The sequence below is a fragment of the Anolis carolinensis genome, chromosome 2, assembly GCF_035594765.1.
Source record: "Anolis carolinensis isolate JA03-04 chromosome 2, rAnoCar3.1.pri, whole genome shotgun sequence".
Taxonomy (NCBI): domain Eukaryota; kingdom Metazoa; phylum Chordata; class Lepidosauria; order Squamata; family Dactyloidae; genus Anolis; species Anolis carolinensis.
The window spans coordinates 276672625-276744713 of record NC_085842.1 but is presented as its reverse complement, the minus strand read 5'-3'; the positions used below and the strand labels follow the sequence as shown (position 1 = coordinate 276744713).

The 72089-nt window shown below is 39.0% G+C and overlaps 1 protein-coding gene and 1 long non-coding RNA gene across 3 annotated transcripts; both read right to left on the bottom strand.

Annotated features, from left to right (window-relative positions):
• Positions 1-17123: 17123 nt before the first annotated feature.
• On the bottom strand, positions 17124-68397 carry ell2 (elongation factor for RNA polymerase II 2). Of its 2 annotated transcripts, XM_003216373.4 has the most exons (12): positions 68076-68397; positions 51741-51788; positions 42662-42783; positions 40404-40567; positions 36149-36408; positions 32233-32357; positions 32017-32110; positions 29180-29753; positions 26270-26336; positions 22655-22826; positions 21249-21293; positions 17124-18565 (listed from the first exon to the last, which is right to left on the bottom strand). In XM_003216373.4, the coding sequence occupies exons 1-12, from the start codon at positions 68205-68207 to the stop codon at positions 18449-18451; spliced, it is 1920 nt and encodes a 639-aa protein (XP_003216421.1). In that variant the 5' UTR covers positions 68208-68397; the 3' UTR covers positions 17124-18448. The 2 variants fall into 2 exon arrangements, with proteins under 2 accessions (XP_003216421.1, XP_062828317.1); XM_062972247.1 differs by lacking the exons at positions 40404-40567; positions 68076-68397 and having other exon boundaries at positions 51741-51747.
• LOC134296700 (uncharacterized) lies at positions 52538-67684 on the bottom strand. Its single transcript, XR_010003524.1, has 2 exons — positions 60151-67684; positions 52538-60116 (listed from the first exon to the last, which is right to left on the bottom strand). It is a non-coding gene; the product is annotated as an uncharacterized LOC134296700 (long non-coding RNA).
• Positions 68398-72089: the final 3692 nt, after the last annotated feature.

The following is a 72089-nucleotide window of genomic DNA, read 5'->3' as shown; positions in this document are numbered from 1 at the left end:
CAGGCAGATTTAGGCCTCACTTAGGCTTCTTCCACAGATTATCTAATTTGCACTGGATTATATGGCAGTGTAGATTCAAGGCCCTTCTACACAGCTATATAACCCATTTATAATCTTATATTATCTGCTTTGCACTGGATTATCTTGACTCCACACTGCCATATAATCTATTTCAGTGTGCATTTTATACAGCTGTGAAGAAGGGGCCTCATATAATCCTGTTCTAAGCAGATAATTTAAGATTATCAATATACAGTAGAGTCTCACTTATCCAACATAAACAGGCTGGCAGGATAAGTGAATATGTTGGATAATAAGAAGGGATTCAGGAAAAGCCGATTAAACATCAAATTAAGTAATCGTTATACAAATTAAGCACCAAAACATCATATTATACAACAAATTTGACAGAAAAGGTAGTTCCACGCGCAGTAATGCTATGTAGTAATTACAGTAGAGTCTCACTTATCCAACACTCGCTTATCCAACGTTCTGGATTATCCAACGCATTTTTGTAGTCAATGTTTTCAATATATCGTGATATTTTGGTGCTAAATTCATAAATACAGTAATTACTACATAGCATTACTGCGTATTGAACTACTTTTTCTGTCAAATTTGTTGTATAACATGATGTTTTGGTGTTTCATTTGTAAAATCATAACCTAATTTGATATTTAATAGGCTTTTCCTCAATGCCTCCTTATTATCCAACATATTCGCTTATCCAACATTCTGCCGACCCGTTTATGTTGGATAAGTGAGACTCTACTGTACTGTATTTACAAATTTACCACTAAAATATCACAATGAACTACAAAAACATTGATTATGAAAAGAAAGACTGCATTGGATAATCCAGAACATTGTATAAGCGAATGTTGGATAAGTGAGATTCTACTTTGATATGAAATAATTTCTGGGATAGAATAATGCAGAACAATATAATCTCTAAAACCAGGACAGTAAATAAAGAAATAAAGAAAGTAAATAAAGCAGGGAAATTGGAAATTCCACAAAGGAAACAATCAGGGCCAGCTAACACCTCCCAAGAAAGGATTCTTCCAGAAAGGAAGCTGAGAAGGCAGTGAAGCACTGTGTATTACCAAAGTCATTATTATTATTATTATTATTATTATTATTATTATTATTATTGTGTTGCGGTCAACTGTGAAAATGAATACAATCTGGTTCCAAGTATTCAAAAACACTAAAATCAGAATATATAAAAATTAATGTGGTATAATAAAACAGAACAATACAATCTCTAAAATCAGAACACTAAATAAAGAACAACACTCTGAAAACAGGAGAATTCCACACAGGAAACAATCAGGGCCAGCTAACACCTCCCAACAAAGTATTCCCATCATCAAAGACTGGCAAATCCTCTGTTTCCTCAGGGCCACAGACAGTAGAAGCACATAAAATATCGCAAACAACACCACTCTGAAAACAAGGGAATGCCAGACAGGAAACAATCAGGGCCAGCTAACACCTCCCAACAAAGTATTCCCATCATCAAAGTCTGGCAAATCCTCTGTTTTCTCAGGGCCACAGAGAATAGAAGCACATAAAATATCACAAACAACACCACTCTGAAAACAAGGGAATTCCAGGCAGGAAACAATCAGGGCCAGCTAACACCTCCCAACAAAGTATTCCCATCATCAAAGACTGGCAAATCCTCTGTTTCCTCAGGGCCACAGAGAGTAGAAGCACATAATATATCGCAAACAACACCACTCTGAAAACAAGGGAATTCCAGACAGGAAACAATCAGGGCCAGCTAACACCTCCCAACAAAAAAATCACTCAGGGAGGAAACAGCCAGGCTTTAAATCTGCAAGGCCATTACATCCTAATCATTTTTCCTAATTGCAGCATTCATACTTGCCTCCAACAGACAAAAAAACAAAAAAAAAACAATCAGAAATATTGTATATTCACAACCTTTAGGAAATAATATCCCCTGATGGCGCAGTATGTTAAAGCGCTGAGCTGCTGAACTTCTGGACCGAAAGGCCGCAGGTTTGAATTGGGGGAACGGAGAGAGCCCCCACTGTTAGCCCCAGCTTCTGCCAACCCAGAAGTTCAAAAACATGCAAATGTGAGTGCATCAATAGGCACTGCTCCGGTGGGAAGGTAACGCCGCTCCATGCAGTCATCCCACATGACCTTGGAGGAGTCTACGGACAACGCCGGCACTTCGGATTAGAAATGGAGATGAGCACCAACCCCCAGAGTCGGACATGACTGGACTTAATGTCAGGGGAAAACCTTGACCTATTACCTTAACTACCACTAATTCCTCAATACTTTATTTCCCATACCACCAGACTTCGCCACAGCAACGCGTGGCCGGGCACAGCTAGTAGAATTATAGAGTTGGAAGAGACCACATGAGCCCTCTAGTCTAACCCCCTGCCATGCAGGAAAAGCACAATCAAAGCACCCTGAACAGATGGCCACCCAGCCTCTATTTTAAAGCTTTCAAAGAAGGAGCTTCCACCACACTCTGAGGCAGAGAGATCCATTATTGAACAGCTCTCACAGTCAGGAAGTTCTTCCTAATGTTCAGGTGGAATATCCTTTCATGTACAGTAGAGTTTTGCTTATCCAACCTTCACGTATCCAACATTCTGGATTATCCAACGCAGTTTGCCTCCCGCCCGTATCCAAAACTGTTTCTCTAGGCAGCAAGGACTGAACTTTTTATGGATTTAACTTCCAACAATGTTGTTACTGTAAATTCATTTTATGTAATTCTATCTTTATTTGTAATCAATTTGTTAGTAGTCAATGTTTTCAATGTATTGCAATTTTTGGTGCTAAATTTATAAATACAGTAATCATTACATAACGTTATTGTGTATTGAACTGCTTTTTCTGTCAATTTGTTCTAAAACGTTATGTTTTGGTGCTTAATTTGTAAAATAAGCTTTTCCTTATTCCCTCCTTTTTATCTAACATTTTCACTTATCCAATGTTCTGCTGGCCCATTTATGTTGGATACGTGAGTCTCTACTGTAATTTGCACTGATTGCTCTGAGTGTCTCCATGGCAAATTGCTGCAGCCTCTCCTAGTTTGTGAACCTTGTCCATTCATAACTTTTATTACCTTAACCATAGTCGGATATTGTTTGGACTGAATGCATCCCAGTATCATCTGTGAAATGTAGGAAGATATGGTAATGGCCTGTGTCCAGCTCTACTGTGTGGTGGAGCTAATAGGGTTGCCAGGTTCTTAATTAGGTTATAAATAGATTTAGATATCACATGCATACAATCTTCATCCAGTGTGGGAAGGTTGGGGGGGGGAGGGGAGGTACTGGCGCATGCCTCTCATGGTAGAATTAAGGACCTCGAATAAAAGCAAAATAACTTTACAAATTATTGCCAAAATCTGCAACCATATTTCCTCAATTCTAAGATGTTTTCAATTGTAAGACATACACTAATTTTAGTACCACCAGTAGAAAAAACCCCATTTTATTTATAAATGTTAGAAAGCATTTGTAATTTTAGGACACGTCCTGTTTTTTGAGATGTTTATATGGGGGGAAAGTGTATCTTAGACTCAATGTAATAAAAGAGTTTTCCTCTTCCTACCTCAACCCATTTTCCTTATGTATTATGTTTTTAGGCTCCAAGCCCGTAAGTCAGGACTGTCTTTTTTATCTATATACAACACTTAGTAAAGGTTAGGCATATGATTGATTATGATTTAGCAATCATTGACACTGTTACTGGGATTAAATATATTAATGCCTCCATTCTGAAAGTAGAGAGAAAATATATATTGACTTGTACCTATGTGTTGTCCTTACAAATTTCCAGAAGGCTCATTTTGAGAAGCAGAAACCCCTAGGTATTACTGGTAATCACTGCTACATTGAATGAAACACAAATGGGAGTCCAAGGTCCAAGGTGACATTCAGAAAATTAAGTTTACTCTTGACCTCTCGTCAACAAACCACACTGTACCTTTCCAAGAGCTGCTGACCTATTTTACACTGTTGCACCTTTGTGAAAAGTTTGGCAGTCATTTCAGGAAAGCAATGAGTCATGGACTAAAACATTAGCTTCAGAGAAAACTTTCCATAAAAATAACTCTTTTTTGTAGCTGTAATGCTTCTGATCACAGGGACATCAGTCAACACTTGGTATTAATGTAAACATTAGTATTTTTATTTTTTGTATAATTAGGTGTGAGTATGCATATTGGATACCTTCTGTATGTGTACGTGTGTGTTTATCATTATTCCTACAGCATCATGCTTTTCCATTACATCTTATTTCATTCTTTTGCATTGTTATGTTGTAGCTTTAAAGAGCAAGTTTGTTTTTCTTTTAAAAAATTAGAGTAGATTTAATCAGATGCAGAAACAGGATCTCTGACTTGCATAATATAGAGTAGACATGTGCGCTGTACCCATTTCTGCCGTTTAATCCGTGTTTTCGTACTGTTTGTTTCATTCGTATGGCACATTACGATAAACCCCCCTCCGGTACGAAAACAATTGTGAAAGAAAAGGAAAGTGGGAATGGTAACCTCACAACCTCTGAGGATGCCTGCCGTAGATGTGGGCGAAATATCAGGAGATAATGCTTCTGAAATATGGACATATAGCCTGGAAAACAACCCAGTGATTCAGGCCATGAAAGCCTTTGAAAACACATGGTAACTGTTAGGTTGCCTGATTTTTGCTGCTCGGTCGCAGGCTCTGGCAGGCATGGGTGCTTTGGGCTTGCACATCACACACGCACTCTCCTTGGAAAGAGTGTGTGTGTGTGGCGTGCAGGCCCAGAAAGCACCCACGTCTGCTATTGCCTTTCTGGGCCTGCATGGTTGTGGAGCAAGGCCGCATCAAACACAATGAAGGGCAATCCCCAGCAAGCCACCAACAAATGTGGCACGTTTCAGCCCTGCACCAAGGATCCCTCCATGGGTCCACCCCTAGCTCTGATGAAGAGACTTCAGCAGTGGCGCAAGGTAGATTTCCCGATTGAAGGAGGAAAAAGCAGCAAGAAATGGCGGCAGAGCTGGCTAGTTTCACCCCTCTAGATCTAAAACTGAGGGGAAGGGGAGCATGGGAACACTGCACATTGCTGCCAATGGGATGAAAATATATTTTTTTTCAGACCCGGAACAAAAAAGCTCATTCGGAAAGGCGCCCATTTTCGGGAGAGGCGTTCGAAAATGGGACCTTATGAATGAAACAAACACAAACAGATAACGATTCTACACAAATGCACTAGTATTGAGTAAACAAGACTTCAGAACATGCATACTTAGAAGGACCATTAAGAAATCCCATTGAAAAATATGTAAATGGGCAGATAAAAAGGTAAAGGTTTCCCCTGACGTTAAGTCTAATCGTGTCTGACTCTGGGGGTTGGTGCTCATCACCATTTCTAAGTCGAAGAGCCGGGGTTGTCCGTAGACACCTCCAAGGTCATGTGGCCGGCATGACTGCATGGAGCGCCGTTACCTTCCTGCCAGAGCGGTACCTATTAATCTACTCACATTGGTATGTTTTTGTACTGCTAGGTTGGCAGAAGCTGGAGCTAACAGCGGCTGCTCACGCCACTCCCAGGGTTTCCACTCCCTGGGACCTTTCGGTCTGCAAGTTCAGCAGCTCAGTGCTTTAACCCACTTCGCCACCGGGGCTCCAAATGGGCAGATAGTTTTATGTATATATTTTCCTAAGACAGTATTAGAAGTAGTGGCCCCTAAAAAAGGTGTTTCTAGAAGCATATAGGTTACTGAACCATGGCCAGAATTTACAAATGCTTAATATAGAATTACTCTTGGTTATATACATTTGTGACTGGTTCATATTCAGGATCCTTTCCTTTTCCTTGTGAAAATCCCTCAGTTCTCATGTATCAGGCAGCCACCGCTGTCATCAACCTGTCATTTGAGAAGCACATGTTCCCACTCCTGTTGCACAAGGGGAAATGGCAAAAGGGACAGGGCTTCTAAATGTTGCATCAGAGATCACTCACAGGAAGAGATGGAAATGTCAGTCAACTCCTTCTCAATACACAGGGGAACAGAACCCTGTTGACCACAGCAATTGCCACCTGACAAATGGGTATAAAGAGGCAGGTGGGATGGGAGGCAATATGCAGCTATATAACCATAGCAGTTATATGGGCACTTTCATAACTACCTTAGTGAATTCCGATCTATACTCTGGGATATACTATACAGTTGTCCTTTCACATTTGTGGTTTTGACTTTTGAGGATTCAGTTATTCACAGATTTGATTTTAAAAGTTGATACAAATCTCTAGGCCCTCCAATGCAATTCTGGGTTCAGCTTCCAAAAGAAGTAAGTTCTCATGTAAAAAATAGCAATGTCTTTTATTATTATTATTATTATTATTATTATTATTATTATTATTATTATTATTATTATTTACTTTCCCAGGATTCTGTGTCCCAAACCCCAGAAAATGTGGAGGGCTGGCTTATACATACTTGCATATAACTGACAAAGTTTTAAACATATATGTGTTAATTACTTACTCCACTCCATAGGATCTAGCAAAAAAAAAAATGTATTACTCAATGCTCATTCAAAGCTTGGAAATAATTATTTAAATGTATTGGCTAAAACAAAACAATTCTTGGGCATCTATTGCAAACCACCTGGGTCTGCCTAAGATATATATTCCTTTTTTGCTACTTCTGTTATAAGAGCATTATTGCCATGCAATGAGAAAATTTCATGTGGAGCCCCTAGTGGCACAAACCCTTGTGCCAGCAAGACTGCTGATTGACAGGTCTGCGGTTTGAATCCAGGGAAAGTGGGTGAGCTCTCTCTGTCAGCTCCAGTTCCCCATGTGAGAAGTCTCCCAAAAGGATGGTAAAACATTAAACATCCGGGCATCCCTGGGCAACATACTGGCAGTCGGCCAATTCTTTCACACCAGAAGCAACTTGCAGTTTCTCAAGTCACTCCTGACATGAAAAAAAATCTGGAGGCTACTGCTCACAAACCACTGTTTCCAAAGTAAATAGATCACCAGTCCTTCTTGCAACTATTACATGTGATCTTACATAACTCCCTTTCATTTCTATGGAGCTTTTGCAGAAGATAATTCTGTTAAACTGCTGAGCTGCTGAACTTGCTGACCAAAAGGTCGTCGGAGTCCATCCAGGGTGAGCTCCCACTGTTAGCCCCAGTTTCTGCCAACCTAGCAGTTCGAAAACATGCAAATGTGAATAGATAAATAGGTACCGCTCCGACGGGAAGGTAACGGCGCTCCATGCAGTCATGGCAGCCACATGACCATGGAAGCATCTACGGACAACACCGGCTCTTCGGCTTAGCAATGGAGATGAGCACTAACCCTCAGAGTTGGACACGACGAGACTTAATGTCAGGGGAAAACCTCTACCTTTAGTTTCAGTTCTGTTGGATACTGCATGTAGAATGCATATCTTTCAATATTTCATAGTGACAATGAGTGCACACTTTTCAAAGAAACATAATAGTGTGGTCAAGGTGGTAAAATGTATTAATAAGGATGTACTAGGAGAGGCTGCTGTATTTTTCTTTTGCCTTAATCTACAAGGAAGAGCAAGAATCCATCCCATTGTCTCTTCTCCCCTCCCTAATAATTGCATGCCAACTATATTTGAACTTGAATTTAGTTTGCAGAAATGTAAGTAATCTGAGGACAAAGTGGGAGTACGTGAATTAGAGAGAAAAGCAGTTGAAAACATGGGGTGACAAAAGAACTGTCTGCATCAAACTATGACAATTAGATGATACAAGAGTGTGTCTACACTACGTAGTTTTATCAGTTTGAATCCACATTAATTGCCATGGATACATTCTGGAATTTGTGATTTGGAGAGATGCTTAGTACTCTCTCCTAGGAAGATATAGTGCTACATTTCAAGGGAAGGGACTAGCACTCTATAATGCTCAGGATTTCATAGATTAAGACATGAAAGTGTCATGCTGCTTTAAATGAATACTTTGGACATTCTGCCAACTCACAATATATTTACGAGTTGGCTGGGTATCAGATAACAATTACAGGAAAACAACCTGTTTATGGAAGACGAAGCAAACATTAAATATCACAAATCGTACGAAGGGCACCATTTCTGCCATGGCTAGTTATGTTTTTCGACCCATGGTATTTGTTTGGACTTCAGCATTGCCGAGGTTTAACCAGAGCGGTGGCTAATGTCGCAATGTTCCTTGCTTGAACTCCACTCAGAATGTCCTGGAAATGCGATGTGCTTTTGGAGTTGAGGAGGGTGGGGTGAGAAGTAGATCTGGTTATGCCAGTGAACTTTGACTAGGAACACACTGTCCTCGAGGAGAAAGCAGACAGGAGGATTCTGAGGCTCATTTCCCAAAGCCTGTGCACCGTCGTGATTAAAATGTGCTAAGGAGCAACAAGACCAAGCATTTATAGGAAGGCTCAGCGGAGGAAATCTTGTGAAACCTACCACTGGGCAAAGTGCGGAGAAGCAAAGTTGAACATTATTTACACTTGCAAAACTGGAGAAAAAGCTAAAGCCCATCTGGGAATTTGCATGTCCGTGATGGGTCCCAGCAGTGTTTTATCTGGCACAGACAGAAGCAAGCAGTTTTATCAGACTTGAGCCACAGTTTGTGAGCCCCTGCCAGAGGAAACAATATTTCCAGTATATAGCAATTAATGTTAGCAGCGAAGGGAAGGAGGGGGATAATAGAAATCATGTGTATACTTTGGTTGGTGTTACAGGAAGATGTCTAGGGTTACCACCAGTCAGAACAGACTGTACAACTGTTCTATCTTTTCTACTGGAAGAGACAGAAGAGGTAGTAGGAAGTGTGGGAATATTAGCAATGGAAGCAGATGAGATTTGGCAGGGTGAATTTACAATAGGCTTCAACTGGAAACACTCGTACCCAGGGTTCCTTTCACATTATGCAGTTGTATTGCTATGATTCCACTTTAGCTGCCATGACAATATCCTATGGGATCCTGGGATTTGCAGTTTAAGGTGGGTCATTTAGAACTCTTCGCTATAGACTTCTAGTAGGAGTCATGGTGGTGCAACGGGTTAAACCGCTGAGCTGCTGAACTTGCTGCCTGGAAGGTTGGCAGTTTGAATCTGTGGGATGGGGTGAGCTCCCACTGTTAGCCCCAGCTTCTGCCAACCTAGCAGTTTGAAAACATGCAAATGTGAGTAGATCAATAGGTACTCCCTCAGCAGGAAGATAAATGGTGCTCCATGCAGTTATGCCGGCTACATGACCTAGGAGGTGTCTACGGACAACACTCTTCGGCTTAGAAATGGAGATGAGCACCATTCCCCAGAACCAGAGATGAGTATCACCTCAGAGCCGGAAGAGGAAGCCTTTACTTTTATCTGTGTTTAGTTGTTTCTAGTCATTGAATGTTTGCCTTTGTGTTTGTTTATGCTGGAATCCGCCATGAGTCCCCTCGGGGAGATAGGGTGAATAAAAATTAATAATAATAATAATAATAATAATAATAATAATAATAATAATAATACACCTGAGGGCCATTCACACTACAAAAATATAGCAGTATTATTTCTCTTTAATTGCCATGGAACTCTAGGATTTACAGTTGTGAGAGGGACATTTAGAATTTTGTCCAGAAATCTTCAGTGCCTCACCAGACGACTAGTCCCAAAGATGAAGCCATGACAGTTGAAATGGAGTAATAGTACTATGATTCTTTAGCATGTAATCCCTTGGAGTCCATAGGAAGCAATCTGGCAATTAAAGGGGACCCATAGCTCTAAAATTGTGTAGTATGAAAGGGCCCCAGGTCATTTCCCATAATTTTTTTTTTCGTGTCAGGAGCAACCGGAGTTGCTTCTGGAGTGAGAGAATTGGCCGTCTGCAAGGACGTTGCCCAGGGGACGCCCGGATGTTTTGATGTTTTTACCATCCTTGTGGGAGGCTTCTCTCATGTCCCCGCATGGAGCTGGAGCTGATAGAGGGAGCTCATCCACACTCTCCCCAGGTGGGATTTGAACCTGGCAGCTTTCAGGTCAGCAACCCAACCTTCAAGTCACTTAGTCCACTATGCCATCTGGGGGCTCCATTTCCCACAATTTTTCGCAAAAGCCAAAAACTGCAAATGTGGAGGGATGATTGTTTATTTTATTATTTCCCATAATAAAATAAACAATCATCCCTCCACATTTGCAGTTTTTGGCTTTTGTGAAATTGTGAGTTGAAGTGGAAGGACTTTCAAATTTGCAGAGGTTGAAAAATTATGCCAATTGTTGCAATTCCAAAAAGAAAAAAAGAAAAAAAGACTAATGCATAAAGGTGGACATACATTTACTTATGTCACTAACAGGAAGTCAGACATCATGATACAACATGACTCATTGGAAAAGACGGTAATGCTCAGTGATGTGAAAGGCCAAAGGAAAAGAGGAACCACATTACCAATGGATTGATTCAATCATAGAAGCAATTACTCTTGAGTTTGCAAGACCTGTTGATGTTAACTGTCATCACGTTGACTTTAACTTAAGACAACCCTATAAATGAGAGGCTTCCAAGTCACCCTATCATCCACAGCACTACCGAACTCTTGTAAACTCAGTGCCATGACTTCCTTGATTGAGTCTATCTATCTGTAATTCCTTATTTCCTACTGCTTTCTACCTTATAAAGCAGTGGTTCCCAACCTTTTTTTTTTTTTTTACCAGGGACCACTTTGACCAGAGACCATTTGACCGGGGACCACTTTGACCAGGGACCACTATTCAACATTAGTACCAAAAGGGTTACAAATAAGTTTTTGGTCAACTTTGGATTCAGTTTGGTTATTTGTGGTGCTGATTCAGAAAATTGCATTGGATAGATCACATCAGCTTTAGTTTCTAATACAGAACATATGACATCCAGTAGTCTCCACCTGCTCCCCCACAGAAACCATATTTAACAATCTAGAGCTGATGTGGTCTATCTAATGCAATGGTCAGCTCTGTGGAAAGGAGTAGAAATAAAATTAATAAAATAACACAAATAAAGAGGAAGAAGGTTCGCGGACCGGATTTTCGTTCTTGCGGCCTACTGCCTGCCCACGTCCCACAGGTTGGGAACCACTGTTATAAAGCATTATTCTCTTTCCTAGTGAGTCACACATTCTCAATATAGGGCCAAAGTATGACAGTCCAGTCTAGCAAGGCCTAGGCCAGGCTTTATATGACCAGCTGAGTGGCCTCGGTCATTCACTGAGTCTTCATAAATTGAAGCCAACTTGACAGAAAATAATAAAAACAAGTGTTCATTTTTCATGCTTTTGCCAGTATTATAACTTCTTGGTAACTCCAATGCATGTTTTCCCTTTTAATAGCCTTCCATAAATTTCTATGAAAAAATGTTCACATTGCCTTCATTAGGCTACAAATACGAACTTCTTATCAACATCTGCAAATACTGATTCATTTTGTCTTAATATTTTGCCAGCAGAATTTAATGAGAGCAAGAGAAGTCAGCTATTAAATGGGTTTAAATTGTTAAAAGCTAATTCCATGTTTCACAATAAAGCATCTAGAGCTGAGATGGTTTCCTCTCTCATATAATGGCAGAGAGATATTCTCTCAATGCTTACTGAGAAGTTAAAAGGTGTCAAAATCAGAATCAATGTCACAGCAAGCCTGAGACTCTCGATGTTACAGGACAACTCCTGAAACAATCTGTACTGTGATTGTTTGCAGCATGTATTGTTTCTGTGAGATTTTTGCAGGTCAAGTCCTATTGTTTTTAATATATTAAAACATGTCTCTAGATTTAATTTAACCAAACACAGATCCACAGCTAAAAGGACTTCCACTTGCTTGTTCTCTGGACCATTGTATTAGATTAATCCACGTAGCATCTATAATATTTGAAGCCCTAGTTAAACAAATAAGTAGTCCAATTTTTAAAATTACCCATTATCAAAATCATGGTGTTGTATTGTGTAATCATTGCATTTCACAATATAATTCAGTTAGAAGTACATTGGATTCATGAATAGTCGTATAGAAGGGAAGATTTCAGCAGATATATTTTCTCATGCAAGTTATACTCTCTTATAAATCCTCTTCCACATACCATTTACGTCATCTGCAGGGACGAGAATTGTTGGACTGGAGCTCCAAGAATTCTTCACCATTGACTATGCTGACGTAGGCTGTTGAGAACCTCAGACCAGCACCTTCTGAAGATATGTCATGAAACGCCAGTGTTGATGCATAATGTCAATGACTTCTTCTTGCAGTAGTGTGAGCAGATCTTAAATTTGGTTTCTGCAATTTTTCCTGTAGGATTAGGTGGGCTTTGCAGTATAGGACTAGCAGAAGTCCCCCCCCCCCCCCATGTGCCATGAATGGACACCATTTTTTTAGTTCCCATTGACTACATTATTTCTTTCTTTTTCTGAAAATATGTAGCTGACTATGAGCCAATGTGTCACAGACCAGCACTGGTCCATGGATGACTTTTTTGAGCAATACTGATTTAGGGTGCTTCCCTACCACTATGCTGAATATTTTTTTTTATTTTTTTTTTGCCCAGGCATTTTGTAATCACCAGCCCTGATCAGTTACTTCTATTTTAAAGAACTGTTTATTATATTTTATATTTTATTTTAAACATAACTGCTTCAGGGTTTTAAAAATAGTATAAAATGTTTAAGTAAATACAAAGAGACCATGGCCAGGATCCAGTTGGATACTCAAGGTGGGTTCTGCTGCTTTTGTTGGAGCTGGTGACACTTCTCTTTTCTGCAGGCCCTATTCAACTATTCTAGAGGACTAGTGGCAAAGAACATCTAGCAACTTTTCTGCTGGAAATAAATCTAGGATAGCAATCCCTCTGTGATAATGCAGGGACACCATTACCAGATGAAGCCAATACTGAATCTAATCCTACATCTATTAGCTAATATCCAAGTTTAGAAAGAAAATAGGTCATTTAGAAGTTAACAAGAAGAGCAACTGACTTGTGTGACTCTACATTTGCATAACTTCATCCCTCATCACATCCAAGGTCTACAATATCTGGCCATACACAGAGGCAGCAATATCCTTGATTTAAATAATCCAGTTAGCTGTTAGTAAAGATGCTGCATTTGGTTTTTTGACAGACAATTTAATACAAATTCTGAATTAACATTTGTTAATAGAGAAAACCTTGAAATATGTATCAGAAACAGAGTCATAACTTCCCAAGCATGCAAGCTGAACAGCTTAGAAAAGTGCAATGGATAACTTTTTGGAGCCACAAAAGTGAGAATAAACAGGTGAAACCATTAGAAATGCAGTCAAGTAACAGAAAGTAAAAGATATTGTATGAAATATATGGCTGGATAATTCAAGTTTTGGTTGTAACCCATTCAGGATAATTCAAAGGATGAAGAATCAACGCTATTTGTAACAAGGGACCTCATCACACTAGAGTTTGGATCCTCCACTTTAGGGAGGGGGCTTTAAACAGATCAGCCAGACAGGTCCTGGGCCTCACCAAACTAAACCCCAGAATTTTGCAGGAGGCAGAAACCTCCTGCAAAATTAAAGTGGATTCATGCTCTAGTGTGATGAGGCACTAAATTGTTTTTTTCAACTTACAGTAGAATCTCACTTATCCAACACTCGCTTATCCAGCGTTCTGGATTATTCAACACATTTTTTTAGTCAATGTTTTCAATATATCGTGATATTTTGGTGCTAAATTCATAAATACAGTAATTACTACATAGCATTACTGCGTATTGAACTACCTTTTCTGTCAAATTTGTTGTATAACATGATGTTTTGGTGCATAATTTGTAAAATCATAATCTAATTCGATATTTAATAGGCTTTTGTTTAATCCCTCCTTATTATCCAACATATTCACTTATCCAACGTTCTGCCGGCCCGTTTATGTTAAGTGAGACTCTACTGTATTTGCTTTTCCTATGAGAAAAGATCAAAAATTGCAAGAAACCATTAGAGATTTTCTGCCAATGCTAAATATATTAGCCTTGAAATACAGAACAAAACAATCCTCATTAAGTAATTGTAGAAATTATTATGAAGTGGATTAATGGAAGTATTTGTGGTGCATTGTTAGCTGATGAGTTTAGAGATACAAAGGCCTCGAAGATGTAGTAATTCTTGGCTAATATTTTTGTACATATGAAATTGACAGAAAGATTTGTTGCTATTTTAGAACCATATTGAAAAAAAATGTTCACAGTATTACTTCTGAAATTTTGTTTAAAGTTAACTATAACAAAAGCTCAATCATACTATGGAACTTGCCATGAAATGCACATCTGGTGGTATTCAAAATTTACTCTCAAAATAACGTGTCAGAAATATTTTGTTTCCTATCTCTCACTACCAACTCCACTTGGTAAGAGTTCATGCAATTGAGGTTTCATCAGAGATGAAGAAATATTTTAAATTATTATTTTTAATGTAGAAATGTTTTGACATATGTAAACAGTTTATGTATTTTTATGGGGAATGTTCAAGATTGATTAAAGAGCAAGATTTACCAAAACAGCTCTTTAAAATACCTGCTGATTCAATAGAGGAGTTAACACTTGGATTAAATTATGGCTATACATTTACATAAAGAATTCATTAATTCTGCACTCAAATTAAGTAGTGCATCTTCCACGTGTGAAAACTATGGTCATCTAAAACCTGAAAGTGTTGAATGTCAGATTAGCATCTTTTCCTTTCTTATTCGAATGATGCTGTAAATACTGGGATATCTTAAGGCTCCAACTTCACTACTACAGTAGATGACCCTGGGCCCCTTTGCACTATAACATATTGCCACAATTCTATTTTAATTGTTGTGGTTCCATTTTGTAGCATCCTCAGGTTTGATGAAGAGCTAGAGCTCTCTTGCTGACAAACTGCAAATCCCAGGATTTCCTGGGATGTTGCCACAGCAGTTAAAATGGAATCATACAGCCATCACTGTGTAATGTAAAAGAATCTTTAGATACTGAAGCAGTACTGAAATTTATTGTCTGTGTTGGAAGGCTGTAATAAAAATACAAAATGATAGTTTTGAATAACTCTTTTGAAGTAGATAAACAAACTTGAGAATCTTTTGTCACAGGTACATCACCAAATCACCTTCATAAATCCACCTAGTTTCTGATTGCATTTTTTGATAGCAAAGGACTTAATTTTGAAGGAAGGAGTGACATGAAATGGATTCAGAAGGCTTCATAACCATGTTATTGGTCACTTTGTTGCCTTCTACACTTAGGCAATAAAATGAAATGCACAGACAGTACATGTGAAAGGGATCTAGGAGTCTTAATAGACCACAAGCTGAACATGAGTCAACAGTGTGATTCTACCCTGCATCAATAGGAGACAACCTTAGAAGTCAGGCAGCCCCACAAACATGGGGATTTCAGGGATGTTTATGGCTTCCTATCGCAAGGTCCTCACTGTTGAAAGAAGACTGGATGTCACTTCCCCACTTAACACTTCAAAATTCCCTTTATTCATAAGGCTGTCTGGCTTTAACGTTGGTTGTTGGAGGCCCTTTCAGTCATTGCAATGTCTTTATGTCTGGCTTACAAGATCATAATATTATAATTGTTTTAACTGTTTTAATGTTCATTTTATTGTACTATGGTGTATTGACATAAATTGCCAGTCTGTAAGCCACCCTGAGTCCATGCGGGTGAGAAGGGCAGGGTAGAAATGATAGAAATAAATAAATCATAAAAACTGAGCAAGATGCCTTTTTTCATTGATTTATTTTGCTCAAGTTTGCATCTCTCCCGAGTGCATTTTCGGATGAAGTCTGGTCTGTGTTTCTTGAAACCCTTGCGTATTGTCTGTAACAGTGGTTCTCATATTGTGGGGTGCAAATATAAGGGGTATGTCTGTGATAGTTGCTCAAAGGAAAGGCGTAATTTTTTTCCCAAACACCATTGTGGCTGCCTACCTGGTTCTTTGGTTTATTACTATGGGTTGGGTGGAAGAAATAACTCCTCACACCTCCTCTTTCTTTTCCTCCTTCTCACGTGTAAGCAAAAACATATCATGGCAGGAGCAGTGCTGGTAGGGACAGCCAGGAAGGCTCCATCCTGGAAGGTTTGCCATGCCAAGGCCACCCAATCCCCAATGCTATTGGTGAGCAGGATGGACTCTGCTGAACGTAGATGAGATGGTAGTTGAGGAGAGGAAAGACAAAGCAAAAGTGGCTGAAATGGCAGAGCTGAAGCATGGTGGGGCTTTAGGGGGTGAGATGTGACTCTGGACTTGTAAATGAGACTATAGATGCTAATTAGGCAAATATAACACATAATAGAAAATTGTTGTGCTATGCAAATTACATTTCACAAAAGGTGTGATCAGGCATAGTTCAGTTCTGCATCAATCTATTAAGATTTCAAGGCACTCCACTATTGTTCTGCTTGATGTAATGTCCAGAAAGAGGCAGCACAAACTTTGGATAAATATTTTACTTTCTCAGCATCGTGGGTAGCCCATAGACAGCCAGGCTCTGTCGAATGAAATTTACAACAGATGCTAAAAATACAACATTATGCAATTCCTTTGTTCTAAAATCGTTATGTAGGAGGTTATATGTTAAGATCTCTGCCACACAGAAATACTAGTCTTGGTTGTAACCATGGACTACAAGATAATTTGAATTTCTTTCACCTTTTTATTGATGGAATAGTTTGCTCACTGTAATCGGCCCCTAACCCTGAAGCTGCTCAATGCTGTGCTTTATCATTCTGTTTATTTGCTTTTTCACCTATTTTCTGTTCCAAGGCAAAAATGTAGCTTTAGAAATTTCTCAGGATCTCTAAAGCTGCCTTGAATCCCACTGAGGGAGGAAGGCAGCATACAAATGCAACAAATAAATAAAATAAAATATAGAGGCACACAATCACTCCAGAGATTCAGATATTTAGCCTAAAGTACAAGGCTGCTGCAATGATGGCAGAGAGATGCTTTCCGTAATATCCATCCAACAGTTTTTGCTCTATTGTAAATACAGAAAGAATTGCTCCACTGAGTTATTCATGTTTATGACAATGCTATCCAACAGGAATATCATCGACTTACATGCACAGAAATACACAACAAATGATTTGATGCTGAAGACAAGTTTATTAAAGATACTACCAAAATTTTGGCAAACATTCCAAAAAAATTAGACTTGTAAACATAATGCTTCCCTTTTCAATTGGCAGCACTTTGAAAGAAATATATTAAGACAAAAAAAGAAAAGACAGGTAATAAGTCAATTTTGTGACCAAATAACTTATGTTCCCACATGATAAAGTGATGGTTTAATTAAATTAAACCAATTAACTGCATGAAATGAAAGTTTGTGCTGTTCAATGATCACAGTATTCTATAGTTAAATACATCTTTGTTATATTCCTGACACTCAGGAAAAAATCTTTAAATATACATTTCATGTAGGCAATAGCTTCATTTGCATATTTCTCTTCAAAAAATACTTTTATAGCAGTTATATAAATAGTTCACCTACATGTATAATTTTATAATTTTGCCCCAAAACTATAGACTTAGGTTTTTTTTGTAAAGTATCAATTTTTTCTTTGATAAGAAAGCTGACAAATTGTTGAAATGGAAATAATTCTCATCCAGAACAGATGTATCAGTTTTATAAGGAAAAAAAACTGTACTAACACTTGTCAGTTGTTTCAACATTAACATTAGGCCTATGTAAGAGTTTGCTCCAAATTGTGCATACACAAAATCCCTCTCTCTCGTTCTCACTCTCTCACACACACACATTATTCACACACATATTTCAGATACCTTAGGCCACAGAATGCATCCCATTTTTATGCAGTGGGAAGCAGTGTTGTTTATGGAGAGATGGGTTAAATACAATTCAGATACACAACTAACAACGTAAGGCAATCATTGCAGTGGGGGTTGAAATTACAGAAATAAGGTACTGCTGTCGAAAGAGGTGTGTATATAAAAACTATATACCACCTGTTACTCCTCCCAAAACAATGTTTCACTTGTTTAATTTTGTGCAAATTTTTAAACTTTCCACCACTTAAGGCAAATAGTTCTGTATTAACAAGAAAAGGTGAGAAAACAGGCTTATATTCATCCAAAACCCTTCCTCTTTTGCTACAACTTTTTGTTTTTTTTAAAAAATGTGCACAACTTCAGAACTAGAGAGACTGGATCCCCAGTATCCAATGGTAAAATTATCTCCATGGATAAGCAGAAGTGTTAAAAAGAAAAAAGGGACTGGGAAAAAAAGCAGCTTCAACTACGCAGGGAAGCAACATCTTTGCCATCAACAAAAACAGCAACTCGGTCTGCTAATGAGAAGTTTCACTTATTTTTTTAAACCTTAGAGCAACTTGTGTGGAATTTTAAATAAATAATCTTTAGTTTATTCACATCTTCTGGTCCAGAGCCCTAGTGCCATGACTCTGCTTGCCGTTGGTCAAATTCACCTATAAGTCTTTTAATGTGAGCCAACTTGTTGTGAAGATATTCACATCTGCATTTTTCTTCATTGTAGTTAGGACTAGACTGCAAAATAAGACAAAGAGAAAGTGAGACTCACAATAAATTAATGTTATGTTTTCATTTTCAGAAACCATATATCTTGACTGATGATGTGCAAGGTAACAAAAAAATCTCCACAACTCAAGTCTGAAACCTGACTTTTAAACATTGCAAGTCATGCCCAAAGGCCCATGACTGAGAGTCAACAGGACTGATAGAAGATAGATCCTCCCACCCCTCTGTTTGAATTAACTATTAGGTAGTAAGCTCAGTCTTGGTTAGCAGTTGCCTGAGAAGCAACCAATTGAATACCAGGTGATGCAAGCTATATTTCAAAGGAAGGAGTTGGCAAAACAGGATTCCTGGCTTAAATAAATATAATGAATTTTTTGGATTAACCGGAAGTCAACAGGCGACTTGAAAACACACACACACACACACACAGTTGTGACTGGGACAACCAAGGGTAGTTCAGTGGGCAAAAACTAACGTAAAAAGCAATCTGCACATGACCCAAGATTCACAGTTTAAAATATACAGTGGGTCTGAATTAATGTAATTTTCTGACTGTGGCACATGACATATGGGTCACCATGCTCATGTGAACTCACACTAGATTAAGTGACTATGCCCACAGAACAGCCAGGTCACACTTTACTTCTACTGCTGTCTTTAGAGCTATATGCACTGAGAGGTTGAACACAGATGAATTGATTCAATTTTTTGTAATTCTAGAGGCATAAAGTACATACAGAGAATGTTAAGTACTCGTATATCCCAGTTGAAGAAATAAAAATACAGTAAATGCTTCAGTTAATGTCTTGATTTTAATGACATTTCGATAATGTCTGGATTCCACCAATGGAAAATGCAAACTTTCTATTGGCAGTAACTTCCATCTTAGCCGGAGTTATTTTTTAAGGCCAGAATTCTGTCATACAAATTTAGGGATTGGGTGGGTGGGTGAGTGGGATCTTTTGCTTTTCCCATTCCCTTAATCTCTAGTTAGGCCTTGGGAAGATAGCAGGAATTAAAGCAGTTTCATTTGCCCCTTTCATCCTCCAGTGTATCTAAAGTCCTTTTCAAACCATATTTCTCCAAGTCCTTTCCCACCTTTCCTCCTCTAATTTCCAGGAAGCAGTTTGGTCAGCTCTGTACAGTTTGCTTCTTCACAGATCTGAGTGACAACCACAACCTTTAGTCCTGTCCCAGAGTTCACATTGTTCACTTAGTAACATGTGCTCAGGACTAAAAATGCGATGAAGGCAACATAAGCCATGCAGATGCTCTACAGAACTCTATGGAACTCCTGCTTCGGTTTTGAGCTGACTATCTGGGAAAGCAAATATGGAGAGCCATATGGCCTATTATAACCACAAAGTCACTGCCAACATTCTCACTGTTTACAGACCAATACTTAAAATTTTGAATATTTGGGATAAATAATGACTCTTGGCTGCTATTATTGCTTGATACAGCTGGCAAGACAACTTGAAGAGTTCTCAGCTTGCCAGAAGTTGTTTTGAAAATGGAATTGGGATACAGGACAAAAATGTATTCAGCTCATATGGAGACTTTCAAGGCTAATTCACATATTGAAGCACTGGCTCCATCTGAAACCTGGGCAGATGGTATGTGATCCAACGAAATGTGTATCTGAAGTAAAAGATATGTTGAGAGGAGACATGACAGCCATGGATAAATATGTGAAAGGATGAACTAAGGAAGAGGGAACAGCCTTTTTTTTCTGCTGCCCTGAAGACTAGAACTTGGAGCAATGGGTTCAAATTACAGGAAAGGAGATTCTACCTGAACATTAGGAAGAACTTCCTGACTGTAAGAGCTGTTCAAGCAATGGAACTCTCTGCCTCAGTGTGGTGGAGACTCCTTCTTTGGAGGCTTTCAATCAGAGGTTGGATGGCCATCTGCTCAGGATGCTTTGATTGTGCTATTCCTGCATGGCAGGGGGTTGGCCTGGATGGCCTATGTAGTTTTTTCCAACTCTATGATTCTATGAATTAGTCCCAGCAATTGAGATGAATACAGACATGCATCATGGGAAAAAATCAAACACATCTGTTGAGGGTGATGCCACTGCACACTAAGCAGAAGTGTAAAGATGTACACATTCCCATGGAGCCAACATACTGCTCATTATCCCAAGGAATTTCAGACTCTATAATTATTCTTTGGCCCGGGGGGGGGGGGGGCATGGGGCTTCAATTGCTTTTTCAGTTTTCTATGCATTTTTAAATGTTTCATGCATCAAATGAAAAAAGAAACCACTGGTGCAGCTTGCACTGAAACTCACAGCCAAGTAACAGAGTTAGCATTCCAAAAATGACACAGAAACCTAAATGTTAAAGCAAGCTGAACAGTTTGGATTGAAAAATAAGTTCTGTACAATATACAGTAATCCTCATTGTGAGTGGCCATGATTTAACATGGTAAGTTTAGAGGTCATGTCCCAACAACTTCATACACTTAATAAACACGCTTTATTAAATATATTGCCTAAACATGGTTCTAAAACTTTTCACTAGAGATTTAAAATCAGGTTAAGCCAGCACTACCTATTTATAATGAGGAACAAAGTACAGGAATTAGACTTTTGTAATGCTAAATCTGAACTCTATAATTCTATTCTGTCAGCATAGCAGTTTTATAGGTATACAGTATATAATAATTAGGTATAAACAATACAAACCTGTTTGATCTTCCGATATTCCTTGAAAACTTCCTCATGAAGAATCTACAAAGACAAGCAAGTGCACTTGATTATTGACAGCTACTATGTATTGTGTAGTTGTCTGTGTGTTGAACTATGACCCTGGAGACCAGGATTTAAATCCCTGCTCAGCCATGAAAATTTCCCTGATCACCTTGGGCAAGTCAAACTCTCTCAGCCTCAGAGGAAGGCAAAGGCAAACAATCTTGCCTAGAAACCCAAGACAGAATTCCCTTAGGGTTGCCATAAGTTAGAAACAACTTGAAGATATACAACAAAATGAAAATTTAACTAAATACATAATACTCCCAAATAAAACAAGAAAATTCAGGCAATATATCCCAATCTTGCTTTCCATTGTAATGAACTCTTTCCCCCTTTAGCATTATAGTTAGAAAACCTCTGAAGAAATCATAGTTAGCGGTACAGTTAGCAACAAGAAAATCAGCCACAGAGAACAAAGGGTCACTACTGAAGCAAAAAAATAACTTCTGAAGTAGAAATTTTTGACCAACCAAATGTCTTCATTTGTTTGGTCTAAAATACTACAGAGTTGAGTTCTTCTTAACTCTGTAGTATTTTAGACCAAACAACTGTGCAATATGAATTCAGAAGAGCTAAGTATACAGAGATCTTGATTGAAATTAACCCATTGTGAATGTTTCTAATCTTCCTAAATAACCCTTTTGCTTTTATTAAATAAATCATTTGCCACAGTAAAATTTGTTATTATTAAATCACTGGCAGTGGCCACACATTCATCTTACAGCAATGCGAAGGTACAAATCTATTTCCCCTAAGCCAGTGGTTCTCAACTTGTGGGTCCCCAGATGTTTTGGCCTTCAACTCCCAGAAATCCAAACAGCTGGTAAACTGGCCAAAACATTTGGGGACCCACAGGTTGAGAACCACTGCCCTATGCTGAGGTTGGTAAAGTGTGGGCCTTGAGATATCCTTTGACTGCAATTCCCATCAGCCTTACATAGTTTGGCATCAGAGAACAGGAATAGAAACAATTTTCTGCATATGCTCTGAAACATTTTGTGGGGAAAAAACCAATCCATTCTTGATAAATAATTCTAAAATAAACTCATACTGACTCAAAATTGGCCACTGAATGAAAAATTGCTAAAGAAAAATCTTTCAGATCTCTACCATCTGGCCCAGCCAAAATCTCCATAGGGCAAGAATGTTTACAAATGTTCTACAAACTGCTCTGTGTGTCTTCGCTGCATGGATTTAGTGCCCATATGGTGCAGTCAAAAAATCTTTGATTCATGGGGAAACAGTGGGAACTTCTAATATAACAAGACTATAGGTGAGAGATCTAATCCATGAAGAAAGGGTTATAATGATGTCAGTAGAAGATAGAAAATAGATTTTACCTGGTACTCTTTAGATCCTGGAGAAACCAATTTACGCTGTGCATCTAGTTTCATAAATCTTCTGGTAACACTCTCCATCCTTGCATGCAAGTTCCTGTATTCATCATATTCCGCATTGAAATCTTCCTTGTAACTTTGTCGCTGCTCATATGAGACAATTGCTATATATTTTCTGTTTTAAAAAGATATTCAGGGAAACAAGATTTTCAATTCATACTGTTTTCATTTTTAAAGGGTGTACCAATCTACCTTTAACATCCTAACCTTTTATTTGTTCAGCTCCACTACCAATCTGGCATTCCATGTCATATGCAGAATTGTATTATTCTTACCATCTAATTGTAATTATACAGGCTTAATTTAATGTTCCATGTCTATTTTGTCCAAGAGTTCACAAAACACCATCCTATACAGTACGGGTGGCCACCTACCAAAGGTTAGGTGCTGCATTTGCCCATCATAGAGCTCTGGAGGGCTGATATTCCCTCGTTTAAAAATCTTTTTTGACCAAAACCTCATGCGACCTAAGTCAAACACAGCCTGTTTGCTCTGCTGCCTAAAACAACTGGGGAGAAACATGACAAAATTGCTTTCACAGCCCACTTTGGAAAAAAAATGGGGGTGCAGGGGACTTCAAAGACATCCCTTAGTACTCTAGTTTCCCTGCCATGATGGAAGGTGAGAAGATTTCATACAGAAGCAAAGAATAATAAAATCAAAAAACAGATTATTTAAAATCTGTCCATAATTCTATTAGACTGTGTATTTCATAAAGGTAAAACAAATAAACTGCCATGTTTTCTGAAAGTTAGTAACTCATACATATGTTGGACTAAGAAAGTTTAACAATCCACTTGAGCGGCTAAGGCTTAAGGATCATTTAAAACTTCAAAGAAGCTCTAGTTTTATTAAGGGAAAGACACACATTTCCCCTCTGCTCCTGACTGATCCAAAGAGGAAATACTGCACTCATTCAAGAGTCTTGCTGTACTGGATTACTGTAAATAGAAGAAACAGTATTCCAAATCTGCCCTTTGATTTTGGATTGTCTCACTTTAGATCCCCATACCTTATGACAGGGCTTGGAAGTAGCGCATTATACTGTTATTACTCAGTTATTGCCTATCTCTCTACACGTACATTCCAAAATACTGCTATATGTGACCTTTACATCCTTCCTCTGCAACTTGGAAGCTAGTTATTTATTTAAATGACTCCACTTTTTCTTTCTTACTGTCTCTTGTCACCCAGAACATTTCTTTAAAGACACATATCTTTTTCTTTGATACCACTTCTCAAAAATGATTTTTTTCTTCTGGCAAAGCTTCCTATTCTAAATGTGTTACCTGTAAATAAACCAAATGTAGAAGGCTGGCACTACAGTAGAGTCTCGCTTATCCAACATAAACGGGCCGGCAGAACGTTGGATAAGCAAAAATGATAATAAGAAGAGATTAAGGAGAAGCCTATAAAATGTCAAATTACATTATGATTTTACAAATTAAGCACCAAAACATCATGTTTTACAACAAATTGACAGAAAAAGCAGTTCAATACACAGTAACATTATGTAGTAATTACTATATTTACTAATTTAGCACCAAAACATCGCAACATATTGAAAACATTGAAAACTAAAAGGCAGACTGCGTTGGATAATACCGAACGCTGGATGAGTGAAGGTTGGATAAGTGAGACTCTACTGTATTTGGGGGAAATGCACTTCCTCCAATCCTTTAAACATTTAATTTTCTCCTGTAATTGCTGGCATTTACAGTATTTCAGGAATGCAACTGTGAGCTACACTTGCAAATAAATGTACTGAAGTGCAAGATACAATTTTATCAGATTGTACTGCACAAAAGAAAGACCAAATAAAATAAAACAGGGACACTATGCCAACTGATATACTAGACATGCGCAGGCAATGTGATTTCAGAGACAAGGCTTATGTGAACATGATTGAGAATTGCGCTATCACTGCTGTGTTATAAGGGAACAAATGAGAACTGCTGGTTAAAGTGTCAGGACTCTAATTCAAAACATTCTAAAGCACAGTCTGCTTTTTCCACCAAGCATTGATTTTTAGGTTTACTGCACACATTAAGATTCTGAGTCTCCGGTTGTGGTAAAAGGAAGTCATTTGTAATACACTAGTATGAAGAGGCTTTTGAGAGGCTTTTTTGGCTGTCCTTTGAGAAACAATTTAAAACAGAACATATTGAACATTAGCAAGTGGATGTTTTAGCATTGTTTTTCTGTAGAAGTTCACTATCAGCACTAAAATAATTTGATAATTAGTTTAAAAGAAATCTAGAGATAGATTTGTTTTCCATGTACGTACTGTTCACTGGAAAAATCTAATACTAGTATCATTAGCATCGTTGATTGAACTGGTCAAGTGTTTAAAAAACCATTTACCTTCTCCTAAGTATTGCATCCATTTCTTAATTATTACTTAGAACTTTTGTCTAAAATTTCACTGATTTAAAGTCCACAGGGAATGTTGCTATCATAAGCCAACATTTCATGTTTTCAGAGACAAGACAAACTTGTCATGTCCAAAGAAACTCCCTTCCTCACACAGCACTCAAGCCAACTGGAGCCCTTTTCTTGTACTGGTGGCTGTATGTATGCTATCTCCCTTCTCCATTCTCATTATCCCCAGTCTCATTTGCACTCCCCTACCACTTACTCTGATTATCAAGGATAACCATATGATTTTGTCTGACATTCAAGCCATCATCAGGCGAGAGATATCACTGTGTCATTAAGGTCACATGGACTGCTACAGCCAAAGTGAACAGCAGTAAGAAAAATGTTTTTAAGGGAACACGTGAACGTTAAAAATTATTAAAACACTGCGAACACCCACTACTAACGACAGAAATTTCAAAAAGTGAGAGATCCTTTCAAAATAAGTTCAGAGTTGTACAGTGTCAAGGAGATAGAATGTTTGGTATTCATGTTTTAACATTGTTATTTTTGCACTATCCAAGTTCTTCTTAGTATGACTTGTCTAGTAGAAAAAGGTAAATATGGATACTACTACCAGCATACAAATAAATGTTAACGTTTGCTACTTGCCACATTGTCAGCAAGAGACAACTGGAAACAATTAGCTATTTCACAATTAAACAAAGAGACCCAGGAGGCCCCGCAGCAAATATTTAGAAACGACTTAGATTTGTAGTATTTCAGCTAAAGGGCAAAGTTGCTCTTTAAAAAATGTCTGAAAGAAGAATCACTATAGCAAGAGAGAAGCTGGTAGTATCCACATCCATCTTTTTCTGCTAGACAAACCATCCAAGGAATATTGATATTCTTACTGCTTTATTCTTATGAAAAGACTAAAAGTAAAGCAAACATGAACTACATTCTCAAGCCTTGTCTGATGTGACATTAATAGAAAATCTTTTCTCAATAGTGTGAGGGGGGTGATTAACATTTATTTTATTTGGAACTTAAGCAATAGTACTATGTTTTAGTACATCTTTCCCATTTCTAAGCCTAGTAACCTCCATACTATCAAAATCTGAAAGTTTTTTTTGAGAAGCACTGAATATACTGTTTCTCACCATCCCATCTACCTTTCTTCAGCAGTATCCTACTTACACAAAGTAGTCTGGTAGTTCACTTGTTGACAAAGGATCTGTGGAGGCAGGGCAAGTCTCTTTAACACCTATAAGGAAGATTTAACAGTTTTACAATTTGATCAAAGATTGTTCCTAGCCAACTTGACTTGCAAGTGTGTGTTTTTCTATGGATTTGTTTTAAAAGACAGTTAAAAGTACAGTACACCAATGAACATTTTTGACAAATTCAAAACAGTTCACAGCAGGAAGATAAAATGCAGAGGCAACATCGACCTGCATACAATAAAAGCAGTCTAGTTTTAACCTAAGGTCAGCTCTGCATTATTTCAGGACAAGTCAGGGCATCTGCACAGCAATTCAAGAATTTTTGTGGCAGATTTTGGCAGATAATAGGAGATGGGAGATTTATATCAACATCCAGCTTTCATTAGAGTGCAATAAAAGACAATGGAGCGGAATGCCAAGCCCCTTTCTTTCAATTCATTTGCCCCTTTTATCAGCCACTCAAAGTTGTAGACATGCAAATATTATATTGTGGATTTTATTAAAAATGCAAATCCATAAAATAAGATGAACTGCAATGAATTTGATTGTACCTATTAGTATCAGGATAGTAGGAATAAAAAAACTGGCTTGGATTTTAAAATACGCTTTGAATGAATAGAAAGGATTGAAACACAAGGAATGAGTGCACTTCTACATATTTTGCTTTGATAAGATCTCTCTCTTAATTTGGTGGATGCTAAAACATTCTGAAGACCCTTGAAATTATTTTAAATTCCTAATTCACACAAACATTTTCCCCCTTTTCTAATCTGGGCTTTTGTTTCTGTGTTAAAAAACATGGGGATCTTTATTATTGGCCTGTGCTGCTAAACAAAGCAAATTCAAGCTGACTGAAGCCCCAACTAAGACAACCATGTCATAAGCCTCAGTGAATTGGAAATGTATTAAATCCAGTCAGCAGTATGCTTGAGCAGGGATTTGTTCACAAAGCTGTAAATCAACGTTTCAGTTAACTCTGGAGAGTTTTATAATGGCTCACAGCAAAATTTGGTTCTAGGAAGTTTGTTACGGATGCTTTTAGTATTGTATTGTGATTGTAAAATACTGATGTTAATAACAGTGGTTTATTTTGAACATTTCTTACAATTTCTGTTGTTAAGTTCTTCTGGTCTCATGTCAGAGAAGGTAAGACACATGTGGTCAGTTTTTAGCACAAGAAATTTAGAGGCACTAAAATGCTGTAATTACAACTATGGAATTGAAAGCTAAATCCCATGTTTTAATTAGAACAAGTACTTTTTACTGCCTTGTTTCATACCGTGAGAGTAAGGTAGAATCTTAAAAAAAAGTCTTCCTCACTCCAAATCTCCATGTTGCCAAGGAACCAGCTCAAAGGGTTGGAAACCCCTTTCTCTGTTTTCAGGATACAGGGGGTCAGCTGGCCAGTACTCAAGCACTCAGACAGCGTGATGGCCAGATACCTCCCTCCGTCCGGAGGGGGCTCCTGCGACAGCAAGAGGGAAAGCCCAGCGAGTAGTGCTCCAGGATCCTCCTCCAGCAGCAAAAGCGCCAGGGAGGAGCCCTGCAGCTGCGCTGTGGGTGGGGTGGGGGCCTGAGTGGATCCTGCCCGCTTTGCCTTCTTGCAGCGTTTCCCCTTGCCAGGGCTTGCCACTGCTCCTGCTCCCTCCGTTTGGGAGGCTTTGGAGTGCCTTGGACATTTCCCTTGATTGGGCAGCTAGGAGGGCTGCTCAAACAAGGGAAGTCAGCAGCAGCTGTGGTAGAGAGAAGGGGCAGCTCCCCTTTTTACCGCTCCAAGACGGTACGCTGGATAGCTACGGCTATCACTATATCTTATTTTCAGGGTATGGCTTATATTGCGTAAATGCTTAGAAATCCTGCTTCGGCTTATTTTATGGGTATGTCTTATTTTCGTGGAAATACAGTAATAGAAGTATCATATAGACTCCCGCTCTGTGTTTTATGGTTTGTATATTGAGATGTCAAATTCAACACATGAAAAATGTTTTCAATGGCAAAATGACACAACTCTGCAATGAATCTAGTGTATCAAACAATCAAAATTTTTCATTTCCTAAGGCTACTCAAAATTTTTGGATTTGTGTACAATGAATTTACTTACTACCATTAACTTCAGTATTATTCTAACTCAATTTCTTCTAGGATAAAATATAAAGAAATGAATACCAAGACTGCTGATCTGAGTAATAAGATAGAATAAATGTGATTGTCATTTATTGTTATTTGGCTTGGCAGGACTTACTACATCCTATGAACTGTCCAAAACTGAAAACGTATTGGTTAGCACTATCCAGACGGTTAGCACTATCCCGACACACACCCAAATTCTCCTGGTGACAGAAACTAAGTGACAAATGTAACATTTTTACTCTTATTTCTCATTTGGAATACAGTATACACTCTCTGCACAACAGAGAAAACCAAGGGAAGGGATTCACAAGGGAAGGGTGCCATAGGCAGCTCATATGTTGCCTGATCCTGCCTTAGAAAAACAATTTTACAAAGATGTAGTTCTGACAACTAATGAAACTGTTTGGATGAAAGATCAACATATGTTCATAATGTTCTTCATACGTGCTCCTATCTGATGTTCGTACAGCTCTGAATTCTTGACACCTGCCTTCAAATTGAGGCAAACGGAAAAGACAAGGGCACATTCCTGTATTATCAGTAATGTGCACACCATTTCTATGCAATTGCTCCCATCCTACACAGGTGACAAGAATGCCTACTTACTGGAGCAGAGGGGGGTCAGAAACTTCCTAATCTGTACCTTGTATTTCCTGAAACATTGAGTCATTACCGAATGCAAATAACTCACATGCCACAGTAACAATCTGGTCCTGTTGCCATAATCATTCAAAGCCAGCAGCAATAACATTACCTTCACTTAGTTTCTGACAGGAATTCTTCAACTTGGAAATATCTTTGCTTTCACAGTCTCTCTCTATTTCTGCAGCATTCTCAATGTTGTGGTCTTTGATTTGGTCCTTCTCCTTATGCTTCTTTGACTTTTTCTTGGACTTTTTGTGCAACACTGAATGTTTCTCATCCACAGTCTTTGGGCACACTGACAGAGCTTCAGTGGGTGCTGAGATTTCCAGTGGAGTCCTAGAAGTATATTTTTGATGCTGGTCCTCATATATGCTGCCATTCTGACTTAAAGTATCAACTGGCAGGTCTTGCGTGCCCCGGCCTTCAGGAGTGCTGGGGGAATTGGAGTTAGAATTGACAGTCTGAGGAGGGTTTGAAGCAGGGAGGCAAGTGGGAGGGAGCGGAGGAGCAGCCAGTGTTGCAGCAACTGCAGGGGGAGGTGGTTGCTGAGAAGCTTCAGCATTTTTTTCACTGGAAGCAGTCAAGTGCCCATTTAGTGTTGGTTGAACTCTATTAGTAAGATGAGATATCCTTGGTTTTTTAATCATTAAAGGATCGATAAAGTCAGACTCCAAAAGCCGTTTCTACAATAAAGTGAGGCATATACAACTGTTAATTTCTCAACTGTTAAAAAGAGCGACTTCAAGTGTAAATTATCACGAATCATGTTAAGCAGTATACGAATGTTTTCTTCACTGTATACTATTTCAAGCCTAAGTGTGCATTTCATATTCACAGCACCATTTCTCCGTAAGATGATGCCTTCTTTCTTAAAAAAGCAAAAATGATTTATAGTACATTGTCATAATCTGGATGTCCACGCAAGACATGATAGCCATGGAATGGGAAAATCCTGCTGAATACTACTGTATTATTTTTTACAAAGAAGTTTTCTTGGTTTTGCTTCTCATGTTCACATAACATTGCTACCTGAATCAGAGCAAACAGGACCAGCACTTTGAAAAAGTTTTACTCCACCATTCAGATGAAACTTCATTATGTTATTTACTCTATGAATAGACCAGCTGGGTATAAATCAAACTTCTAGTCTTAACTACAGCAGACACACTGCATCAGTTGCTAAATGGTAAACCAGCATTTATGCAAACCTGTTAGGTCAACTGATCTACTTTATCTGGATTAGTAATTGGATTTAGATTCCACTGTCCTCTAGACTACAGTTCCCATCCACTGCAGTCAGATAGCCTATGGCCAAGAATGTGTTCTTTTCTCTTTAATTTTAATATCTCTCACTTAATAGGATTTCACCTTGCTGCATTGGCAAGGCAAGCCATCCTCAGATGGATAGGAATATTCCAATATTGGTTTAGGAAGACCATGTCCTAATGGCACTCTCCCTTGGGAGAGTTTTTTAACTGTTTTTTTAAAAAACTGTTGTTGTGTGCCTTCAGTAATTTCCGATTTACAATGATCCTAAGATGGACCTATCACAGCTTTTCTTGGCAAGTTTTTTTAGGGGGCAAGGCTTTTCCTTGTCTTCCTCAGACTGAAAGAATGTGACGTGCCTCCAGTCACCTAATAGGTTTCCATGGCTGAGCAGCATCTTAGTCTAACATTCAGACCACTATACCGCACTGGCTCTGAATATATGCAAAAGATATGCTAATAAACTGAAGCTGCATGCTGTTGTGCAAAATCAGCAGTTCCACTGAAAGCTGCAGATCCTATTTTGAAATTAGAATGTTTTAGTGATTTGTGGTTCAGGGCTGCCAAACTGGAAAGACACCCTATGCTAGGTGCATGTGAGCTCAAGTAGCTGAATGGGTTGCATCCCAAGCCAGACTCATATCAATAAGCACATAGATTTTCACATAATGTGTTAATAAAACTTCATGGATTAGACCTCAAACACCCACAACTTTGAATTTTCTTTTCAAAGCATATCAGAAGTGCCTAAGACATACAATACTAGTGTGTACTGAAACAAAAACAATGTTTTTGTTTTGATATACATTGGAACAGAGGTAACTAATATTCTTCAAAAACCTCTAATAAAAAGGAGGCAACATTTTGTTTTAAAATTAAATACCTATTTTTTTACTAGTTATAGTTATAATGCAGTAATGATGATGTATCTACTCATCACTCTAAGAAATTCAGTGTTTGTGGATGCGAGAGAAATAAAATAGACACATACCCTGGGTGCATAAAAAGGATGGACTTCCACACTATCTAATCTCTATTTTTCTGTAGTAGCAATGTATCAACAGCCCTCCCTGCAAAGTACTGACAATCATGAGAATAGGACTAGTTCTGGTGTTTTCTGGCATAGGCTACAAAGGAGCTTTGGAACATAGCCAACTTTTGGCTTTATTTAACTCTATTTTTAGGTTATTGAATCTTGTAGCTGAAAGGTTTCCTCGTAGTAGTGGGGAGAAGTGAGAAATGAGAATCAAAATGAAAAAGTTCATAAAAAAAGATGACTCATAATTTAGTATCTATAGCAGACTAGGCAACTATTGAAGGCTGGGGGGTTGCACCCATACTACACACCACTTTGAAAATTGGAAATTTTCTTTTATGACTGGGGGTCAAAATGCCCTGTGGAGGCTGTATGTAGTCCACAGTCCACACTTTCCTCACCCATGATATGGAGAATAGAAACTTTTGAGCTTTGACAATGAATGAAGTCTAAAACGGCATTACATAATCTATATTCAAGCTGAAGTAATTCTATCTTAAAAACAAGATAAAGGCTTTTCCATGTATGTTTAAAGCATGTATCTGCCCATGAGATGCAACTTTCCCCCACTAATTCATACACATCAATATTTCACATGGGGGGGGGGTCTTACTGCATGATATAAAGAGGGACAAATGAAATACCTGAGAAGGAGAAGCAGATGCAGCCTCTTTAATAGTACTGACAAGAGAATCCAAATGACCGGTGCTGGTTGCATTCTGAGATGAGTTTAGTTTTCTGTAAAGATCATCCACATGGCAGGTTACAAGAAAATCAAGCTCATTATATTCTAGTCGATCTTACTGTTTCTTGGAAGTAAATGAATTTTCTTTTTGTTGTCTAAAACAAATTGAACTTACCGAGAAAGTATTAATTCCAGCGACTGCCTATCGATTTCATTGTATCCAGGCCAGTCTTTCTGAACTTCCTTATAAACATGTTCTTTTAGTGTGTAAGAATTGTCCTTTGGATTCAAATTGGCTACCTATTGATACAGATAAAATATACAGAAACATTTAAAATAAAGTAAACCATAACAAGAATATAAAATTAATAAACACTAAATATTACTATACATTATCAGTAAGACAGCAGCAGAAATAAGGTATCCAGCTGAGTTCAAGCATTTATAAAATAAAAAGTTTCATTCTGAAAAGCTTCAAAGAATTGGATTTGGCAGATTTCTCTTTTTTTGGGGGAGGGGGGGGCACCATGGAAAAGTCTCTGACTGATCTTAACACCAGTTGTTAATTATGCTTTGTTTGACAATCTTATGACAAGGGAGATAATTAGGAAAGGCTATAGGAATGACCCTAAAGTATACCACACTCAAACTTTGAGGGGTTTAAAAATGAATATGGTTGATTCTTGCTCAGGCTATTCACCTGATTCTGGGACAAAAGCACCAACTGGTGCAGCCTCATCTATACAAGTATACTGTATATACTCGAGTATAAACCGGGTTTTAGGCCCTTTTTGGGCTGAAAAAGCCCCCCCCCCCCCGGGCTTATACTTGAGTGAGGGTCCTGGCTGGTTTATATTTAGGTCGGCTTATACTCAGGTATATAGGTCATCAGACTTGGACAGTCTTATCTTATTAAAGTCTTATTATTATCTTAAATGACAGATTAATGTAAATATTGAAAAACATTTAATCTACTGATGTCTAAATTAATGTAATTTTATTGGTATCTATTTTTATTTTTGAAATTTACCAGTAGCTGTTGCATTTCCCACCCTCGTCTTACACTCGAGTCGATAAGTTTTCCCAGTTTTTTGTGGTAAAATTAGGTGCCTCGGCTTATATTCAATTTGGCTTATACTCGTGTATATACAGTAATTTACAACCTGTAGGTGCAGTTTAAAATGTTCCATTACATTTAATTGGATAGTCATACCCTTGTTTTGAAGTCATGCCATACACACCACATCATCGTAATCATTTTAAAGAATTTCCAAGGCATATATGACTTGTTCCTCTTATGTAGCTACAAAATCATGTGTGAGCATGTGTGGACTCTAATGCTTATCATGGGGTTTTCTTGGTCAGATTTGTTCGAAGAGGGTTTGCCTTTATCTTTCATTGAGAGAGCAACTCCTGAGAGGGGGTCCTTCTCAGGAGTGGCTCTCTCTCTTTGGAATGCCCACCCAGGGGAGATTATATCTGCACCTTCCTCGTTGGCATTCAGGGAGAGCCTAAAAACCTTACTTTTCAAGGAAATCTTCGGAGGAAACTAGTGATGGTGATCCGAAGGTTAGGAAGGCCCTTTGACTTTGTTACGTATTATCAGGGTGGTTTTTAATGTATTTTGTTGGGGTTTTAATTAGTTTCACAGCATTTGCTAATATTTGGGGTTTTAACTTGTTTTTAATTTTTATATTGTATGTTTTTACTGGCTATAAGCTGCCTTGGGCCCTTGACTGGGGAAAGGCGAGGTATAAATTTCATAAATAGGTAAGTAAATTATTTCCATGGCTGATTGGGGATTTGAACCCTGGTCTTCAGAGTCATAATCCAATGTTTAAATGACTACACCACACTGGCTCCACATGTATGTTTATTCCAGTAACACCATTTGGCTCTTTTCATTATATGACATATTCTAAACTGGAACTAGAGAAAATTATATCCGGAAATCACTTTTCAACTTGAACCAGTAAAAGGTTATTTTTGTATCCTAGATGTTTAAACCATGGCAAGGATCCAAAGAAAAGATCTGCATATGCAGGGGAGAATTGTACATGAAGTTGGAGCTTTGCTTATTGTTCTTGGCACAGCAGTTTCCAAAGAAGCAAACTGCTGTTTAATGTAAAAAAACAAAAAAAAAACACACAAAAAAAAAACAGGTTGCCTTTCTGGCAGTGAAAACTGCTGCATTAGGAACAAAGCAAAAGTATCACAGTGACACTCAGGAAATCTTTCTGAAAATGACTGCTTAGTTATCTTACATAGTTTCAGTAGAAAGAAGAGAGACAACATTTTTACAAGTTGGAATTCTTTTATTGTCTCACTTGGAACAAAGCTACTGTCTATCATCTTTTCATGGTCTCTTTCCCGCACAGAAAACAAAGAACAAGCTTTATTTTATGATCTCTCAGCCAGTTTTAATTAAACTCCATATGCCACACAATTCTAAGATGATTCAAGTTAGTCTTGATTTTAGGCTAAACTATTTAATTTATATCCTTTCTTTCCCTCAGTACTGCACCTAAAGTGATTTACAATACAGATTAAAACAATATAACTAAGACTATCTTTAAAACAGCACTGAATCTAAACAACTGTGTAAAAAGTGTTTAGATCACAACAGAATAAACCATTTAAAAGTATAATACCAACATTAAAACTTATTAAAATTATAGGTTCAAAAAATCCCAAACTGATGTTCATTGCACCAAAACTATCTTGCTGTAGAAGGGTTTGAAAGCATGTATACACACTGGAAAAAAATACAACAGAAAGGGTACAACTTCCCTTTTTCACCAGACTTTTTGTTTTATCTGTTACAATAAATTGACGCAACCTCAGTATCAAACAAAATGGGGAAATACAGTAGAGTCTCACTTATCCAACATAAACGGGCCAGCAGAATGTTGGATAAGCGAATATGTTGGATAATAAGGAGGGATTAAGGAAAAGCCTATTAAACATCAAATTAGGTTATGATTTTACAAATGAAGCACCAAAACATCATGTTAGACAACAAATTTGGCAGAAAAAGTAGTTCAATATGGAGTAATGCTATGTAGTAATTACTGTATTTATGAATTTAACACCTAAATATCACGATATATTGAAAACATTGACTACTAAAATGCGTTGGATAATCCAGAACGTTGGATAAGTGAGTGTTGGATAAGTGAGACTCTACTGTACTTCTAATTCAAGCATATACTAAGAAAACTATTCAATATAAAAATGGCATTTCAAACTAACTTTAATTTCTGTGAAACTGCAGTGGTCTGACAAGAACAAGACACTAGTTACAGGATTCATGTCCTGCTTAGCAGGATACGGTGGGAACCTTGGGATACCTTAAGTAGTTAAATGGCCAGGTCGGAGAATTAGCAGTTGATTACAGCACAGGAGTCTTAGAATCCTCAATGGGATGTTTATCTGTTGGTTTCAGGCTAATAATCTAACATATACAAGTGATTCGTTAGGTTCTTTGGGGCTCCTTGTGAAGTGCTGATTGCATGGAAGGAACTCTGCACCTTGCAGTCATCAGTCTAGAACAGTGGTGGCAAATCTATAGCACACATGCCAGAAGGGGTACACAGCGCCCTCTCTCCTGGTACATGAGCCATCACATCCGCCCCCCCCCCAGCACACCTGGCACTCACTCGCCCTCCCTTGCTTGCTCGCCCGCCCACCACTCACCCACCACTTGCTCCCCGCTCACCACTCACACCCCACTCACCCCAAAGGTATCACTGCATATCCAAAGGTATCAATTAAAAATTATATACACATAAATAAATATATAGTAATGTTTTGAATGCATCACAAAAAGAAGTTATTCCAATTGCTCTTTAATTTAATAAATATTCTTGCCTTTCACATGCAAATTACCAAGGAGGTGTTGAATCTACATTTAGACATGTGCAATGTCCTTGGCATAAATTTACTTTTCCTCCCAAACTGAACAAAAGTACCTTTTGTATGATTGTTATTCTCTATTTAGTAAGTCAAGATACAATTGCCTGAATCACCCTACTATCCCTTTTGAATGTAATAACAAAGAAGAGGTCACAGTTTAAAACAAGTATTTTTACCTGCTGAAGAATAGCTGCAAGGGAATTCCTATCTTTTTGACTAACACCATCTTTTAATAAACGTGCAAGGAGTTCTGGTTTCTTATATGTCTTCAGGGCCAGTAAGTGAATCACTCTGTCCCTATATGGCCGCTGAGAAATACTGTTATTTGTATGGGTCTTGCGTATTGTATTTGCAGGGTTGATGGGAGTGGACCTTTTCCGTTCAGGCACTGCATCTGGAATACTTTGTGGTGCTTTCCGAATTTGTACTCGTTTACCTGTGTGTAAAATATAGATGATCATTTCCATCATGTTAGACTTAAGAAAAGTAAGACACCCAAAATTTGCTGCTATAATTAGTGCTTTGAATAGAGAGAAAAAAATATCAATATCAAGTTTTTATGTTATCATAGTCATTTACAGACTATACAGATAATCATTTTAGAAAGATTATTTTCTTGTAGCTAGCCAATATGAATTCCAAGAACAACATATTGGTTTATTTAACCTTACATTCAAAATTAAATGAACCCTATATAGTATATTTGTGATGGACAAAATGCACTTGTTAATAAGCTTAGTAATTCATGACTCATCTCTGATCTCAACTGAACTTTTTAAAAATACAGTTATCAAAACAATTCAGTGATAGTGGGCAGAATGGCCAAATCCAGTGTCAGTGATGAAACCAAGTTATCCAGGAAAGTACTATGCTATACTTTCAGCTTAGTGACAATCAGGGTGAAATACCGTATTTTGATTGTATCTGCCACTAGACCATCGCTAAGCACTATGCAATCCTCTCAAGGCAAGTAACCATAAAACTATAAACTAAAATACAAATCCATATCAATATCCATAGTTCAACAACAGTTTCTAAAAAGAACTAAATAGTTAAAAAAAAATTTTAAAAGCCACACCCAGGTGAAAACAAACATGAACTAGGTTTTTAAAACATACATAAGGGGATTAAGGACCACCCTAGGGAAGAATGGAGGGTGGGGGGTTACTACTGGAGAGCTTCTGTCTCTTGTGCCTGTCACCTTTCTGGACTTTATTGCTGGACTAAACGGAGGGATCCTGGCCCAACTTAGTTCAAAGTCATTTAAGGTGAGAAACAAAGTGGTGCAATGGTTTGTGTGCTGACCAAGATTCCAGGAAACCAGGGTTTGAATCCCCAATTAGCCATGGAAACCTGTGGGATACCTTTAGGCAAATTATCCTGCCTCAACTTAAAGAAACACAATGGCAACTCCCTCTGAATAAATCTTGCCAAAAAGCCTATCATATAGTCATTGGAAGAGCTCGGTAACAAACACAGAAGCATAACTACATATGTCCAAACCAAATCCTTCTAGGCTACTATGATTTCATGGGGAACCTAAGACTTCTGTCTGTGAATCACATCCCTCTAACTGCAGATTCTATGTTACAGGAACTGGCCCAATGTTCTTGCTATTAACACTTTACAAATTCTGAAAGTTGTAAATATAGCAAAGGACACACGGGTAAAGCCAAAAAGAAATATATTGGGCAATTTTTAGAAGTAACCTTTCTTTCCTTAATAAAATTAATGTATTGTTTACTTAACAACCTCCTGAATTCTTCTTCATTATTGTTACAAAATTTCACATAATCTTAAGTCAAACCACTGGTTTATTTAGTCTAAAGTGTTCAATCTTAACAAGCAGTGGTTTTCCATGGTTTTAGGTAGGATCCCTTCCTAGCCCTATCTTGAGATCTCGGCTGGTGTCCCATTTAAGTATTAGCTGCTCTATGCAACTCTGGATCCAACCTAGTATTTGGTAAAGATGGATTAGGCTAGAAAACACAGTACCCTGGAAATAAATAAAGGGGATATGTAAGACACCTAAGTGGACTTACTGTTGGCTCTATTACCCTTCAGTGATAACTACATTTTATAATAAATTCAAGTAAGGCAAACAGAGATGAACTCCTACGTTATTTAAAGAGACTATAACTCTAACCACATATTGGCCCCGTTTCAGCTAATACTTCAATGCAAGTGCTTACATGAGTCAGGGTGTTTATTTTCTTTTCACAAACACCTCCCAAATTATTATGAAATCTACTGCCTACTTAACTAGCGTTAACTATTGCATCAAGACAAATGCTTCTACAGCTCTTATACACTGGCAACAATAATTAATGAAATCAAAACACTGTCTTAGAAGGAGAATGTTTAATGTAAAAGGCATGAAGTTTCACTAATTACAGAATATACCATTCAGAAAGAATTCACAACTAAAAAATAAAATAGTGTTTTTTTCCTAAATAACAAAGGAAAGTGGAGAATTTATAGCCCAATGCATATTTTTAGAACACAGCTTCCATGACACCTGTGAATTATGATTACTAGGGCTGATGGGAGTCCATCTTCAACAATATAATAATAATAATAATAAAACTTTATTTATACCCCGCCACCATCTCCCCAATGGGGACTCGGGGCGGCTTACATGGGACCATGCCCAGGACAATACAATATAACCATATCATAATGCAATTAAATAATACAATACATAAAATAAACAGTACAACATAAGATCAAAACAGCAATATAACAAGGGCGGGCCGCATGAACACTACATTTAAAAACTAGATTAAAAATTAAAAACTCTGGGTGAGAAAGGGATCAGAATAAAAAACCTCGAGGGACAGGGACATCAGATAGTGAACCAGTCTAGAGGATAAATATTGGGGGGAGTAGCAAAGAACATTTACTCTCCGAAAGCACACCGGAAGAGCCATGTTTTTAAATCTTTTCTGAAGGCTAAAAGGGTGGGGGCTTGCCTGATTTCAATGGGCAGCGAGTTCCACAAGCAAGGGGCCACAGCAGAAAAGGCCCTCTCCCTTGTTCCTACAAGGCGGGCCTGAGATATAGGTAGTGGCGACAGGAGGGCCTCCCCTGATGATCGGAGAGATCGGGCAGGTTTATGGTAGTAGATACGGTCACGAAGGTAGGCGGGTCCCAAACCGTTTAGGGCTTTATAAATGATGGTCTGCATCTTGAATTGGGACCGGAAGATGAACGGCAGCCAGTGGAGCTCCTTAAACAGGGGAGTAGATCTCTCCCTGTAACTCGCCCCCGTTATTAGTCTGGCGGCCGAGCGTTGGACCAATTGTAACTTCCGGGCCGTCTTCAAGGGAAGCCCCACGTAGAGCGCATTACAGTAGTCCAGTCTAGAGGTAACTAAGGCATGGACCACCGTGGTCAAGTCAGACTTCACGAGGTATGGTCGCAGTTGGCGCACAAGTTTGAGTTGTGCAAAAGCCCTCCCGGCCACCGCCGACACCTGCACTTCAAGCATCAGCCCTGAATCCAGGAGGACTCCCAAACTGCGGACCTGTGATTTCAGGGGGAGTGTTTCAGGGGGAGACACAGTAGAGTCTCACTAATCCAAGCCTCGCTTATCCAAGCCTCTGGATTATCCAAGCCATTTTTGTGGTCAATCTTTTCAATATATTGTGATATTTTGGTGCTAAATTCATAAATACAGTAATTACAACATAACATTACTGTGTATTGAACTACTTTTTCTGTCAAATTTGTTGTATAACATGATGTTTTGGTGCTTAATTTGTAAAATCATAACCTAATTTGATGTTTAATAGGCTTTTCCTTAATCCCTCCTTATTATCCAAGATATTCGCTTATCCAAGCTTCTGCCAGCACGTTTAGCTTGGATAAGTGAGACTGTACTGTACCACTAAATTTAACATGCCATTATGTTCAGACTGCAGCTTAAAATATTAGTAATATTTGGATCATGGAATATTCCAAATGTACATACACCTAATTTAGCAATTAAAATCACTCTGTACAAGTCCATCTATTTCTGTTACTATATATTTCAGAAAAGGAAAAAAAACCCATGCCTATTTCTACCACGTTGTCAAAGACTCCTAAATAATAGCTGTGTGTATCTCTCTGTGTGAATGCACTACCCCAAACAAAGAAGCATCATTGTCTGGTGTGGGATATTCACATATGTACAATGTTACACATAACATGCATGAAATCACGGTAAAGAAGGTGATGAACAGCCAAGGAACAAAGTGACATTAAGCTGAAATGGGTCAATTTTAGACTGTAGATAAATACCTTCCTCTTACTTCCAATAGGCTGGCATTGTTTGAAAATAAAGCCTTAGGACCCTCTGCACTAAGGCAGGATCAACAGAATCCTCAAAACTTTAAACCTTAACAATTATAGCAAGGTAGTATAGAAAAGGACAAAATATAGTCATACCTACATATGGTCCACCAGGTTTTATGACCTTTGTACTTCGATTACGAGACTCCTCTTCTGCCTGGGTCATGCGTTCTCTAGTCATTTGATAAGAATCATTTGTTGCACACACTGTAATTTTGTCCTGTATAACTCCCAAGCAGCTGAGCTGTGAGGATCCAGTACTAAGCAAAATTGTAAAAAAATAATAAAAAAAAGAAATTAAAAAGACATTGGGTGCAGAGTTCAGAATTTACCTTAAAAATACTCTTCCATTTCCTTCTAGTCACTTAGACCCAACTTATGAACTGTAAAACCTTCATCTGCTTGTCAGTGTTATATAATATAAATCTGTCTAATTTGCTTATACAGATCCACATAGGGAATTGATTTTGTTTCTTAGAGCAAAAGTACAATTAAAGGGATGATATAAGAGCAGCGCTTTTTGACCAAACCAAATATCCGCTCACTTTAGGTTCCTGATTTTATCAGGAAGTCCATAAAGCAGGGCTTGAAAGGAACAGCCCTTCTCTGCTGTTGATCCCTCCCTATCCTGGGAGATTGTATTCAGAACTATGCTGCCACAGAATCTTGAAATTCCTTACAATGCTTATGACTGATAGTTTTGGACAGACCCTCCTGTGTGAATTTGTCCAATGCCTATGAGAATTTGTCCGATACCTATGAAGTACTAAATTGTAAGTACAGTAGAGTCTCACTTATCCAACATAAACGAGCCGGCAGAATGTTGGATAAGCGAATATGTTGGATAATAAGGAGGGATTAAAGAAAAGCCTATTAAACATCAAATTAGGTTATGATTTTACAAATTAAGCACCAAAACATCATGTTATACAACAAATTTGACAGAAAAAGTAGTTCAATACATGGTAATGCTATGTAGTAATTACTGTATTTACGAATTTAGTAACAAAATATCATGATGTATTGAAAACATTGTCTACAAAAATGCGTTGGAAAATCCAGAACGTTGGATAAGTGAGTCCTGGATAAGTGAGACTCTACTGTAATTTCTTTGGTTTGCCCACTGTTAATCAGTGTATTTTGGGAAAACCTACATTCTACAACCAGGATAGAAATAACATTTTCTTATCCACTCTTGTTATTTGGCTATCATTTTGTAGCTCTAAAATATTATTTTCTGAAATAGGGCAACAAGAACTTTATTCTGTATTCAAGGCATGGGTGTGTATGTTGCCTGGTGACTAATAAAGACCCCATGAATTTCTTTGGGTTTTCTTAGGTTGTTTTGCCAGGTCACACCTTAAATCTGGTATTACAACACTATCAATGTTATGTTTAATTATTTTCTTAAGTCTTTTACTAAAAAAGACCTTCTGTTTTGTTCAGAGCTTGTTCTCTCTTACTATGCCTGTAAGATCTGTCCTTTAAATCCTCCATATCCCATTAAATCACTGTAACATATATGGTGCTTTTACAGCAAACATTTACAAAGGACAGTAATTCATATACCAATTAAATTTTCAATAAACTTGGGTCAAGACAGTAGTATGCTGTGACCCCTTCTACACTGCCATATAAAATCCATATTATCTGCTTTGAACTGGATTATATAGTGAACTGGATTTATATAATCCAGTTCAAAGCAGATAATGTGGATTATCTGCTTTTATAATCTGGACTATATGGCGGTGTCAAAGGGACCTGTCTTCAAAGAAATGAAACTAGAACTAATTATGAGAACTCAACTCCTCCCCAATCACATTGTATAGTGAAATTCTTCAATGCATTTCAGACAATACATACATTCCTTTAATTCCATTCTATAGGAAAGGCATGATTCATCAGTAATATCCTGGGTGCGTTCTCAATTTTTAGTAGGCTGACTAACAAAGGTAAACAGTGCTTCCTGTCTTCCATTATAGAAGAAGCATGAGCTTTAGAGTCACATGAGTATTTCTGCTACAAATACAAATATCATCCTACTGTATAATGGAAACTGAGTAGAATATTATGGCAAATGTATAGGATAGCAGGGAACAATATCTTATATCAGAGAGCAGAAGGTGAAAAATTGATATCTCCAAAAGACAACACAGTGAACTCTAAATAAGATGACTTCCCTGCAGAAAGATAACCTTTAAGAGACTACAACCCATTTGAAAGGACTTAAATATGTTTTTTCTTGAATGAGTAGGATTCCTGTTTAATTATGAATTGCAATTAGTTTCTAGAGAATAAAACTATTTTAAATACACTACAATTTTAGTTCCCCATCAGAATGTTTTTTTTTTTACCTTGAAACGGTTTGCTGGACGCAGTCAAAACTTCCCTGAGGATTATCTTTGCCAACATGTGACAAATAGAAATTAAAGGTATGCACTTCATTTGGGAGATCAGTTTTGGGAATCTTGACAAGCTGAAAAAGTAATTAAAAATAAGACTCACACATGCTTAAGTCTAATATTAAAATTAATAATTATTAGTATTAACAGCAAGACTGCAATGGAGAACTGTATTTCCATATAACAGATGGAGTTGCAACTCTGGAGACAGTTTGCCAAAAGAACACCCAATATGTCAAAGAACTGGAATTTAATCCCAGCGCTTGATATTTAGATTCAAAAATTTATTTTGAGACCACAAAGATATCAGTTAAATATATGTCTGCATTTAAAATTGATGCAAAATTCCTCCTGCTCATTAGGCACAGAACAAACTGGAACCAATTTAAGAAATACTCCCAGGGCTCTAGAGAAACCAAAAAATATAGCAACTTTACATTTATCTTTGTAGTGTTTATTTACAGTTAGAGCCATCAAATCCCATTCCATCCCATAGATATATCTACAATATATTTCCTCCCTTACTTAACCCTTGTATGACAAAGGAAACACCTAGCATTCCAACAGCATGGGTTGTAGAACACAGTAGTAGGAATATTAGACACCTGACCTTGAAGTCAGGTGTCTAATACTGCATACATTCTAGATTTGACATACTGTATGCGTCACCATAATAAAATTATAATAACTTTCCTGCCTAGCATAATAAACAACTAGAGCATTTCATTTTAAAATTTCCCCTGAGAGACAAATAGGTCTGTATTTCCAAGAGATAAAGTTGTAATACTTTTAATTGAAACATTTTCTGAGTAATTCTGTGGCACAATTAGTGATCAAAAGTTACGTGGGAAGAGCTATTATTTTTACAAGATATGACACATAAATACAAGCATCTATACTTCCTCTTTAGTTCAACAATTTAAGATTTTAAACATGCAGTTTAAAAGCAAACCTACTGCTGAAATTAGCTTCACAATTACTCAGAAACTAGCAACTTCTATGAATGCTTTTGTACAGAGCATAATGGGGCAAGCACAACACAGCTATGCTGTTCCACTGCTACCAACCAATACTGTATTCTACCAGAAATGATGAAGTACTGTACTGTGCGAGTATAAATACTGCACAGAAGAAGGAGGGAGCTAGGTCATGTGGGTACACAACATTTGGTATAAGGAGTAAGCGTTTAAGAAACAGTAATAAACATGAGAAAAATGAATGAAAAGGAATCTCTTTCAAAGCGTTTTCGCACGTTCAGCAAAGTAAGCTATACAATGTCCCCTCCACCCAAAAGATGGAGATGTACAAAAAGTACTGACAGCCTGCTATGATACAAGACACCCAAAATTGACAGCCACTCTTGAGCAACTAAACACTGTTTTGTAGGAAAACTGTGTACCATTGTGGCCCCGAGCTGAAAGGAAAAATAAAGGGGAGGTACACTTTGTGAGCTTCCCTTCCTTTGTATGATACATAAGGGATCTTGAATCACCTCATGTGCACAGGGGCTTCGCTCTCTCCTATTTGAAAATTGTAGAAAAGGATCTGCTTGGTTTTGAACAGCAGCTTAGATTTATTTTATGACATAGCAGTGAGCAAATGTTCTATTGTACTGGTGGATCATCGTTGCAAAGCATTGCAGGACACTACTAACTATAAATGCTTTCCTTGCATGCATTCATTACAGAATCTAGCCATGATTTTTCTTCAGCAAAAGACTACAAAATGTGCTACTTAGTAGGCATGTGCGATCTAAAAAAAAAAAAAAAAGAGTTCTAAACTGTGTTCAAAAGCAGGGGGCACTGGAGCTTCATTTCTAAGGTCCAAATTTTGGGGGTAAAAAATTCAAAACTTTAAGAAACTTCCGAATCTTTGTAAGTACTTCATTAATGGTGGTTCCGCATGCACAATAGGGAAAAATTACTGGCAGTGGGGAAACTTCAGTGGCTTCTCTCCCCCTCAGTTTTTGAGATATCCTGATGAAATTTGCTACAGTGGTAGAACCCATTTACCACTATTAGCCCAGAAAATTTCAAAATTCAAAAATTCAAAATTCAAAAGCTAGCTCAACAGGGAATCATTTCCCCTAACTTTCAGAAATACTAATGAATCTAGTGATTTAAGGGAACTTTTTAAAAGGTTTTCAGAAAAACTGTTTAAGGGGAGGGATAATTTCCTCTCTCCTCTCCTGATTGGAACATTCTCCTCCCAAAGCATACTGGGAAATGTAGTTGAAGGTAGGGCCTTTTGCAATCTCTATCATTGGGGGCCTGGCCTTAAACTACAATCAAGATGGCTGTGATTAGCCACGCCCACAGTGCCTCCCTTATGGCAGTGCCGGCGAAGATGGGGCCACAAAAGGAATGAAATTTTAAAAGATTTTAAAAGCAGCTTTACCAAAATTGCTTAATGGTTATAGTGAAAATTAAACTGACCTTGGGAGACATCCAAACATTACAGAGCATTTCCGAAAAAATGGGCAAGTGATTCAAATTCTAAATTTCCCACCCACCTTTCCTGCATGCCTCATAACTCACCTTCATATGCCAAAATGTAATGAATAAGAGCTCTGATCTAATCCAAATTTTTGCACAACTCTACTACTTAGACTGCAACCCTATTATCTATTTACCTATAAGTATTATTGAACTCAATGGGGCTTACTTCTGAATATGCTTTGTAAACTCATCCAAGGTAGATGAAACAATAATTTGATATTTTTATGATATTTAGGAACCCCTTTCAAAGACAAAAGGTAAAGTTTCTATAAAGTTTTACATTCTATGAAGTAACTTATTAAGTTTTAACAAACAAATCCTGTACTTGTTAAAATTTATGCAGGTACTTGAATGCTGTGGGACTTAACCAGATTTTATATCTGTAATGGATGTCTAAGAAAATACATTAAATATTGCACTCATTACACAGAAGGAAATCCAAACAGTCATTAAGTATACATTGGAAAGGCAGCTGGTTCCTGTTGTTCTAGTTCCCTATGAGTACACGTCTAACATGTGCCTGCAAATGTTCTTATTACATTTACATTTTACATGGTTAAGTTGTACATCCAATGGATGGGTTTTTAAGGACCATGCAGACATAATTTTTTCAGGGTGGCTTAAGAGTCTAAATTAAAAGTAAAGTATTATAGGACTATAGTTTGCAGCATAATGTTTTTATCAGTCAGAAGAAAAAAAGATTCTACACATGCACAAACACTCAAAACACAAACACAAAACACACAGTGATTCAAAACACATACATCATCTTTTTCGTTTTGTTTTGAAGAACGAGAAAAAAGCTCACATCTAAAAAATATGGTAAGCAAGCCAGTCTTTCAAAGACATTCTATAATCAGTGTACCATCAGGAAAGCACTTTCCCCTGCAGTCATCTGCCTCCCTATATTTGATGGAGGTACTTGGAATAGGGCCCTGAAAAGCCTCTTAGGGCTCTCCAGAAAATACGTCTCAAGTATTCTTCATACCCCAAAATGCTTAAAGTCCAGCTAAAGGAGTGAAAGTCAGAATCATCCAGAGCAACTGGAAGCAGCCAGACACCACTCTCAGGCATGCTACCCATGGGATTATTCTTTTGTCAAGAGAACCACTAACGAAATTTCATGGAGCAGAAGGAGCTACCGTGTTTCCCCGAAAATAAGATAGTGTCTTATATTAATTTTTGCTCCCAAAGATGCTCTAGGTCTTATTTTCAGGGGATGTCTTACTTGTCCATGAAGAAGAATTCACATTTATTGTTGAACAAAAAAATGAACATTTATTATATACTGTATGGTAGTTGTCATCACAAACCAGCATAACCAGACAAACTGTGAATCCTATCAAGAATTTCTTGTTACTACCATTATTTCCACTCTATGGTAAGTACATTTACCAATCCTGCATGTTCTGGTGTTCTGTTCGGCGGGCACGCTTCCAAACAAAACCTTTGCTAGGTCTTACTTTCGGGGGAGGCGTTATATTTAGCAATTCAGCAAAACTTCTACTAGGTCTTATTTTTTGGGGATGTCTTATTTTAGGGGAAACAGGGTATTTATGAAACTCCAAGAATATTCTAGATTATGTATTCCCTTGCAGTGTACAACATTATCATCTACTTACATTACCAACTTACAAGGATTAAATAAGCACAGAAAAAAAATCCCATATACCAACACCCGTTCCCTCTGGTGACTTTATTAGGCATTGCTTAGTTTTGCTCGCAGAAAGGAAGTTTCTTAGTACTCTCTCCTGAAAGAACTAGAGCTCCATAAAGCTTTTTCTCCAGTCATCCCTTACAACAATGTTGAAGGGGTGCAGGTGCAGGAAACGGACATTTCTACAAACCTCCTCAAGATACTAATCTTTTGCCAGATTTCTTGCTAAAACCCTATCGTAATCATGTATTTAAATATATACTGTTGTATACAGGCAGTCCCCAAGTTAAGAACAAAATAGGTCCTCTAGATTTTTCTTTGAATTTGTAAGTAAGTAGGAACAGGATCATTTTTAACCTATAACTCCACCCACCCACCCACACACACAAGCTTTGGATAATATAGGGAAGGGTGAACATCCCTGTGGTCTTTGTGTTCCTGTTTGCAGCCCCTGTTCAGAAGATTTCCTCTCACTTACGATTCCTGTGAGAATTGGATTTTGAAAAATTTGGCTTGTGGAAAAAGGGATTGGTGATAAAGCTTCAGTGGAGATATATTTTCCTCATGACAACTCTTGAAAGGACTCTGGATCATTTTTTGACATTTCCTCATAAGAGTTTGGAAAGACTATGAGACTTAGAAAAATGCTGCTGATTTAGAATGAGAACATTGATGGTCAGAGTGACCAGCAGTATTAAGGGGAATAGATCTCTATATAAGTTGCCAGTGAACATGAGATGGAGGTACAGCTGTGTCACATCCTACTAGTACACGTCCTTTTTTAGGCAACTGGTTGGCCAGAATAGATAGGACTTTGGCCTGATCCAACATGTCTTTTCTGTTCTTATGAGTACTGTAGATAACTAAATAAGCAAGATGGAATAACATTATTTATATCTATATACAGTGAGATGAGGAAAATCATGGTGAATGTATTCTTAAAACAAGTTTTAGCTTAGTAAATAAATGTTCTGAAATGAACCTATTTGCCTATAGGCGACATCCTTTCTTAAACTAATAGTGATTCACATGTCACTCAACAATTGCAATAGAATAGTAAACACACTTTTGAAATAAAAAAGATACCTTTTTTGCAGAAACTTTTAATTTTGGGAGTTTTTGTATTTCCAAGGATTTACAAACAGTATTGATAATATAACCTTACAAATGATTGGCAATGAATGCAGGCCTGAATTCTGTTGCTAGTACTACCTAAAGAAGACATGTTCAATCAATGGGATTTATCATGTGTTGAGCTACTGTTCAACAGTTCATTGAATGAGCCTACTGTAATTGTGATTAACAGGATTCCAGCCATAGTTCTTAAGAGCTATATTAGAACCTGTCATTGAGAATAATCCTTGTCAAAAGAAATAATACTGTTCGTGTGACTGTATCTAATTGCTTTCCTGAAATATCTTAGTTTAAAGGAATAATAATGGTATCTGAACTGCTGATACTGAGGTATTTATACACATGTCAAAAACATGTTCAAGGGTTTTAGCCATGCAGTAAAATACAGTAAAATCCAAAATTCACAAGTAGTGATACCTGTATTGGCCCAACTCTAAAGCAAAAAAGACATTATATAAGCTTTCAAAGTTTCACTGGTTTCTTTTTTAGGCTAATATGGTAGAAGTCATACAAGAGAGAAATAGTGATGTTAGAAACACTGGCCTACACTGGTCTACATTCTGTTATTGGTTATGAACAGAATGACTGTTATTTGTAAAAGGCCAGGTACTGAAATGTAATACTTTAATACATCAAACTCTAAAACTAATAAAACATTGAAGATTAGGTAGTAAAACAGCAGATGGCATCATCTTTGTAAATAGATGATTGGTGAATCTGTTGGGTCTGAGGGAGACATGTAGATAATACAGCCTGCTCGGTTCAGGTGACTGCCTGATGTACAGCTATGGTTAAATAGTAACTGGAAGGCACAGAAATGGAAAGCACATGCCTACTATTTCAAGCACACTGCAAAAAAGAAAAAGAAAAAAAACCCCAAGTGGAACAAAAGATGGCAGTACTTGCCAACAGTGTTGTAACAAGTGTGTACCTGAGACAGATGGCAGCTACTTGTTAAAATAACAAAGTTCATGTTTTTGTACCAAAGTTCTAGGAATTACCAATATAGAACATTCTATATTGCCTGATTTTCTTCATGCTCTTGGTATTATAAATAGCCACATGAACAGCTACTGTCATAATACTTGAACCCCCTCGAGTTAAGTTTTAAATCAGGGGTAGGGGCAATAGATCCTCCAGGTTTTACTGGGATGCAGTTCTCATCAGTTGTAGCTATCATAGCCAGTGGGCGGCAGAAATGGAATTCACAACCCACTAATATCTGGAAGGCTACACTTTCTGTGACCTTGCTCTGAACCTCAACTCATATTATTCCAAGGCAGCAGATATCCCCAAAGATCAGAGGAGATAATTTGACTAATGAAAGTATGTGTTGTCACTAGAGTTAGGCCCGAATCCTGTTTCATCTGTTTCTTTTGTGGTTTTGTACTGTTCCGTCCATTAGGATGGAATGGAACGATACAACCCCCTCCAGAACGAAAGAAGCAGTGAAATGGAAAAAAAAAAGGGGGGGGGAATGGCAGCCATTTGGTCAACTGATTTTCGGTGCTAGGCTGTAGGCCCTGGCTGGCAGGGCCTACAGCCAAGCACCAGGCGCTTGATGCTCATAGGCCCAGCTTGTAGGTCCTACAATTGAGCGCCAACCGCTTGATACTCATAGATTAAGCAGGCAGGGTTTACAAGCCATTGAGTGATCGATGCTTGTAGGCCCTGTCTGCCGGGCCTACGAGCGCTCGGCTCTTGGCCCTGTCTGCCAGGCCTACAACCACTGAGTGATCAGTGCTCGTAGGCCCAGCAGGTAGGGCCTACAGCAGAGCACTCGACGCTGGTAGGCCTGGCAGGCAGGGCCTACAGCCGAGCGCCAGGCCCACTCGGATGTAGGCCTTGGCTGGCAGGGCCTGGCGCTTTGCTGCCCAAGGCCCGAAAAATCTTTGGTTTTTTTTCAAACCTTGGACAGAAAAGCTTATTTGTATTTTTCTGTAAGTGGTGGGTGGAAACGGATGCGGGGCCATACAAATGGTTCAAGTAGAAATGGGTAGTGATTCCATATAAATGCACAAGACTAGTTGTCACAAATTGATAGTGGAAGAGTCACTTTTCCATGTATCTTTTTCCATATATAAAATGCACATCCACACACAGCTTCACTGTTTCTCTCTATGCATGCTTGCATTTTTTATGTTTTATGGTAAGTTGCCAGTGGCTGCTAAATGTATTTAAAGTATCAGTTTATAGAAGTCCTAAGTTTTAGAAAAAAATGAGGGCTGATTGAAAAAGAGCTGACACATGGCTCATTGTTTTAGGACAAGAACTACAATTTTCTCCTGAATTTAATGGACAACCATAAGCTTCCTGATGGTGTCTGTTATGTACCTTCAAGTAATCTCCAATTTATGGACGTTCTTAGCAAGATTTGTTCAGAGATGGTTTGTCAATACTTTTCTCTGATACTCAGAAGAACTCAAAGTGGTTTCCAGGGTCAAATAAAGATTTGAATCCTGGACTACCAGAGTCCACTCCAACAGTTAAGCAACACCACTATGTTGGCTATCAATCTTACACCAAGAGTTATGTATTCTGTATCTTAGTACCAGAGTGGTTATAATGTTATCCTCTGGCCAAACACTACTAAAATAAATACTAGTGTTGGTGTTAGAGCACGCTTTTGTGAATGAGAAAGGCACAGACAATGCATTTGTCCCCTACTGTATTTAAACATATTATCTCTATCAATTGTAAGATTTTTTAGGGTAGTGGTAGTGTAAATTAATAGATCTCACTAGACCTTCTTAGCAAAAAAAGGACTGACAAGAGCTTTAAGCAGTATTCTAAGAATAGACAAAGAACAGCCCTTGCTTCCTGAGAATTATATGACAGTTATTGACAGCATCCACCCCAGTGGCCTTGCTCTCTGCCCCAAAGAGCAAGACATTATCTTCTAGAAAAATAGTCATCTTGCTGATAGAAAACACATATTCACCACAGCATACATGAAGTACAACATAAGTGGTTTTTAAAACACTGTCCAATTGACATGACTTTTTAAAGAACATCACAGCAAAGAGATTTTTCTTTAAAGAGAAAACAACCAAAATATAGAATAGGGTACACAGTCAGACATCATTAAAGGACAAAGCTGAGAACTGAAGCAGCCACCATGGGAAAAAAAACCCTGTCCCAATTATTCAATTCAAAAGGAGGTTCTAACAGAGATAGCAGTTGGGGGGGGGGGGATGTTAAAATGAATGCTACCCTGATTCCCCTAAAATAAGACATCCCCAGAAAATAAGACCCAGTAGAGGTTTTGCTGAATTGCTAAATATAAGGCCTCCCCCGAAAGTAAGACCTAGCAAAGTTTTTGTTTGGAAGCATGCCCGCCGAACAGAACACCAGAGCATGCAGGATCGGTAAATGTACGTACCATAAAGTGTTGTACATGGAAATATTGGTAGTAACAAGAAATTCTTGATAGGATTCACAGTTTGTCTGGTTATGCTGTTTTATGATGACAACTACTGTACAGTATATAATAAATGTTTATTTTTTTTGTTCAACAATAAATGTGAATTCTTCTTCATGGAAAAATAAGACATCCCCTGAAAATAAGACCTAGAGCATATTTGGGGGCAAAAATTAATATAAGACACTGTCTTATTTTCGGGGAAACACGGCATATACTCTATGAAACAGAAAATGCTACAATGCACATAGATAACGTCTTTGACCTGTTTTTTTAAGATGCAGATTTTTTTAAAAAAAAAATTAAAAAGTAAATGCTCACCCCTTGGAGTCCTTGAAATTGTATAGAAGGCCGTGAAAGAATCAAATTCTGAAAAACAAATAAAAGTGAACTTTTCATTTTAAAAAAGGCAGAATCAGAATATTAAAATACTTCATCTAGAAAAAGGCTGATAAGTACTCTATAAAGAAATTAAAAACTTTAGACCTGATGTCTAAAATATTATATTCAGCTTATTATTTATTTTGTGTCAAAAGCATTGCGTAAATAAGTATAAAACTGATAAAAATAGAGGGAACACAAGCGGTTAAATAATTTTTGACCAAAAATGGGCAACAGCAACCGCATTGTCTGTAGCTTTAAATAATTCATCTTCTGTGCATGAGGCAGTGCATTGTGGACAAGCATACATATGAGGAGTTGTCTGTTTTGTTCCACAGTCACACAAGGTGGAGTATTCTTCTAAGTAGTGACATTTTGCCAGGTTGTCTTTTGATCTGCCCACTCCGCTTCTGAGTCTGTTCAGGGACTTCCAAGTTGCCTATTCTTGGCTTGCCCCTGGAGGCAGACCCTCAAGGGGGGTCATCCATTTGGGATTTCCTGATTTAGCTGCCCAGAGGGATACTCTTGCTGTTGCTGGGGGAACATTAAGAAGAGTGGTGGTTCTCATGAAGCTTTTCCTTGATTTGAGTCTGCTGGGAGGAAGCTGATAGCCATGCAGAGGATGGCTTTCACAGTGTTCAACCTTATTTCTCTCACAGTTAGCAGCAACATCCCGTCGCACATTAGAGGGGCAATGCCAACCCAAAAGAATTACTTTTGAACATTTTAAATTTTAATTGGCTGGAAAAGAATAAGATTTCACATAAAGACAAACAGAACTTATCTAATTTACTTTTCACAGGTACTCTTTACAATAAATTAAGCATACTCTATTTTAATAGTGAATGGGATAGAACGGGAATTCAACAATTTCTGAAATGTAGTAAAATTTGGTGTTCCCAATCACTCGAGAAAACTGACAGGAATAAACAAACCGAATGCTTGGAAAGTTCCTATAAATCGCTGGAACCTTTTTATTGTTCTTGGCCTAGCAAACCGGCACAATATTGTCAAGTTTGCAGGCTTAAATGCTGCACAGTTGGAATACAGCACAGCTTACCAAGGCAAAGCTGTGTACTATACTAGCTAAAACTGGGTAATTTTGATAAGCATCTGAATGATTCAATATTGAAAAAGGGGAGAAAAGAGTAGAACATTCCTTGAATGCCAAATCCTAAAGTTATGTATCTTAATCATTTTCTTCTCCAATTCACTTCATCCCCGGAAAGGTTGTTGTTCTCCTGTGCAACTTTCTTTATGAACTCTCTGGGCTCTAAATATGTGGTCCCCTTCTATCTTGACTTGGATATCTTCTCTGATTCCCAGATGATTTCCCAGATGCTGTCTCATCCCCACCATGGTTTTGTGTCTTAATCAAGAGCTAAAAGTGGGGTATAAATAACAACAACAGCCAAGGGGCAGCAGGAGTAGAGCAACCCTGGCAGGGATGAAGCCCATTATTAAGGATGAAAAGGTATCTGGGAAATGATCTGGGAATCCGAGTAGGAAGGCACATCAAGATATAAGGGGAGCACAGACTCAAAGCCCAAAGTTCAGGGAGCCAGTTGCATAAATAAATAAATACCAGTCAAGAATGAGGCAGAAAATAAACAGCCTTGGTTGGTAAGAAGTGAATGAACAAGGACAAAATGAATTGGGATATCAAAGTAGGTACAGTATATACTTATGTACAAGCTGAAGGCAAGTTTGGGGGCAATTTTCCCCCATGTCCTATGGATAAGTCGTGGGTAATTTCATGGAGAGGGGAAAGCACCAGCACCACCTCTGGGGGCCCCGGTGGCAGAGTATGTAAAAGCACTGAGCTGGAGACCGAAAGGTCCCAGGTTCAAGGCCCGGGACCTAGCAGTTCAAAAATATGCCAATGTAAGTAGATCAATAGGTACCGCTCCGGCGGGAAGGTAACGGCGCTCCATGCAGTCATTACAGCCACATGACCTTGGAGGTGTCTACGGACAACGACGGCTCTTCGGCTGAACACCAACCCCCAGAGTCAGACATGACTGGACTTAACGTCAGGGGAAAACCTTTACCTATATGGTAGGGTCAAGAAAAAAGGGGCGTGCAGATTCAGAGCCCAGGGAATCCATTGCTTGAGGTACCTTAGACAAAAGGTTGAAAGGAAACTGATGGTGATTTTTGTTAAACATCTTTGTCCTTCTATCAGGCAAGATGAGAAAACTAGTCCCAAAATGTCCATATACAATATACATTTCTTTATTAATTCCTGGCATCTAAGCCATTGATTCCTGTGCTATTTTGTTCTTCCTTCTCAAAACGTTGCACAAAATGAAACACTCATCTCCAGAGGCAAATCTACAACAGTGCAGTGTTTTTTTCTGAATTTTGTATAGTAATGGATAAAACTGTGTGAGTTTCTTGAAAACCGAGTTTTTAAACATGCTACAGTGGAGCCCCCAATGGAGTAGTGGGTTAAAGCCTTGCAACTTGAAGGTTGGGCTGCTGATCTGCAAGCTGCCAGGTTCGAATCCCACCCGGAGAGAACGCGGATGAGCTCCCTCTATCAGCTCCAGTTCCATGCGGGGACATGAGAGAAGCCTCCCACAAGGATGGTAAAACAGCAAAACATCTGGGCGTCCCCTGGGCAACATCCTTGCAGACAGCGAATTCTCTCACTCCAGAAGCGACTTGCAGTTTCTCAAGTCGCTCCTGACACACACACACACACACACACACACAAAACATGCTACAATGAATTTTCTGCCTGTTATGAGAAACAATCCCAATTGTTTTAATATCAATATCTTTTCCTCAACATCTGTTGGGAAGTGAGGAAATTGAGAAGTCCCATCCCTAGCTGATGGATGTATGGTTCTAACTAATCAGGATAAAATTATCAGGCCAATTTAATATATCCAAACTAAAAACTGAGTGCTATGTAAATTTGTTTTGCTACAAGAAAATCTATGACTGATTTAAAATCCTGGAAATTATCCAAATCCAATAAAGTTGAATGAAAGGCTTCATTGTAAGGACATTTTAACATGTTTTGCACCACACGCAGAAAATAACAGAAGAGGCATACTTAACTCATTCTAAAATATGTTATTGGGTGAATCATGCAAGGTAAATTTTACTTTTTCAGTTGGAGACCATTACGAAAAGTAGAGGTAATACTCCAAAGAATGCCTATACTCTATAGCCAAACACTGTTTAAGTATTTTATATAAATGAAACTTATGATATTTCAACTTCTCCGGTGCAGATAATATATGGATTTTGTTTTATGTATGCGTATTTTGAAATTGTTTTAGTTAGTTTTTACAAAGTATTTTTGTGTTTTGTGTGTGTTTTTATTTGTTATATATACCTTAGGGACACTGGTGTGCCGAGAGACTATAAACAAATACTTAAATAGAAACAAGCACATCAAATACATATATCCTTATTTGATTTTTGATGCTGTCTTTGAAACAAATTAGCTTAGGAGTTTCTTTTTAACTACTTACTGCCTATACCTTGCTGGAAAAAAATTAAGGCTACTTAAAAAAAAAACTGGTCAAGCTGTAGATGAACAAGTATTTTAGATTTTCTGATTCACTATGGCACAAAATCAATTATAGAATGGTAACTTTTAAAAAAGAGAACTTCTTCCTACGTGTTTGCATTTCTTCCCTTCTGAAATCCTAAGTTAGAAGCTATATTATCCCAACTGCTCAAACAGCATATTCCAACATTTGGCTAAAATCAGAATTCACCATTATGGCATGTTAGAACATATGGTAAGTGTTTCACTGCTCAAATATAATGTTCAACCAATACCCAGAAGTAGGTAGGTAGACTCAAGTACTTCATTCCTAGGAGAATCACAACAATGACACAAGAAACATTTTCTTATGTTTTCAATAAACCATTGTCCCAAACTAAACCTGAACAAATTGTGGATAATTTTTGAACTGTGTTTATTGAAACAAGCCATGCTCATAAACCATGGTAGAATTTGACTCATTTTATCAAATCCTGGTTAAGATTAGACCCTAGTTTAAAATAAAAACTAGTTTGGTTTGGTTTCTATTTAAAATAAATTTACCTTTCTTATAGATTAGTGCACAGCTATCGTTTCAGCAACATAATTACATGTTTACGAAAATGGGTATTGTAGATAATTGTATACAATTTTGTTATTAAGGAATATTGCAAACAAAATAAATGTGGATTTTAAATGCACAGACCAATGTAGAAAATGTACACACTTATAATGAAGTACATTTAATATGATATGTATCAGAAAAAGAATGATTCACCCATTCTCAGTTATGACTAACCCCAGATTATCTGGATTTGTACATTACACCAAACAGCAGAGTGTCAAATCTGGGATCCATTCACATAATACTGAAGCGGAGATCAGAGTTACTTTTGAATTAGCCTCTGGCAATCTATCTCAACGTGCCCCTTTTCACTCCTGCTGCTAGAGCAGACACAATGGGACAGAGAGGTCAACAAAGCTTTCTTTTTCTACAATAAAACTTTCCTGAAGTTCAGGATTGCTCTCGAAATGTATTTTAGCATTAAACATGGTGGGTGGTGCTTAGCATGGAGAATGCAAGAAAGCTTACACAACAAAAACGTCTCACGCCTCTCCATTACAGACCTCATGCTCAACTACACAATCCTCCTGATATTTAAGATCAGTGTGAGGTTGTTGTTGCAATAAGAGTGAAGAGAAATAGCTCATGTAAACTGTGGACTTTGGAAATGCCCACATGTAAGCATATGAAGTGGAGCCTCCGGTGGCTCAGTGTGTTAAAGCGCTGAGCTGCTGAACTTGCAGACCGAAAGGTCTCAGATTCAAACCTGGGGAGCGGAGTGAGCGCCCGCTGTTAGCCCCAGCTTCTGCCAACCTAGCAGTTCAAAAACATGCAGATGTGAGTAGATCAATAGGTACCGTTCCGGCAGGAAGGTAACAGCATTCCATGCAGTCATGATGGCCACATGACCTTGGAGGTGTCTATGGACGCCAGCTCTTCAGCTTAAAAATGGAGATGAGCACCAACCCCCCAAAGTCGGACACGACTGGACATAATGTCAGGGGAAACCTTTACCTTTACTAAGCATATGGAATATATTATTATTACTAGCTGTGCCCTGCCACGCGTTGCTGTGGCCAATTGGAATTGCACTGAATAGCCTTTGCGCTTCTAAGCCTGGGCAGTTTCTATATAAGGGCCTCTTTGCTTGGGCTGGTTGGATGGGGTGGAGTGGCCTAATGGCTTACAAACCTGAGGGTTATCCATGTAGGGTATATTCTGGTGAATAGTCTTGCAGCTTAAAAGCCTGACCGCTTTCTACCTTGTGGAATTGTTGCTTGGCCAGGTCGAATAGCAACGAATAGTCCGAGTGCAGGAGGCATGAATATTGGAATTAGTTACCTCGATTAGCATTGAATGGCCTTGCAGGTTCGAGGCCTGGCTGGATGAGGGAATTCTTTGTTGGGAGGTGTTAGCTGGGTCTGATTGTTTCCTGTCTGGAATTCTCCCGTCTTGTGAGTGTTGATTTGTATTTATTGTCCTGATTTTAGAGATTTTAGAGATTATGTTGTTCTGTTTTCTTACTAGAGCGGTTTTTGTGGGTCCCGGTTCCGTTTTGGGGGTTCGGTTGCGTTGTATGAACCTTGAGGCAAGGCTTTTGCGTTGTGTTGTCAAGTTTGGTGTTTCTGGAGTGCATAGTTGTGTTGTTATAGTCATGGTGCAAATAACTTTACCTTTATATATATATATATACTAACTGTGCCCGGCCACGCGTTGCTGTGGCTTAGTCTGGTGGTGTTGGTCAGTCTACATTAGGTTGTATTTATGCTGTGACCTCCACCCTTCTTTATACTCACATTAGTAGTAGTATTGGAAGTCTGTTACCTTGTTCAATTTTTCAGTTTTGTGGGTCCGGATTGTGTTTTGTGGTGTGATTGTGTTGTTACAATCGGGAGGCAAGGCTTTTGCGTTGTTTTGCCAAGTTTCGTATTTCTGGGGCGTTTAATTGTGTTGTTATAGTCATGATGCATTGTTGTGAATTTTGTGGGTCTGGATTGTGGTTTTGTGGTGTGATTGTGTTGTTACAACTGGGAGGAAAGGCTTTTGCGTTGTGTTGTCAAGTTTTGTATTTCTGGGGCATTTAGTTGTGTGCCAAGTTTCGTATTTCTGGGGCATTTAGTTGTGTTGTTATAGTCACAATGCATTGTTGTGAGTTTTATGGGTCCGGATTGTGGTTTTGGGGTGTGGTTGTGTTGTTACAACTGGGAGGGAAGGCTCTTGCGTTGTGTCGCCAAGTTTCGTATTTCTGGGGTGTTCAGTTGTGTTGTTATAGTCATGATGCATTGTTGTGAGTTCTGTGGGTCCAGTGTGGTTTTGTGGTGTGATTGTGTTGTTACAACCGGGAGGCAAGGGTTTTGCGTTGTGTTGCCAAGTTTTGTATTTCTAGGGCGTTTAGTTGTGTTGTTATAGTCATGATGTGTTGTTGTGAGTTTTGTGGGTCCGGATTGTGGTTTTGTGGTGTGGTTGTGTTGTTGTAACCGGAAGGCAAGGCTTTTGCATTGCGTTGCCAAGTTTCGTATTTGTGGGATGTTTAGTTTTGTTGTTATAGTCACTGCGCCCGCAACTTTATCCTTTTATATATATAGATTGGTAGAAGTAGTAGTAATATTTTTATATAACACCTTTTTTCTCTTAAAGAGACTCAAAACATTGAATGGTGGTAAAAACAATACAATATATATCTCTCTCAAGGAATAGGGCATGTTTAGACTCTCTAATAATACATATGAAGACCCTTAGATTCTTTATTAACACTTTACAATTCTAGGATTGAATACTGCTGTTTTATCTACAGCAATTGCTGTATTTTATTGTTTTTACCAGAGGGTACTGTCAATTTATGATGTTGTGTTGACTGTTTATTGTCTATATTTTGTTTTGTACTTGTTCCATTTTGCATGTCACATCTGTGAGCCGTCCCGAGTCCCCTCTGGGAGATGGTGGTGGGATATAAATAAAAGTTTATTATTATTATTATTATTATTATTAAAACATTTATATCATGGGAGACAGCTAGACTTTGTATTAGGGGTTTTTTGTGTGTGGGGAATCTAATGACTGTTTTTGTGGTTGCTTTAATTCTATTTTTATGAGGTATTTAATGTGTATTAGTCTAATATTGCATTCCCCAAATTTCTGGAAAAAACAGAAAATAGGGTAATATATTTTACAAAGAAAAGGTGAACCATTGTTATTGTGATTCATGGAAAGGAGAAAAGCATATTAAAAAAAATCTTGGTGCCAATTCCCAAAGAGTGGAATCCCTTCCCACAAGATAGTTCTGCTTTCTCTGCACAGTCAGGTGAATAAATTTATGTTCATCCGGGCTTTTGAGTGATAACTGAATTTTGCATTTAACTGTGGTACGTTCTTTGTATTTTCATCATTATATAATGTTAATTCTCTTTTTGAAAACTGTTCTAAATTAATGTTTTAATATAATTGCTTAATTTTTGAACTATCAGTTTTAACTCTATGTAACTCAAATTATAAAACACTTTAGATTCTGTATTGGGAGAAAGGAATGTTGTACATTAAATAAATGAATTGTTATGATTGAGCCTCATGGCTCTGTTACTGGCAGACATGGGCGTAAGACTCCTCGAGAGTCAGATACTCTCGAGGAGCGAGAAAGAAAGAGACTGCGAGATATCTTTGCAGCACCATCTGACGAAGAGTCTTTTGAGGGGTTTACGGAGAGAATGGAGGAGGGGCTGGTTAGCTCGGAGGAGGATGAGATGGATTGGACTCGGGTGAGGGAGGAATTGGGTGCCACTGGCAATGATGGGATGGAAGATGAATGGGGACCTTCAGGATTAGACCCATGGACAAGCTGGAGGGATGGGACGGGATCCACAGCTGGGGATGCTGTGGGGCGTAGTCAGAGGTGTTCCAGCTCTGATGAGGAAAGTGATGAGGAAACGCCCGGGTTAAGGAGGGCAGCTGATAGTGATGAGGATTTGTAACTGGCATAAAATGAGGCTTGGGAGCAATTGCAAATTGCGTTGGGCAAGGTAATCTGGACGAACGCTTGGGATCTGTGTGGGACGCTTTCCTGAAGACTGGTGTGTTTTCGTGTGCTGATACGTAAGTTGTTTTGGAATTTGGGGTCAGACGGCGGGAGGAATTGTGTGGGCTTTTGTTTGTGCAAACTTGTGCTTAATCTCATTAGCTTTGACCTTCCGTCGTCTTCTTGACGGACGCCATCTCCTGCTTTGGATTTCGGACTGAACTGACCACGGCTTGACTTCCCCCTACTCAGACTTGGTGAAACTACAAACGTTCTGCTTCTGGCTTGAACTACGGAAAGGAACTGGGTCTACTCTACTGCTTCAATCCTCGGCTGATCTGTGTGTATTGGAAACCTTGCCTGCTGTGTGGAGGAGTGACTCAAGTTACTCAAAGCACAGTGCTGGCAGCAGAGAGGAATCTGCTGCCAATTAATTGCATTCTTTTGAACACTTTGTTCCCCGGCTTCTGTTTTGTTTATCCCCAGGCTGAAGCAAGCTGTTTTGTTTTTACCCGGATTAAACTCCGGTTTAATCCGGTTTATCTTTTGAACGTTTTTCCTTGCCCCTTTTTGCTTTTAAAGGCTAATACTGCCTGGCCCTTGTATTTTACGGGCATTTCGAGTTCTGTTATCCAATAAACTCTGTTATCTTTGATCTTGTGGCGTTCTGTCCTTGACATGAATACTTATTCTAATAAAATGGAATAATTGCTAAATATCATATAGTTCCACGCAAAGTTAACAGATTTAAATAATGCGACTGAATCAGAATCACAACATATACAGAAATTATACTTGATGGGTTATACTTCAAGGGTTCATTACACATTGAGATGATTAGAAGTTTGAGTGGATTCCCGATTCTAAGAAAAATAGACACCTTCCCAGGTGTGTTTTTTTTAAAATACAGATGTTTACCTATTATATCCAACTATGCACACAGAACAAAATAATTTAAATATGCAAAATGATTACTGAGAGTGGGTAGCTTCAGTGGCAGGGGTTTAATTATTTTATTGTTTTTAATTGTGTTCATATAAAAAATTCCAAAAACTCTGAACTGATGGGGTTTGTGGAAGTCTACAAAATGAAATAAACCTGTCAGAAGTTTGAACAAATAAAACAGTATACCTATAGTGTGCATGTTCTTGTTTTCTTCCTCTATTTCCTGTATTTTCCTGTTCTGTTATCTATTTATTTTTAGATTGTAAGCTGCTTTGAGTAGAGGCCTATCTGTATTATCTTTTGTAAAGCTCTTCGTATATTTTTAGATGTACAATTAAGGCAACTTAGTCTATCATTTCCACTACAAAATGGAATGCAAAGGCAAGTTCATACAGGTGTGGTTAGTAATTTATAACTTGATCCAACCATTTGAAGATCTAAAGGTCCAAAACAGCACTTTCAATTTTTATATATCGATAACCATTACAACCGTTTTTGATTGATGGCTTGAGGGTGGAAAACACCAATCTATCCAAATGTTATGAACTTCTAGTAACATCACACTAAGCCATCATAGCCTGATCCTAGTCAATATTCTGGCAACCATGTTCTGAACATGTTGAAGTACGTGGACCTTTTTCAAAAGAATCCAGACCAAGGTGCATGGCACTATTGTAGTCTATATGTGATCAGTGCATGAGTAACAAAGTCAATGTCTAGATATGCTGGTAAACCAGCAATGCCCCTAAGATGGTAACAGGAGCTGATTGCTACTTGAGTTTTCAAATACAGCACTGAATTAAGAAGAATTATCAAGGTGTGTGTTTGGTCCTTCAGGAAGACTACAAGCTCATCTCGGACCAAATGTCTTCTTTCAGAGGGATTAACTCTTCACAGTACCTGAATCTTGCCCAGATTGGCTTTGAATCTACTGGGAAGCTCTAGCCCTTGAGCATTCAAACTGGAGATCAGCTGTGACCAACAGTGCTATGGAATTCGAAAAGGCACAAATGGAGGGCAAAAGGGAGAAACGTGTCAAGAGGAAGGTTTGCCAAGCCAACCCTGAATGGGACCGCCTTCCACCTGGAAATTGATGTCCTCACTGCGGATGAAGAATAGGTCTTGACAGTCACGTACAGATACATTGCCAAGGCACTATACTTGGAGGACAATCATATTTGGACATGTGTGATCGTTGATGATGATGATCTTTGAACCTGTTTATCTTTAACCTTTCCAAAATTGCCTTCAGATACCTTTTCAAGAGTTGTGTCTTTGTGAGACATGCATATAAATGGATAATACATAACTAATTGTTATGTATTAAGGATTCTGTACACCAAATATCTGGATGCCTTCTCCATATAGGATTATGCACAATTAAACAAAGAAAATACTGCAGCATAACACATAGAGACAGTCAAGAGATCAGTACAAGAATCAGAAAAACTATAAATATCTGTTAGCCATTAAATTCTTACTGGCTATTTATATTCACATTAAATTCTGGTTTTCACTCTCCAGATTCCTCAGTATTTAGTTGTGATATCAACGTTAAGAGGTTTTATTTAGAACAGCACAAGTATCAGCTTAAACGGAGATACAGAATCGGTGTGGTTGATAGAGGCATTCCCACTAACATGCCATGAAAATATCCTGAATTTATTAGAAAAACTAAGGGAAAAAAATAATTTCCCTTTTAATTCTCAGAAGTTTTAAAGGATAGATCAGGGGTCCCCAAACTAAGGCCCAGGGCCCACAGCAGCTCCCTCCACTTCTGCCGAGGAAGTTGTGTACGTCGCGGGGTAGGAGGGAAAGGCACACACCTTTCCCGTCTCCTCCCTCGCCTTCCAAATCTTTGTTTGTTTATAATAGTATTTTAATTATTATTTAATTAATAATTAATTATTAAGGGGTGCTTTGCTAGTGCTTTGGTACACAAAGGCAGAAGGTGGTTGGACTAAATGGCCCAAGGGGTCTCTTCCAACTCTCTTTATTATTTTTATTATGATTATGATTAACATTGAGACTGTATTTATTCCTGTTTCGTTTTTTTACTTCAGAATAAGATATGTGCAGTGTGCACTGCATAGGAATTTGTTCATAGTTTAAAAAAACAAAAAACAAAAAACAAAACTATAGTCCGGCCCTCCAACGGTCTGAGGGACTGTGAACTGGCCCCCCCTGTTTAAAAAGTTTGGGGACCCCTGGGATAGATGTTAGGCTTCTAAAATGAAATAATACAAAAGCTTTGAAGTATGTTTGTACCATAAATAGTTCTATTGTATGGGTGATAGAACAGTACATTGTTTTCCGGTTCAAATTATGCCCTGATGGTAATATTAGAAGCCACCAGAGCACTTTCTCCAGGAAAGGAGGGAAGTATTTGCCAGAAATGTTTACAGTATTTATAAATGATTAATTTATTATGAAGTGAGAGGTTCCCATTAACATAAACTTTAAGGCCATAAACACTGGAAAAGTACTGTTTCTTAAATCATTGGAACAGTATGAATTAAGAATATAGTGGAACTCAAAACATTATCAATGCTGTCAATACCTGAAGCTTTTGCAAACATATACTTATTCTAGGTCATAGGTACTAAAATATTTAACCTACAACTACAGCAATTGTACAAGCTCCAGTGTCCATATGGTCTCTTGTTATGCTTTCATTGATTCACAGGAAATCATTCATGTATTTCTCACTTCAATGGTATCAAGTCAGCTCCTATTCTAATCATAATTAAAGAAATCATTCCCTGTATCTTCTACTCCCCTACTTGATTAAAAATATTTTCCTGCTTAAATTAGGAAGATGACCAATAAAAAGGTTGATACAGATTACTAATGCAAAAAGTTCAATTCTCTCAAAACAAATCTGTCACTTTTTACAGCTAATTTAAGACCCCATAAGCAGTTGTTCTAATAATGTACAAGTTCCTTTCCCTTTGAGAATTCACTTTGCCTTCAAGGGCACCACAAAGAAAATAGCAGTGATATTGGACATTTAAGCAGTTGTTTGTTCCAGAGAAATACTTGAAATTACAGTACAATTTCATGCATTTATGTGCAAGATATATTAAATAAAGAGAAATAATATGCTCGCTCAGAAGAAAGCTCCAGCAGTTTCCACAGGATTGGTTGCCAAGTGTAGAAAGGACTGCAAACATGATTTATGACATTCTACATTCTAAATAATGTTTGCAGATAACCTCTTCCTTTCAAGAGGACATTTGATTTTCTTTGGCAATCACAATTACCCTTCCTCTAAGACACATTTATTTTCAAAAGCTCTTAAACTAAGGACAGCACAAACTTTAAGTTATCATGCTACAAAAGATAACACTGCCATTATTTTTAGGCTACATTAAAAGGGGCGTGTGTGTATATGTGTGTGTGTGTGTGTGTGTGTGTGTATATATATATATATATATATGCATGCACATGTACAAATGCATGGATGTAAATATACATGTACACACAAATATATATAAAAACTTAATAGAGTTGGAAGAGACATGGGCTACCAGGTCCCACTCCCCACCCCTGCCATGAAGGAAAAGCACAAAATTTAAAAGTAATTATTTTAAACCTTCAGAAAAGTGTAAATCACTTTTGACCAGAAAATAAGGAATATTACCGCAGAACAGGAATTTTGGTGATCTAAGTTTTAACTCAGATTCAAGACTCTATTAAGCACCATAATTACATTCCATTTAACCTAGTTTTTGTATGTGTTTATGAATGTATGTGTATGTATATACAGTGGGGGACTATTTCTAATAATTCGTTTAAACTTTAGGGATCACTTGTCTTTTAGGCATTTTGACTCAAAATGTATGTCCTTTTAAAACCAAGTACACACAAGCAAGAGCTGCAATTTCGGATCTCAACAACCATATGCAGTGGAAAGCTAAAATGTCATGTTGATTTCTAAGGATCTTTGGCCCAGGGAATGATTTCCATGCAGATTTTACAAAAGAGCTGGTGTACTACATAATTATGCAGTACAAAATGTAGAATGGCTATACTCTGTTGAATAACTAACAGAAAGGCAAAGTTAGGCCAGAAAGACAAGAAGAGGCAAACATGCTAAAGAATACTAACTCTCTTTTAGGTTTAAACCAGTTATTATGAAAAGCAACCATTAGTCATAGGAAAAGGCACAATTTGAGGTCAATTCTGGGAAAACCATGTCTGAGTCATATTTTAGCATGAAAAAAGGCACAGGGGAAGCAATGCTGTGACTAGGGGAGAGTGTCTGCTGTTTGTCAACCTGTTATTTAAATTCTGTCTGGTCTGAGTATGTTCCTGGCTTATCGACTGCTTCTGGAACCACTGCAAGGAAAGTCCTTTGAAGAAAAGCCTGCTGGGCTACAAAACGTTGGGTTGTTACTTTAAAACAACAATTCTTCAAGATTTCTCACAACAGCACAAATCATATTAACAAAAAGAGCTTAGGTCAAAAAGAAAAGAAAAGAGAGAAGCAGCATTTAATTTGAAACTCCACATTAAGACACCAGCTAATTAAGAGCCTTAATCCTCCTTTGCTGGGACTCAGAACAGGACACAGCCACTTTTAAAATGCCTTGAACAAACACAAGCTAAGGCTCAAGTTTCCACTGAAATGCAACAAAAAGGAAAATGGTAAAAAACAAACCCCAAACCCCATTGCATTCTTTCGCATTCTTATGTATTCCTCCTTGCTTGACCAACATATCCAAGATTTAAACATGCTTTGTCCTACTGTATCTTTTTTCAAATTTTATAAATGCATTAAAATGTTTAAGAGAGTTTACATTAATTCATTAATAATGATGAAAAACACCACCACAATCTCTAGAAGAAGCTTGGCCCTAACACAATTTCTCACAGGACATCTGGCAGGGATGGGAAGAGAAGGCAAAGGGGTGGGGGTGGGATTATCCAAGAATAAAGTTGGTGGAAGAAAAACAGTTTTCCTGACAGCCTTGTAAAAATGTGCAATAAATCTGTCATAGTTGCCATTGTCGCTTAAAAACACAAGTCAAGTCAAACTTTCAGGAAAAAAACCAAAGCCTGAAAAGTTGACACCCCCCCTTTTCCCCCAGACACAACTCAGTCATGTGTGTGTGTGTGTGTGTGTGTCCATCTTACACACAATCCAGGGTGAGAGAGTGAGAGAGAGTGCGCAGCAAGGGAGAAGAACTAAGCCCATAAATAAATGACAGCTCAGCAGAATCTGCCTCATCTGGGAACGGCTGGCTCCGGTCACGGCCAGCTCCAGAGGCACTAGCTGGCACCAACACCAAGAAAAATGACTTTCTTGTGTAAATGCCATTTAAAAAAATATCGGCACCAGCCGCCCTCCCCCTTCTTTTAGATTAGGGCTCCTCCCTGAGGAGACAGAGGCAAATAGGGCGGAGGGGCTTTTTCTACCCCACAAAACTTTTTTGTAACTGATTGAAAAGGGGAGGGGGGAGAGCTATGGGCGGAAGGGTGAAAAAATAGTATTACATAGGTATTAAAAAGACATCCCCCCAGCCCCAGCCCGTCATGCCCCAACCATATGGAGCCAGGGAGAAAAGGTAACTGAGGGGGAGTTCTGTCAGGGAACGCGAAAAGTGATTTAGGATACTCTGGAGATCTTAAGCTGAACCCGAGACAAAAAGAGACAACAACTCGACCCTAAAAAAGAAAAGGGGGGAAAAGCCAATGCGATTCAAGGCAGTATCAACGGAAGTATAATGTCCAAATGAAGAGAGGTAATACCCTCTCCCCTTATTCTTCTTGGGTCAGACTTCACCTGGAATCCTGTGCCCAGTTCTGGGAAGCACAATTCATGGAGGACAAGCTGGAACTTGTCCAGAGACGGTGGAAGGTTTGGAAACCAAGCCCTAGGAGAGACGGTTTAGAGAGCTGGGCATGTTTAACTTAGAGAAACGAAGGCTGAGGGCCCTTCCAAACAGTTCTATACCCCTGAATATGAAAGCAGAAAATCCCACAATATCTGCTTTGGACTGGGTTATCCGAGTCCACAATTAGGGTCCTTCCCCACAGCCATATAATCTAGAATATCGCCAGAAAATCCCACAATATCTACTTTGAACTGGGTTATCTGAACCCACACTTAGGGCCCTTCCACACAGCCATATAACCCAGAATACCAAGGCAGAAAATCCCACGATATCTGCTTTGAATTGGGTTATCTGAGTCTACAGTGCCATATATTCCAGTTCAGAGCAGAAATTGTGGGATTTTATTCAGCTGTGTAGAATGTGAGATTTTCTAATTTGATATTCTGGGATATAGGGCTGTGTGGAAGGGCCCAGAGGGTGGGGATAGAAGGAGGGGTGAAATACCGAAATACCCAAGTGGGAGATAAAGGTGGAATCAGCAAGGTTAAGATTACTAAGAAAACAACATTTAATATGTATATTGAAATGGTGATGGATTTTGATATTATTCTACCTGTGTTTACAATAAAACATATTGAAAAAAGAAGGAGGCCGCGGAGGAGGGGAGCCCTGAGAGAAGGGGACAACGCCAGCCATGTTTAAATATCTGGAAGGATGTCACACTGAGAAAGGGGTGAGCTTGTTCTCTACTAGGGCAAGAAGCAATGGATTCAAGCGACAGGAAAAGAAAGAAACTTCATTTAAACACTAAGAAGAAACTCCTGACAGTTTTAAAAAAAACTATTTGAGCGTAGAATAATCTTGTCTCGGAGTGAGACAGTCTCCTCCTCTGGGGTTTTTAAAGCAGAGGCTGGATGGCCATTTGCCAGGAGTGCTTAGATCGGGCACGGGCAAACTTGGGCCCTCCTTCTAGGTGTTTTGGACTTCAACTCCCACCATTCCTGACAGCCTCAGGCCCTTTCCTTTCCCCCCTCAGCCGCTTAAGCGGCTGAGGGGGAAAAGGAAGGGGCCTGAGGCTCTTAGGAATGGTGGGAGTTGAAGCCCAAAACACCTGAAAAGAGGGCTTAAGTTTGCCCAGGCCTGGCTTAGATTGTGAGGCCAATTGGGGTGGGACTGGATGGCTCTTGGGGTCTATTCCAACTCTTGGAATCGACAGGGAATCAGTCATTCTGCTCCGTCGAATGTGTGGAGCAAGACGGGCTCCTTTCCTGCCCCAAAGATGGGCGTCCCTCCATTTTTCAAGACTTCCCCAATCCCCTTGAGCCTTCCTGTTCTTTTTCGGAGACTTTATGAAATATCCGACTGCGATGGCGACCCGCAAGGGACAAAAAAAAGTGCCCCTTCCTCTCACCTTGCTCCCCTGGTAACTCTCCAGCGCTCGGAAGGCGGTCTCGGTGAGCTTGACATGCAGCACGGTGAGGTTGTCTTGGGTGACCCTGCCGCAGGACACGCCGTACCGGCCCCCTTCCCGCAGCGCCGCCATCTCACGCCGCCGCCGCCTCCTCCCGCCCCACCGCCGGGGCCGCGAAGCCACCGGAGGCCGCTCTCGCTCCTGCCGCTCCTGCCGCCGGCCCAGCAGCAACAGCCATCCTGCCGCTGACGCACCAGCCAGCGCGCAGGCGCAGACGCCCCCCCTCGCTCGGCTCCAACGTCCGCCCTCGCGCCGCCGCCGCCTCCCTTGCTTCTCCCCGCCTCACCCACCTAGCCACGCCCCCTCGCTCGCTCCCCACGCGACAGGGCGCGCGCCCGGGCCCCGCCCCCTCTCCCCCATTGGCCGAGGGTTCCAGGCAGGGGCCACGCGGAAACGGCCCGCCTGAGGTCAGCAGCCGCTGGGGAGGGGGGCGTGGCCACTTGCTGACGTCAGCGCAGACGGCCTTTAATCATTATTGACGCTCGGGACTGAGTCACCTGTGGGGCCATTATGTCCCTCTCGTGGCTCGCTTGGACGGCATTACTTTTTCCGTGCCCTTTTTTGTCACCATCCAGGGGTTTATTTATTTGTTTTATAAGTCCCCCTTTCCCCTAATCCGCGGGCTTGTCTGTGGGATAAGCGTGGTGGTGATGTCGCATAGGGTTTAATCTGAGTGGAGTGTCAGGGTTTTAAGAAAGTCAGTGGAGTTCTTGTTGTGGTGCAAAGGGCGGCAGGTCGTGCTTTTTTTCCTCCATTCGATCAGGCCCATGCACATCGTTAATTATGAGGCGGAGGCTCCTTCTTTGGAGGCTTTTAAACGGAGGCTGGATGGCCATCTGTCGGGGTGCTTTGAATGCGATTTTCCTGCTTCTTGGCAGGGGGGTTGGACTGGATGGCCCAACTGTATGATTCTACGAATTAATGGGCATGATGCAGCTTCAATCGATGTGGCTTTGATTACTTTTATTATAACCACTAGCTGTGCCCAGCCACGCCTTGCTGTGGCGAAGTATGGTGGTATGGGAAATAAACTATTGAGGAATTGGTGGTAGTTAAGATAAAGGATAACGGTTTTACCTTACATTAAGTCCATTATAAATGGGTTATATAGCTGTGTGGAAGGGCCTTGAGTCTACACTGCCATATGATCCAGTTAAAATCAGATAATCTGTATTTTATAGGCAGTGTGGAAGAGGCCTAAGTGAGGCCTAAATCTGCCTGTCCTCTGGGCTGAGTGGGTTGCTTGGAGACCAAGTGGGCGGAGCTTAGCCTTCTAACTGGCAGCAATTGGATAAAAACAATTATTCCTCTCCCTCTAATTAGGACTTCATTTTTCTTTTCTTTTTGTTGTATGAACGTAGAGGCATGGATGAAAGGTTGTGCTGCCAAGTTTAGTGTTTCTGGGATGTGTAGTTTTGTTGTTTTGTCCTAGGCCGAAATTTCATAACCCTTTTATATATATAGATTGTTGAAGGCATCATTTTGGATGAAAAAGAGAGACTTAAATCTTCCATAAATCACTTTATTTTATTTCGTATCTAAGGCATTGTATAAATTAGTATAAAACTGATACAAATAGAAGGAGCACATGCGGCTAAATATCTTTTGACCAAAAATGGGCAACAGTGACCGCATTGTCTGTAAGGTTTCCCCCCGACATTAAGTCTAATCGTGTCCGACTCAGGGTTGGTGCTCATCTCCATTTCTAAGCCGAAAAGCTGGCGTTGTCCGTAGACACCTCCAAGGTCATGTGGCCGGCATGACAACATGGAGCGCTGTTACCTTCCCGCTGGAGCGGTACCTATTGATCTACTCACATTTGCATGTTTTTGAACTTCTAGGTTGGCAGAAGCTGGGGATAACAGCGGGAGCTCACCTCGCTCCCCAGATTTAAATGAGCAACCTTTCGGTCAGCAAGTTCAGTAGCTCAGCAGTTTAACCCGCTGTGCCATCGGGGAGTCCAACAAATCTGTAGCCTCAAACAATTCTTCCTCTGTCTCATAATATGTCTCTTGGCTTTCTATGGGGTTTGCTCCACAGCAAGTCTGGGGATGCCTGCCATAGATGCAGGTAAAACATCAGGAAAGAATGCTTCTGAAACATGGCTGTACAGCCCGGAAAACTCACAGCACCCCAAAGTCAATGGAGTGCTTGTTTAGGTGTAAGGGCTGTAGGTCGCGTCTTATTTCCTCCATGCCTTTCCATTTGATCAAGCCCATGGATATAGTTAATTAGTGGGTATGATGCCATTTCCATCAATGTGGCTTTGATCACTTTTATTATAACCACAGTCGAAGTCATCATTTTGGATGGAAAAGAGAGACTTAAATCTTCCATAAATCACTGAATATGTCCTTTGGAGTTCTATGGGGATTGCTTCGCAGCAAGTCTGTCACAACCTGCCTCGGTACCCATCATTCTTCTTCCTGTCCTTCTGCAAAGAGTCTACCGTATACCATACAGCTGTGGACAAGTCTATATAGCGACCCCCAAAAGGAGCAAGGTTATGCCCAAACACGAATCAAGGAACATGAAAGGCACTGCAGACTAACTCAACCAGAGAAGTCATCCATAGCAGAGCACCTGATGAACCAACCTGGACATATTATCACCACACCTAACGTGATACTTGATTTGTTTAATCTCGATACTAGCAGCTGATAAGAGTTTCTAAACTAGACAACTACATCTGCTCCAAATGCAAACAGATGACTCTGATGGAGCAGAGGATCCAACAGCTCGAGCACCGTATTAAGACCCTTAAGGACATTCAGGCACTCGAGCTCTTCTTGGACACTGCACAACACGCTGCTGTAGATCAGCAGCCTGCATCACACCAACACCACCAAGACCATGATCAGGAACCTTATGGGGAGATCAACTCAAAGGTAGACAACCCTCAGGCTTGGAAGGAAGTCACCCATAGAAGGAGACGCAGGACCAGGCAGCCTCCACAGAACTCCTCTGCTCAGCTGCATTTACACAACAGATTTGAAATTCTTACATCATTAACATACAATCAGGAAACACATCTTGTGGAGGACCACAGTTTCTTAGATACCACTCAGTGGACCATCCTGGATCAATGCGCAGGGGATAGCCCTGACAGGGACAGTGCATCACCACAGTCACACTTATGTAATCATGCAAATGCTCCATCCCCAATCATAGACCAGGAGCAACAGGAACATCCTTGGGAGAGTAATGGGCTCTCGGATGTATCTCAATGGATTGTCATTGATGAATGCACTGGGGATGTTGAGGAGGAGGACAACACTTTACACCTACATGATTCACTTCAACAGAAACACTCTTCAGGGGACATACACACTGTCTTGCACAAAAGGGACCCTGTCAATCCTCAAAGGAAACAGGTCTTGGTAGTAGGTGACTCCCTCCTTAGAGGAACGGAAGCCATCATTTCCAGACCGGATGGGATGGCTCGAGAAACATGCTGCCTCCCGGGGGCAAAAATACACCATATCACTCAGAGGCTCAGCAGGCTCCTAAAGCCCCATCACCCTCCCCACCTTATGTTGATTCATGTAGGTACCAATGACACCGCTAGGCATACTTTTCAAAAGATCACAAATGATTTTCGAGCTCTGGGAACAAAGCTAAAACTGTATAATGTACATGTGATCTTTTCATCCCTCCTTCCCGTTGTAGGACATGGCTCTACAAGGGCCGGAAAAATAGTACAGGTCAATAACTGGCTCAGAAAATGGTGTCAAGAGGAGCATTTTGGCTTCCTTGACCATGGTCTACTCTTCCAAGAGGATGGACTACTGGCAAGCGATGGGGTGCATCTCACACAAGTAGGAAAACATCTTTTTGCACACAGACTCACAAACCTCATCAGGCGCACTTTAAACTAAATCCACTGGGGGAGGGGAACAACAGCCTGGCGAACACTATATTACCCACGACCACAGGGAACCGCCGTAAGGCTAA

Bases quoted from the DNA above. Each gene is read 5' to 3' on its own strand.
- ell2 (XM_003216373.4), bottom strand. From the start codon at position 68,207: ATGGCGGCGCTGCGGGAAGGGGGCCGGTACGGCGTGTCCTGCGGCAGG. The intron at 51,789-68,075 runs GTGAGAGGAAGG...TTTGTTTTTCAG, and splicing joins AGAGTTACCAGGGGAGCAAG to AATTTGATTCTTTCACGGCC. The intron at 36,409-40,403 runs GTATGACTATAT...TTTTACACACAG, and splicing joins ACCTGGTGGACCATATGTAG to GTAAACGAGTACAAATTCGG.